This window comes from Chionomys nivalis, chromosome 17 (genome assembly GCF_950005125.1).
Source record: "Chionomys nivalis chromosome 17, mChiNiv1.1, whole genome shotgun sequence".
In the NCBI taxonomy this organism is placed as follows: domain Eukaryota; kingdom Metazoa; phylum Chordata; class Mammalia; order Rodentia; family Cricetidae; genus Chionomys; species Chionomys nivalis.
In genome coordinates, this window is record NC_080102.1 from 4,494,610 (window position 1) to 4,565,646 (window position 71,037).

Here is a 71,037-nt window from a genome sequence, read left to right on the forward strand (position 1 = left end):
TCAAGTCCACGAGATCGGATTGTTAGGGTAACGCCCCCTGCTGCCATCACCCGACTGCATCCTCAGTGGCTTCAGGAATAAAGCCTGCTCCTTGCTCATGTAACAAACGCAGAGCGGGTCTTGGTTGGTGCCCTTTTTTCCCTTGTGATCCCTCCTTCCTGAAGCCTCCAAATGTTCTGTGCGTAGAAAGAGAAGACGTTTACTTCCTGTCCCCCCTGGCCAGGAAACGTGATAGGTTGTTCTCCGCCAACCCTATTGGCAAGAACTACTCACGTGGGCCCAGGGTGTAGAGGATTCTGGGAAATGTAGTTCCTGGCTTAGGACACTCTATAAACTAAAAGGGAACCCCAGGGAATGTGGCTTTTTGTTTCAGTTTGCCATCTTTGTCACACCCTCGATGACTCAATTCTAGCTAGCGACCACATTTCCTACCATGGAGATATCCTGTCATCTTTCCGCTGCCAAATTTGTCAAGATGTGAGTCCACACTTTGCCTTTGCTCTTGCTCGCGCACTAGAACGGTACAGGCTCTTTGTTAATCCCCTGTTGTGACTGAAGATACAAAATTAAGAAAACAAAAAAACAAAAACAAACAAAAAAACCTAACCTTAGCGCTAAGTGAGCCGGGAAGCTACAACGTAGGATGCTAGACTCCACTGCTGGGCAGCCATGCTAGCCAGCACGCAGGGATCAGGATTGCTTCAAAATGTGTGTGTGCGCGCCCGGGTGCGTGTGTATGCGTGTGTCTGTGTGTCTGTGTGTCTGTGTGTCTGTGTGCGTGCACACACACACACACACACACACACACACGCTTTCCTCCCCTCAGGTATAGGCTGAGTCTCTTGATTTGCCTGTACTGAGTAGAATACCCCAAATGTCACAACCTTGGGTTAAGAAGATTGTGCTACTTTGGTTCTGTAGCTCAGTGGGTAGTGTTTGCCCAGCACCCATAAGTCCATACTTGGCTCATAAAATAAATAACTAAAAAAAAAAAATTGAAAAGGCTGTGTTCCACTGAGCCCATCGGTTCCTTACTCAGCGTCAGGCAAATTGGCCACTTCACCCACATCGCCCCATGGAGACACTCCCTGGCAGAGACCTGACATCAGCTCTGCTCGCTCATTCGTGAGGCTCAGCAGTCACAGTGTCATCTTGGGACTAGATCTTCTCCAGTGGCGTCTTTAGATGACCACGGACCCAGAGGGCATCTTGACATCAGCTTTGGGAGGGAGCCTGGAGCAGAGGCGCGGGCTAACGAGGCCTGGATTGCTTTTCGGTAACTCTAGTCCCAGGGTACCCACCTCATTCCCTCTTCTGGCCTCTAGGGCCTCTGCACACATGTGGTGCACAGGAATCTATGCAGGCAAAACATCCACACATTTAAATATTTTTTATTTTTTTAAAAAAAGGAATCCAAGGCCAGCCTCAGCTACATAGTGAGTTCCAGGACAACCTGGGCTATATGAGATCTTGTCTTTAAAACAAAACAAAATAAAACAATAACTTATCTTTAAATACAGTCATATTTTGAAGTATGGGAGTTTGGACTTAAATATGCAAGTTGGGGAGAGGTATGATTCATTCTATAACACAGAGAAACTGAGGTGACAGACGGCAGTCAGGAGAAAGCAGTTCAGTGGGGAAGTCGAGGGCAGGCAGCACCATCAGGAAAGCCCAGCCATGCAATCCCTGAATTCGACCCGCAGAACTTGTGTTTTATTTATCTATTTAAAGCTAGGTGTGGTGCAGGCGGATCTCTGTGAGTTCGAGACCAGCCTGGTCTACAAGAGCTAGTTCCAGGACAGGCTCCAAAAACCACAGAGAAACCCTGTCTCGAAAAAAAAAAAACTAGGTGTGGTGGCCCTCACTTGTAATCCCATGATGGGGAATTAGAGAAAGGTGGGTCCTTGGGCATCACTGGCCAGATACACACACACACACACACACACACACACACACACACACACACACAAGACTTGGAGAGGCTTCCGGTGGTAGAAGGGCTAGCGGCGAGCCGGAAGGACTACCTCCGAGCCGGAAGGACTACCTCCGAGCCGGAAGGACTACCTCCGCAACACATAGCTTGCCAAGAAAGATTCAGAGAAAGCTTGGAGGGGCTGGAGTGTGCTTCCCGCACTTGAGGAGAATGGCACTGGTATCCAGTCCCATTTTGAGCACTTTGCATAGGAGAAGCCGTGCCTGAGCACACCCGTCTCCACCAGAGGCCTGGGGTAGACAATGGACGGAACCTCGGAAGGACAAGGCGGCCCAGCAAGGAGAGACAGCGCTGGAAGTTAAGGAAACCAGGGAGTGTGAAACTTGACTGTACATAGCAGCCCCTGACGGGGCTTGTTGAACTGAAAATTCTGATTTAACTCCTCCCAAGTACTCTCCCAGAGGGGCTGGGTGGTGTGTCTGCCAAGCACCCCAGGACCGTAGGATTCAGTCGAGGCCTTTTCTCCCCACCGTGGCCTTCTCGGTGTACGAAGAAGCCTGTGGTGTGAAACAGAGAGGTGCGAGGGGGAGGGAAGGCAAGGTTCCTGTTGTTTTTCTCGTCGTATAGTCAAGGCAGGCCCGCACAGAAAGAGGGAGGGCTTTTTAAAACGAACTGCCATTCCGGGATCGTTATGAAGGCACACTGGATCTTTTACTTTTTAAAGACAGGATAAACTGAACGTTCACAGTAAGAGTTGAGAGACCCACAGAAAGCTGGGACACTTTCAGTTCTGGTAAAAACTAGATTTGTCTTGCCAAAGGGCTGCTATAACCCAGTCTGCGGCTCCGCCGCTAGGGGGCACCACTGTGCGGGAATGCAAAGGGATTCCGCGGTCCTTCGGATCTGGAAGCCACGTTAATTGCCAAAAATTAAGCCGAGCCAATGATTTCATTTATATTTCTTAATTTAGACCTTAAAGCGCGTGACAAATACAATAAAAGAGATTGCAGAAGGAGAAAAGACTGCATTTTGTATTTTCCTCGTCAAATGCCTCCTGGAAAATAAGAAGTTACAAGGCAAGGTTCCTGGGCTGCGCGGGGCCATTATTAGAGGAGGAGCATTTTAATGGAGAGTGGACAATAACATAGACACACGCACTTTCTTACCTATGGGGTGGGGATTCTGCTTGGATTTCCCTTTTTGGTTCACTCTACCTGGAAATGGGTGTAGACCACGATATCTGCATGGCTTTCATTCCTTTCTGAATTTTTTTTTTTTTTTTACGTTGTGGCGATGGAGCAGGGAGAGTCCTGGGAGCTGTCAGTCGGCCGGCTTTATTTAGAATTCAAAGGAGAGCTCCATCACCCCCTAGCGGCTGGCCTAGGCCTCCTTCGGGCACTGCACTGGCGAACTGGGGGTGTGAGGCAGACAAGCCTCCTCTCTTCACGGGTTCCACTGAGGGCTTTGTGGTCGTGCAGTTTGCTCCCCAGGAGTGAAGATGAGGCCGAAGGGCCTGCCCTGCTCGCCTTAGTCTCGCATGGCCGTAAATCCTTATGAGTCAGAGAGGCTCCCGAGTCATTGCATTGGATGAACAGAGCTGGGCCAGGCCAATGAAGAAAGTACACAGAAACCACCCCTGGGTCTTACTCTCAATGCTGTACGGGACCGCAGACACTTAGGAAGCTAGATGGAGGGGCCTGGAAGAAAGCCCCGTGCTACCAGACACACAGCAGCGTCATTTCAGCTCCCTTCAGAGCTTACAAGAGGAATTGAACTTCATCCGGACAACCAATGAGGGCTTCCCGGAGGAGGTGGCACTGAGTGGAGCTCAGTAACATGAACAATGGCACACAGTGGGGAGAGTGGGGAGGAACGGGGACGACCCGGGAAGGGTTGGGGGCATGGCTCGGAGCTCTGGATTTTAGTTAGGCGTGGTGGCTCCCACCTGTAACCTCAGTATTTTTGAGGCTGATTTGAGGAAGATTGTAGGGAGTTTTAGGCTAGTCTGGGCTACAGAGTAAGTTCCAGGACAGTCTGGGCTAGAGTGTTCTCCCGCCAAACAAGATTTTATGACCAGCAAGGGGAGACATCTTGGCCTGGTCCAGACTGTTACCTGACACTTTCACTGAGAATGGTAGTGGCCAGCAGTAACGTGGAAGAGTCCTTCCTACTCGTTTAAAACAGTGATGAGAGCACAGGGTCAAGGGTCACTGCTCCCGTATTCACGTTAGCATGTGTGCAGTGATATTTCATTTGTATTTTCATAAATAAAGCTTGCCTGGAGATCAGAGAGTGAAACAGCCCCACTGGTCAGCCTTACAGACCAGGTAGTGGTGACACACACCTTTAATCCCGGTAGCCACACTCGTTGCCATAGAAACCAGGCAGTAGTAGTGCATGCTTTTAATCCTAGAACTAGAGAGGGTTATAAAACGGGAGAAGACAGCTCTCAGGTACAGTCTCATACTGAGATTTCTAGAGGCAGGATCGCCATTTTGGACTGAGGTGGAGGTAAGAGCCAGTGGCTGGCTACTTTGCTTTTTGGACCTTCAGGTTGAACCCCAATATCTGTCTCTGAGCTTTTATTAATCTGGGCTTTTATTAATCATGCTGGGATAATAGCCACACAGCACTACACCTGGCTTTACATCATTTCCTTATTGATTTATAGGAATATTCTTTATTAATTAAGAAAGATCTATTTGGGATATGGCTGTGGAGATTTTCTACAATTTGCTGTTAATCCCCCACTATGCCCCCTGCTTCCCCTCAGGCAAACGGCTTTCATCTTTATGAAGGTGGGTCTTCTCTACCCCAGGCTTCTGGATGCTCTCATGCTCAGCCAGGAAGACCTTCCCTGCTCGAAGAAAAGAAAGCTCTGCTCTCTCTGGTCTGGTCCGAGAGATTCTATTTGGCACCATTTCTCAGAATTCCTTTACACATCAAGAGCCATGGAGAACTCTTGGTCCCTTGATTACAGGAAGACCATGTATCCTTCTAGAAGATTCCTGCATTTGGAATGCCATTTTATCAAATCCTCACACTACACGTGAGCTGTTGACATTTTCTTCCTTTTCAGAAGAGGGAAGCAAGACTCAGAGAGATTGAGCGAATGGCTCCTTGCCACACAACCAGAAGTGTGAACACAGCCTGAGCAGTTTACCGCCTGCTATCCTGGGACTCAGCCAAAGTCCCCCATGCACACCCATGGGTTGGCGGATGTCTGAGCAATGAGGAATAGTTATCAACTGCCTGACAGGCCACGCCACTGGTAGCCAGAGATAGGGCGTGTCCCACAAGACTGTCAATTATCAGGGACTCTGATGATAGCCTGGAAGGATGCTTTTTCTCGTGGTCGACGACAGCGTGTGCTTGCTGTGTATGACTGCTGGGACAGACCATAATGAGGGTCCCTGAGGAGGGCAGGTGGTCTAGGAGATGGATTCCACCCCCACCTGGGCAGCCCAAGGCTCTCTGTCTCTTTCTCCTTCTCTATGCCCTAGTTCTAGCAAGTCTTTGAAGTAAGCTTCCATCTGAGTATTTTCTGTCTCATACTCAGCTCAGAAATTGCTTAAAAATAATCTTTATGCCTAACTAGGTGTACAAGCATAATCCCAGCACTCTGGGGCAGAGGCAGGAGGATTGTGAGTTCTGGGCCTGCCTAAACTATATGGTGAGTTCCAGGCCAGTCAGGGATACACAGAGACTCTACCTCAAAGAAGGAAAAGAAGAAGGAGGAGGAGGGGGGAGGAGGAAGGAAGAAGAAGAGGAAGAGGAAGAAGAGGAAAGAAAGAAAGAGAGAATCTGGGTTTTTATTGCTGTGAGGAGACAGCATGACCACGGCAACTCTTATAAAGAATACATTTAATTGGGGTCTCAGAAGTCCCGTCTGTTAGGAATAGTTCCTAACCGAGCCACTCTGCCAACACAAAATAATCCCAATCAAGCCAAATCAGACCAGATTAAAAGATATCCAGGTTTAATTAGACACCTGCGCTCCCAGGTGGCCCCAAGGGGAATGGGAAGCCGCCAACGCCAGCACCGGAGAGGAAAAGGGAAAATCACATGTTTATTTTCTGGGGAGCATTTTAAATAGCCTGTGGGAGTGGTCATGACCTTTTCTGGGGAGGGGTCAAGGTTTGGCAGGCTACCTTGACTCTTCTCGGGGAGGGGTCAAGGTTCAAGGGGCACAGGGGAGGGGCCTCCAAAGATGGAGGCCAAGGCCGGGATTACACAGTCCATTATCATCATGACAGGGAGCATGCGCACGCAGGCAGATGTGGTGCTGGAGCTGAGACTGCCACATCTTGCCGGCAACAGGAAGTTGACTAAGACTTTGAGAGGTATCCCGAGCATAGGAGAGACCTCAAAGCCTGCCCCTACGGTGACACACTTCCTCTAACAAGGGCACACCCACCCAGCAAAGCCACGCCTCCTAATAGTGCCACTCCCTTTGGGCTACCACAGTGGGTAAAATGCCTGCCACGTGAGTGGGCGTGGACTTGATCCCGGCATCGTATATAAAGCCTGAAGACTGGCCAGAGAGCTGCAGTTCCGTGAGGGACCCTGCTCCGAGCGTAAAGTGGAGAGCGACAGAGGAGATACTTGGTGGGACGTCTGCACTCAGCACTGTCTCACGCACTCAGACACGGGACAATACATATGCCTGCAGAGGGGCAGAGAGAGGGCCGGATGTCAGGGGTTCTCAGAATGCTCCAAAGTGGAGAGGTCCTCCTGGGGCCACCGTGGTTTCTCGGTTGAACATGACTAATTCCCCGTCTGGCCTTTGGAGCAGGACGCAGAATCAGCGACTCACAGTGGCTTCAGTCTGGCCCTGATGTCCAGCCTTTGTTGCCATTCCCATCAGCCAAGAAAAGGCTGTGGCTCGGCGTGGATCACAGAGAGGAGCCTGTAGTTAGCACTGCAGCATTCTGCATCAGGGCTACCAAGAGAAAGGTTCAGCCACCCTGCAAATGGTGGGGAGGCAGTGGTGGCAATGGAGAGAAATGAGGGTTGTCTCTAGGGGAAGCCCCCACGGGTCACCGGGAAAAAGAAAAGGCCTCATAGGAAGACTAAGGAACAGTGGTTGAAATCGTTTTCTCCTGGTCCTCCAAACACTGAGGGCAAACATAGTGTGCCCCAGTAACTCGGTGCTGACCACCCTGACCTTGCAGTAAGCACTAGCGGGTCCCTGGGCTGGATTCCAGACTGTCTTTTAAAAGCTGCTTCCCCTCCTTCCTTGGCACTGCCCAGATGTTTTGAGAACAGACACCCTGCATACTTCTGGCTCTGGCATTCATCTTTCCTACAGCTCTGCCAAGGCACCCTTCCCAGGGTGCACGGCACTTTGCCCGCGTTCTCTAGCCTAGTCCAGAGCTCGTGGGCTCAAGTGAGCATCCTCTCACCTCAGCCTCTTGAGTAGGCAAGACTAATGGGGTGGCCACTGTGCCTGCAGGCTGCATGAGGTCTCTGTTGTGTTTTTTACTTTAAATTTAAAAAAAAAAATTTTTTTGAGATTAGAATTACAACATTTCTCCCTCCTCTTTTCTCCTTCAGAATGCCTCATGTACCCCCACTTTCAAATTCATGGTCTCATTTTCAACTGTTGTTACATCACACACATACACACACACGCATCATGTCATATATTCTGCAGCTAGTCCAGACTATATACTCACACCCAGAGATCTGGAGCAGGAGCCACAGGTGAGAGAACACGTGGCTCGTGGCTTTTTGGGTCTGGGTCCTCCCACTCAGTAGGATCTTTTCTAGTTCCATCCATTACCTGGAGCATTCATGACTTCATCTTCTTCACGGCTGTGTATCACCCCACAATGCATGCGCACCACATTCTGCATCATCTGTCAGCTGAGGACATCAGACTCCATCCCTGGCTACTGAATAGAGCGAGGATGAACGCGGCTGACGGAATCTCTGCAGAGTCCTCGGGCATACACCAAGGACCGGCACAATTGGGCCATATGGTAGATTTATTTTTAGCTTGTAAAACACTCTCCACATTGATTTCCAGAGTATCTCTGCCAGTTAAGTCCCTCTTTCTCTCAGAGTGGCATGAACTTGTGCGTCCAGGAGGATACGTGCATAGTAGATAAAGTAACAAACAAAACTAAACAAACAAAAATAACCATGCTGGGAGGACTACTGCTTCAGATCTCGAGATTTATTACAGAGCCACAGAAATGAAAACAGTGTGGTACTGGACAAAAGTAGACATGTTAGCCCAGAGGAAATGAGGTCCCCTTCTCCCCATCCCTCCAGCCCAGGCTGTCAGTTGCTGTGTTGGTCTTTACCGTGTGACTGGGATAAGATGAAGTCTCAGAGTTGTTTCAATTGCCTTTCCCTCCTTGCTAGGGACAATGAGCATTTTTAAAGATAATCCTTAGCCATGGTTTTCTTCTTTTGAGAACTCTCTGTTCTTCTTTTGAAAACTCCTCAGATTCTGGGTTCATATTTTTTTTGAAATGGGTCCTTTGGTTTGTTTGGTTTTTGAGTTCTTTGTATATTCTAGATCTTAGTTCTTTGTCAGATGCATAGCTGGCAAAGACGCTCTCCCATTCTGTGAGCTTCTTCACATGGGAGAGGGTTTTTAGCTGTGCAGAAGCTAATGTCCTTTTGTAAAGTTTTATCAAGTCCCACTTGTCAATTGTTGGCCTTGATTCTTCAAGAACGGAGTCAGAAAGTCTCCTCTACCTGCATGGCACAGGGAACTGCCTATGCTTCCTCACAGAAGATTCAGTCAGCTGCTCATCTGGAGTCAGTCTCTGTGCAAAGGTGATAGAGATGCGGACCAGACTCCCTGCGACATTGAAGATGCTTTCTTCTCCCAGTTTCTGTTTTTGGCATCTTTGTCAAATATTAAATGGCTGAAGTCATGTACACTCATATTTTGGTCTTTGTTTTTTAATATTTTGGTATTTAATTTTGTTCTATTGATTTACAGGTCTATTTTTGTGCCAGTACCATGTTGTTTTTATTACTATGGCTCTGTAATTAATCTTTTTGTTCTGTTTTTTACTTTAATATTTTTATTTATTTGTTGCTTTTTCAAGACATGGTTTCTCTGTCTTGAAACCTGAACTTTGGAACCTGTCCTTGGTCTGTAGACCAAGCTGGTCTCAAACTCACAGAGATCCACCTGCCTCTGCCTCCTGAGTGCTGGGATTAAATGCATTTATCATAACCACTTAGCCTATTTCAAACTTTCTTTTTTACATTTATTGTGTGTGCATGTCCATAGGTGCACAAGGTCATGCCACTGTTTGTGTGGAGGTCAGAGGACAACTTTCGGTATCTGTTCTCTCCTACCAAGTGGGTCTGGGAATTGAACCCAGGTCATCAGGCTTGGCAGCCTGGTTTTGGTGTTTTGAGCCAACATCTTATGTAGCCCAGGTTGACTTCAAACTCAATGTGTAGCCAAACGTAGTCCCATCTCCACCTCCCAAGATCACAGGTGAGAGCCACCACCCAAGCTGTGTTCCTTATCTTGCCCTCCACTCCTACCTGACCCTGGTGGTAAAGTTCTGGAAAGCGGGGATTGTTCTCCATCAAGTCCAGACGCTAGCCTGAGGCAAGAGCTGGGGTGTTCTACGAACTCTTCCCTCTCAGGCACAGTGAAGCTGCAAACCCTGTTGTGAGAAAAACAAGCCCCTCATTATGTGAAGCTGAACTCAGGACTCTAACATGCTTTGACCCAATCTTTCACGAGGGGAAACAGGGCCTGGAGATGACAGGATTTCCCTGAGCAGAGTATCCCACCAGAAGCCAGGTCAGGACATGAGAGAAAAGGAGGAGGGAAAAGAGATGTCATAATGAAGTTGGTTCTTTTATGATTAATATATGTTAATAAGAACCCTGGGGCTGGAGGAACGGCTCATTGGGGATGTGTGTTCTCGTCACCAACACCCACATAAAATGCCAGGCTCATTTACAGCATGGGGAGGCAGAGACAGGAGGATCCCTTCAGCTTGCTGATCAATCAGTCTAGCTAAAACAGTGAGTTCTAGGTTGAGTGTGAGACCCTGCTCCCCAAAACAGAGTGGAGAACAAGAGAGGAGCCCCGATATTGACCTCTGGCCTTCAAAGGGTCATGCATGAGTATCTGCCCCTGCAGACAGGTGTATGCATAATTTTTAAAAAATGAAGAATTTTATAAAGAAACCAAAAGAGCCAGGCACATGCCCTTAATCCCAACACTCAAGAGGCAAAGGCAGGGGGATCTCTGAGTTCAAGGCCAGCCTGATCTACAAAGTTCCAAGGGCAGCCAGAGCTACACAGAGAGAAACCCTGTCTCAAAAAACAAAACAAAAACCCCCAGAATGAATCATAGGGTCGAAGGATGATATTGGGGTTCAGAAAATAAGATTTAACAGCTAACATGCTAAATGAAAGGAAATTCAAAGTGTGGAGGAGCTGTCTGAAAGCCAAGAGATCTCCCTGGTTCTCACCTTACCCCAGTCAGGAGCGGACTCCCTCTGAGAGCCCCTCCTGAGGCCAAAGAAGACTCTTCTTTGTTCCTGAATGTCTTGTTATTGAGGGGAAATTAATCAGAGTCTGAGAACAGACAGACTGTGCTCTTTCTATTGTGTAGCAGCTCCAGGGACGGTGTAAAAGGCTTTGTGGCAACCTCAGTCCCCCGACAACCTGCCCTCACCTTCCTTTAACTTGTCCCAGCTCTCAGGGGCCAGAGGAGCCACATCCCAGAGTACTGCCTGACCGCCCCCTCAGCTGCTCATTCCCCCATAGAGGCTACAGGCTAATCCCTCTAGATGGCAAATATTCCCATTTGTCTCTCTCTTCGGGAATAAAGGACCAAAGAAGTTTCTGGATGTTCCTAGGTGTCGTGCGATCCCCTCTACAATTCAATTCTTGCACATAACAGGCACACGCGTCGTCTTTGTTCCCGTTCATCGACTGCCATTTTGTTTCCAGGTCTGGGATCCTCAGAGTTGGACTAGACGCCTGCTTCTGTATTAAAGCCAAGGATCCACTCTCAGCTGAGTGCCAGGAGCACTCGTGCCCAGCACAGTCAGAGCACAGTGTCTGCCCTGAGGAGAGGAGGGGTCCCCGGCTTATTTGCCCACCAAGGGTCCTCTAACTCACGCAGCTTTTTGTTTTGTTTTCCTGTTCGCTGACATAACCTTTCTCCTGAAAGGCTTTCTTGCCAACAGTTGTCAGCATTGGGATGAGGAGAGCTGAGGACACAAGCTGAGCCGTAATAAAATTCCCGTCCTTCTCAAATTAACAGCAGCCGCCTCAAGGGGGACATTTGCTGTCTTTGCTAGTCGGAAGCCAGGGAGACAGTACCGGCTCTGGGCTCACGGATCTCTCAGGAGCCCAGTGTTTTCTGCCTTGCTCTCACCGTTCTCAAAACTTCTTTCTCACGTGCAAAACTGGCTCCTCCCCCACAGTGCCACCCGGCCTGTAGGGAAAGGGAATGTGGAAATACCACAAAACATAGGTTCCCCTAGAAGGATGTGACCCACGAGCTGTGAGCCTCATCCTTCCGCTCCCCTCCTATTGGCAAGAGCCTGACCACGTGATTGAGCTCCACCACGTGAGCAGAACAAGCCTGCTGGAGAAGCCCCAAAACAATCTGAAACTTCCAGAGAAGAACCTAAGGAGGTGTGGGGACCCACAGAAGTGGATGTACCCCACCTTGTCTGAAGGTCAGACAGCTTAAGCCGACTCTTGTTCTTCCAAGGTTATTGACAAGAGGTCTGACTTACAGAGAGGCTACAAGCAAAATGTCCTGACCTAGAGTGTGGTTACTTGGTGTTTTGGGTATTCGGATGACCCACAGAGACCAAAGCTCAGAGAGTTCAAGCCTATTCCTGGGCTCCTGCAGGGTGGTCAGTCTAAGGTCTCTGCAGGTCCTGCATAAACAACGGAGTGCTTAACTCAGGATATAGTTGCTTGATGTTTCAGGCATTGAAGTAAGTAGCTGTTCTGATTGTCCGTTGTGTCATGTTAGAGCTGTCTTTTGTCTCTTCCCCCCTTTCTGGACTGGAGTATATAAGCGTATGGAAAACAAACGCAGACATATTCAGTATTCACCGGATTCCCTACCAGTTCTATCCTATGCCTCTATATTTCTTTTGTATCTCTGTTCCTCCTAATTTTTCTAATCCACATGCCCCTACCCTGGAGTGTGTGAACCCTGTTGAGGCTGGACCCCGGCAGGTGTCGCCCCAGTGTGTGGCTACAGCAAGGAGGTAGAGTTTGTATGTCTGCTTCCGCCTCTCACTAAGCCTATCAGGGAGCCTGTGGCTAAGACATCATCCAGAGCCGGGTCCCAGGCGCTCGTGAGCCCAGCAGTGCCTTTGCCTGCCTGTGCTAAGGTGACCCAAACAGTCCACTTCTCATTGTTGTGTGCAAAGGAGCTGATAAATCTACCTTCTAGTTGGCCCCCCACCTCTAACGGCCCTCCAAATAGTTTCCAGCTTAATCTCTTGCTTTTATTTATTTAGCATACAAATAATGTCACCTCTCTCTCTCTCTCTCTCTCTCTCTCTCTCTCTCTCTCTCTCAAGATAGGGTCTGATTCTTATATCCCAAGTTAGCCTAGAACTCACTATATAAATAGGCTGGTCTCATACTCAAGGCAATCCTCCTGCCTCCACCTCTGAGTGATATATAAGTGTGAGCCACACACCCATCTTCGCTGTGACACATTCTACTCGCTTTGGAGCTTTCTGAGCCACTGCTCCAGAAGTTGAACATAGCCAGGGGCACACCTGCAACCCCAGCACTCTAGAGGCAGAGATGAGAGCATTGGCTGGTTCAAGGCTTGCCAGCTTGGGCTCCATAGAGACTCAGCCAAAGAAAGACAAACAAGGAAGACAGGAAAGAATGAAGAGCTGGAAGTTACCCTTGAATGTCGCGTGCAGGCCGTGGGCAGCAGACCGAGCTCCCTCTCCTGAGAAACAGTTCTGCACAGACTCTTCAGCTCCTGGAAGTCCAGACTGGCGACCTGCAGCCTCCACCCAGTAGTGGTGTGGAATTCAGTGGGTTTTTTTTTTTTTCATATTCAAAGTTGGGCAGCCATCATCACAATGGGTTTCAGGACATCATTTTTCCCCCAGAAAATCACTTCCACACCCATCAGCAATTGTTTCTCGTTTCTTTACCCTACTCACGAGTACTGCTTCAGATGTAACAGCCATTTCACCTTGTATTCCTCAACAAGCTTTTTAAAAGCGCATTTATTTTAGATGTATTTATTTTATTTTATGCAGAGGAGTCTTTTACCTGTTTGTGTTTATGTGCACTTTGTGTGTGCCTGACGCCTGTGGAGGTCAGAAGAAGGAATAAATAAAACTCTTTCCTTTAAGTTGTTTCTCTCGGGTATTTGATCACACTGATAATGGAGCATATACACCCGGAGCCCTGGGTTCAAATCCCAGCACTGCAATTTGAAAAGGTTGTTTTTTTAAAAGAGAGGTGCTCATTCTGTCTGATAGAGTTCCTGCAAGTGCGGTGGGCAGTTCTAAAAGAGCCAGGTTCTGTGCATGGCCACGAAAGCTTGCTTACAGCAGGAAGTGGAATGCTGTGCTTTGTAGACTAAGCCCGGCTTCTGGAAACAGGCTAAATTACAAAGAAGCTTGTGTGCTGGCTTGAGTTAAACCCAGCTGCAGAGTCAAAAGGATCCTTGGGCACACTGGGCTTGTGGTGGCCACACCTTTAATCCCAGTATTTAGGAAGCAGAGGCAGGCGGGTCTCTGTGAGTTCAAGGCTAGTTTTGTCTGCATAGCAAATTCCAGGTAGGTCAAGAGCTACGTGGTGAGACCGGGCAGAGAGAGAGAGAGAGAGAGAGAGAGAGAGAGAGAGAGAGAGGAGGAACACGAGCACCATGCCTGGATAAGTGTAGCTACCACCCCTCATCCAAGAAGCTTCTCTTTACAGTAAATGGACACCAACAGAGAAAACCACAACCGGACACAATGCAGAGATCAACAGAACATGGAGAGCCCAGCCCCACCATATCTCCTGCATCTCTGGTTCAGGGGACATTACAGAAGAGGGAAAAGTGATGTCTATTTCAATTAAAAACATATTTAAATTTTTGTTGTTGTTTTTCGAGACAAGGTTTCTCTGTGAAGCTTTGGAGCCTGTCCTGGCACTGGCTCTGTTGTAGACCAGGCTGACTGAGCTCCATCTGCCTCTGCCTCCCGAGTGCTGGGATTAAAGGTGTGCACCACCACACCCGGTGATATTTTAAAAATTCTTCTGAGACAGAAAAGAGAGGGGTTAAGCATTTTGAACTGGGAGGCGATCAGGAAAGGCCAGAAAGCTAGTTCTAAGATGTTTTTGCTATGAAGAGGATAAAATCATGAAGTTGTATTCACTTAAAAATAAGAGGGAAGCCGGGCGGTGGTGGCGCATGCCTTTAATCCCAGCACTCGGGAGGCAGAGGCAGGCGGATCTCTGTGAGTTCGAGACCAGCCTGGTCTACAAGAGCTAGTTCCAGGACAGGCTCCAAAACCACAGAGAAATCCTGTCTCGAAAAACCAAAAAAAAAAAAAAAAACAAAAAAACAAAAAAAAAAAAAATGAGGGACGAGGAGGCTGAGCAGTTAAAACTTGATTAGCACATGTTGTACTCACGCACTGAAATATCACAGGGAACTCCTTAATCCGTGCAAGGAATACCTCCTAGCCAAAAATAAACTAGCCGCAACAACAAGAAACCAAAACAGACAAACAAAGCTAGGCACGGCAATAGAATGCCAGTACTTGGTAAATAGAGGCAGGAGGATGGGGGGTTCAGGGACACCCCAAGCTGAATAGCTAGAGTGGGTGGGCGGCTCACTGTAGAGTGTGTGCCCAGCGAAAGTGGACAACAGGAGACACAGAAAAGGTGATGACAGAGGAGATTGATGTGTCTGCGAGCCAGGAAATGCCACGATGGCTGCCAGCTACCGGAGGCCAGGAGTCAGCTCTGCGAAGGATTCTCCCGCAGAGACGCTGGGGAACCAATCCTGCTGGCGCCTAGAGCTCAGACTTCTGACCTTTTGGAACGGTGAGAAAAGCCATCAAGCCTGGGGTTGTTTGCAACAGCAGCCGAGAAACTAATACACTCACGTCCGAATGTGCCTGCTGGATCACAGACATCCCATTCCCGTGACACTGTATTCAAATTAGAAAGGAAGACGGGAACAAGAACAAGCATTTTTAAAAATTAGTTTAAGATCTTTGTTTATGCTCATTTTTAGCTTGTTTGTAAAGTATATTTAATCTATACATAAATTTTGTTTTGAGACTGAGTTCCACACAGCTCAGGCTGGCTTGAAACGACCTGTAAGCCGAGGATAACCTTGAACTCCTGGGCACCCCGCCTCTGCCTCCCGCCCGGGATCGCACACCTAACCTGTGCTCTGTTTCTGTGGGCACCCCGCCTCTGCCTCCCGCCCGGGATCACACACCTAACCTGTGCTCTGTTTCTGTGGGCATTCCTGCCTCTGCCTCCCGCCCGGGATCACACACCTAACCTGTGCTCTGTTTCTGTGTGTGTCCACGCTGTTCATTCACTTAGTCATTCAATGAATACAGCTCAGACTTAGCCTTGGTTAGGATCTCTCTTACTGTGGTAAACACCATGACCAGAAGCAACTTGGGGAGGAAAGGGCTTATTTCCTCTTGTGCTTATAGTTCATCATCACGGGAAGACAGAGCAGGAACTCAGGCTTGAACCTGGAGGCGGGAGCTGATGCAGAGGCCACAGGAGAGTCCTGCCTATTGGCTTTCTCTTTCCGGTTTGCTCGGCCTGCTTTCCTTAGTACCCAGGACCATTCACACAGAGGTGCCACTGCCCTTCATAGCATGGCCCTACCCACATCAATCATTTAGGCTTACCCACAGGTCAATCTGGCGGGTGTGCTTCTTCATTTGAGTCTCCCTCAACCCAGCTGAGTATACTGTTTCAAGTTGACATTAAAACTAGCCAGCACACTTTCTTTTTTGTTGTTTTGTTTTTTGAGACAGGGTTTCTCTGTGAGCTTTAGAAGCTGTCCTGGAACTCACTCTGTAGACCACCTGCCTTTGCCTCCCAAGTGCCGGGATTAAAGGTGTTCTGGCGCCGGCACACTTTCTTAACAAAAGAAAAAATAGAGAGGCGTCTTAGTGGGTAGAGCACTGCCCATGCAAGTGTGAGGATAGAGATTGGAAATGCTGGTGGGTCCTGGTGGCCTGTCTGCAGTCCCAGTCATGGGAGATAGAGACAGGATCCCAGGAGCAAGATGGCTCGTTAGACTAACCAAATTGGCAGGCTCTGAATTCGAGGGAAGAGATCTTGCTTCATACATAAGATGAAGAGTAATCAGGGAAGATACCCAGCATCCATCCCTGGGCTCCATATATATGTGCACATGTGTGTATTCCCACCTGTACACGCAGGAGCACCCACACACATGCACACACACACATGCACACACACATATCACACACATACACAAGCTGTTTTGTTTGTTGTTGCTGTTTGTTTTTCGAGACAAAGTTTTTCTATGTAGCCCTAACTGTCACTGTCCTGGAATTTGCTCTCTAGACCAGGTTGACCCCAAACTCACAGAGATCCTCCTGCCTCTGCCTCCCGAGTGCTGGGATTAAAAGCGTGCACCACCACTGCCCAGCATTTTGTTTGTTTTTTTTTAAAGTTTTCCATTGGTGTAGATAGCCAAAAATCCAGAAGTTTTCAAAGGCTTGGGGTGGCTGGGCGGTGGTGGCGCACGCCTTTAATCCCAACACTCATGAGGCAGAGGCAGGTGGATCTCTGTGAGTTCGAGACCAGCCTGGTCTACAAGAGCTAGTTCCAGGACAGGCTCCAAAACCACAGAGAAACCCTGTCTCGAAAAAAAAAATCAAAGGCTTGGGGCTCCAACACTGTCATGAAGAGATGGTCTCTGTGTTGATTTCATTCAGATAGGTTCTCCTCAGATGCTTTCTCTGTGTTCATTTCATTCAGATAGGTCCTCCTCAGGGGCATAACGCCCACCACTATCAAAAGCTCGCTTCTTTTAGACTAAGCTGTCACGGTATCTCAGAGGCAGGGAGGGACCATGAATAACACTATATTTGTGGTGAGGTGAGCCCACAGAGCAGAGTTTCCTGGCACTTTTTTTTGGGACCCGCTACCTTTCTGTGTCTCAGTCATATCTGTGCTACCTCAATGCTGCCACATAGTCTGTCAAGACCACCCTGCCACAGCAGATGCTTCTCTCTCCCAGACGAACAGACCAGTGCAACAGTGCAGAGGGGGAGAAGGAGGTTCAAGGTCACAAGCCCGAGCGGCAGCCTGTGCCAGGACCACAGTCTACACTGATGTCTTTGTCCAGACCTTGTAAGGACCTGGAAGAAGGCTCCAGGTCCTCAGAGGTGGCGAGGCTTAAGCTCCCTCCTTAAAGCATTTCCAAAGCAGACCCGTCCCAGAGCAACCCATGGATTGGGTGTGCTGTACATGTTACAAGCACCACAGACTGACCAAACAGCGTGTCTGCACATTCCTGAAGACCTCACCAGCGTCTGTGGCCTGCAAAAATGAGTGCTGCTCCAGGCGAGAAAGCGGGAGCTGTCAGGAAAATTACGCCTGAAAGCATCAGGCCTGTCACCAGACTATTCTGGAGGCCCTCTCAGGAGTGACGGACATGGCCAAATAAAAGGCACCTACCCAAGCCCTGAGCCCTCTGTCTGGCAGGTTGCTGGTACCCTCTCATCTCACGCCCACTTCCAACTTTCTTCTCTTCAATGTCTGCTCTAGCTCGGGGCTCTTGGTGGAACCCAGGGTCTCATGGTGAGCAGGCAAGGATCAAAGCCACATCCTTACTTTGTCCACACTAATTTCGAAATTTTGCCTCAATTTTCCTTTTAGTTTTTAGAGGTTTTATTTGATTTTCAGGGTTGGGAAATCAAACCCGGGACCCAGGGGACACACTGGGTAAACAGTTTCCCACTGAGCAATATTCCGCAGGTCTTAGCATCTTTGAAAAAACACTTTTAAAAGCTGGAGATGGGTAGTTCAGTTGGTAGACTGCTTTGCTAACATGCAGGAAGCCCTGGTTTCGATCCCCAGCACCCCATAACACTGGGTGTGGTGTCACACACCTGCAATCCCGGGGCTTGGGAGAGGCAGGCAGAGCTCACACCACCCTCGGCTACAGAATGAGACCAGCCTGGGCTGCGTGAGATCTTGTCACAAACCAACAGACCCTGCTATTCACCACGGTCCTCCTCAAAATGTCACCTTCCCTCTCTCACATCCAAGGTGCCTTGGCTGAAAGACTATCTCAGGCCTCAGAGCAAAGCAATCTATTTCTCCACTGTCTAGCTCGGACGGTAGCACCACACCATTGCTAAAACTCATGACCCCATTACCCTGCCTCTTACCACACTCAGGCCATGTGGGGCATTTGTATTTCCTGTGCTCGCTACCTTTGAGGAGGAGACAGAACAAGGTCTCCAAGCCCACACTGATCCTCACTGAGGCTCTTTCTGGCTGGTTTCAGGATGGCCGTTTCCTTTTCCTACCCAGAAATGGACACTGACAGTGAACAAGATTAAAGCTGTATGGTGGAGAGGAGAGATTTTTAGAGGGAGCGTGATGCAGCGGGTGGTGAGCGTCACGATGGCACTGGGTAGGCACATGGCTCAGCAGGTGAAGGCATTTGCCACCTAGCTGTGCAAGCCTGGCAGCCTGAGCCCCAATCCCAGAACTTGTGTCAAAGTGACTGGAGAGAACTGGCTCCACAGGGGTGTCCTCTGACCCCCACACGTGTGCGGTGGCACACGTGCTCACACATACATCACACACAACGACGACAACAATAAATTAATACAATTTTAACGACCGTATTAGTTATACTTCGATTTAGTTGTGAATGAATGTTTTGTCTGCATGTCTGTCAGAAGAAGCATCAGATCCCCTGGGACTGGAGTCACAGAGGATTGAGAGCCACTATGTGGGTACTGGGGTCCTCTGCAGGAGCAGCATGTGCCCTTAGCCAGCTGAGACATCACTCCAACCCCACTAAATATAATTTTTTAGGAAGTAACATGAGCTAACATCTATTTATTTGTTTGTCTATGTCTTTGAAGATAAGTTCTCATTTTGTGGCCCTGAGCCTGCTATAGGCCGAGTCAGGCTCAGACTTGAGACCTTTTGTGCTCCCTGCCCAGTGTGATCACAGGTGGGCACCGCCATGCCTACTTGTAGCTGACATTTATCGAGCACCCCGTATGCAGGATAATTCAAACGCAATAGTGTGCCCAGCATTCCCTTAAATTTGTCTAAATATTAGTGTAGTGTCCTCTTCATATCTGGAAAACAAAACAAAACAACATGACATTTCCTCCAGGAAGTGAAGGAGTTTGTTCAAGATGAGGGAAGAGAAAGAAGCCTGGGCTGCAATCTTCAGAGCAGTAGAGAGTTTCCCCTCCCCTTTCCCTGGGGTTTAGTGTGGGGCTAGGATGAGCCCAGACACAAAGCCATTCTTGCGGGAAAACGTTAATCCCAGATGTAGCCACTGGGCATGGTCAGGGCTAACGCAGCATACAGCTTTCTCCCACAGTGGCTGTTGGCCACCACAGATACAACTGCAAAGGCCACCCAGGGTGCCTGCACACTGCCTAAGCCATGCAGAGCGGTTTGGGTGAGGCCACAGCATTTGTTACACAGCTGCTGAAGATGGCCTAACTCAGGAAAACCAAACAACAACATCAACGACGAAACGGTCACCACCTCTTCCCTGGCTCCAGGAGGCCTGCAAGAGCTCCAGCAGCAGTGGCCAGGGACTTCGGTCACTCCAAACACCGCCTGCGACGTCTCCATGAATTTCCACCATTTATCCCTAAAGGCAGAGATCCCAGAGAGGTGAATCCGAGCGATACCCAGGCGTGGCTGAGGAAATGCAGCCATCCGTATTCTCCTCCCCACTTCCCGTGGCTCTCGCCATGTGCCAGGAGCTCCTGAAGAGATGACTGGGCCTTTCCTTCTCATCCTCCGCGCCAGAGGCAGACGGTGAATAAATAGCACAGTTAGGATTTGAAACCCGGAGTCCAGAGCTTGTGCGTGTGACCACAGTACACTTTTCTTCAAATGTATGGGAGAGGCTAAGGCATAGGGCAGTAGGTAGTTTGCTTTGCAGGCATAAATGCCTGAGTTCGAGCCCTAGAGGTGCCAGGGTAGGTTATATACCCAGACAAATGGTGTGCCTATTTAACATATCGAAACGTATCTCGCCGCCAGGTTCTCCCGGCATCCCTCAGTTCCTACTTGTGACGGGGTCCTCCTGGCTGACACACTCTGTCCCCTACCCTAAACTGCCCTCCCCGCAGCTGCCCTTTCCTATGTAATCCAACAATTTTGGTTACCTGGTCCTTTTGTCCACTCCTTTCAAACCTCCTGTGTTGGGACCGTTTGGAGTCCTGGCCTCCAGCTGCTCTTCCCTGCTTGAGATCTTTACTTTCCTTCTGATTTGAGTTACTGAAAGCTGTGTCAAAGTTGTTTACCAGCTCTGCTTCACGAGCCCGTGTTGCCTTGCCTTGAGGATCAGAGGATAAGGTTTTCACCTGTTGGCCCACCTGATTGTGTTGGGTATATAAGCCTCTGTGGTGGTATTGAATAAAGGGCTTCTTACCAGTGACTAGAGGTCCGTGTCTCTGTCTCTCCGTCTGTGTGTGTTTGTGTGTTTCAACCTCCAGCCCCTTGCCCGAAGCTCGGGAACTGTATGATAGTGCATAGAGCGCAGACAGGCGTCGTGCGCTGTACTCCTGGTTGCTGCATCTGGTTTCCCTCTCTCCTTTGTCCCTTCCCCTCTCCACCTCCCCACATGGCCCAGCCCAGTCTGGTCCTGTCCACTCTGGACTCTCCCAGATGTCCCTGCCTCTGGCTATGCTCTCCCACATAGCTATAATAAACTTTCTCTTCCCCCACACCTGGGACCAGCCATGTCCTTTGCTTTTTTTTATGCAGAGGTCACATAAAACCAGGTGTGGGGGTCAGCGAGATGGCTCAGGGGGTAAAGGTCCTTGCCACCGAGACTGAAGACCTAAGTTTGACCCCTGGAGACCACATGGTGGAAGGAGAGAATCAGCTCCCACAAGTTGTCCTCTGAACCTCACACAGGCACCATGGCATGCATGTATCCCATAAATAATAAATAAATGCAACTCTTAAGTTACAAAGAAGCCACACATGGTGGCATGTGCTTGTAATCCCAGGCCTGGGGAGGCGGAGACTCCCTGAGGCTCACTGGCCACCTGGTCTAACCTAATTGTTGAGTCTGGGGCTGGTGAGAGATCTGGTCTCAAAAACCAAAGTAGATAGCGACATCCAAGCTTGACCTCTGGCCTTCACATGTATGCGCACACACACATAGACACACACACAGAGGCATGTACACTCAATTGCAAACACCTACACACATAAACACATACCCACGCAAAGTACATATATGGGGAAAAGATTACTATTTTACCCACTTAGCATTTATAAAATCCTCATCATCAAAACCAATCACATAAATCTCGCTGTGTGGCCCAGGTTAGCCCTGAGCTGTGGGATCCACACACCGACTCTGAACTATCAGTTCTTCTGCCTCCACCTAAGGCTCCTGAGTGCTGGGCTGGGTTTTTCTTTATGAGAATGGTGGGGTACCACATTCCAGAAGCTGCAGAATCATCCTTCTTTGCTGTCTGAAGCACCTGCTAAGATCTCCCTCTCATTAGATGTTTCAGTGAGTGGAATTCTTAGGGGTTCCGGAATGCAGACATCCATCCCAGACGTTCCTACGGCTTAAACCGGTCACGACCCTGCACCTGTTCAAACGCTGGCCTACAACCTTCCCTGTGTGTCCGGCTCTGGCAGTGTGTGAACAGGAAGGGGAGGCTAGTCACCTCTTTTTCTGGGTAGACAAGGTGGGCACCATGGCTTGCAGGAAGCTTCTCTGCTAAGAAGCCAATGAGATCTTGGTTCCTCTTAATGATGTGTGTTGTTGCAAGAGAGGTGTTTAATGGGTTTTTGCTGTTTCGCTGGTTTTGGGGGGACGAGGGCTGTGGCTTGTTGTTTTTTGAGGCTGTCTCAGGCCACAAACTTGGTGTGCAGCTGAAGATGACCTTAAACTCCTGCTCCCAGTCCCATAATCACCCACCTGTACCACCAGCCCACTGACGAATCCTTTCAGCCCCTAGAGCACCCTTCACCACCTCTTGACAGACAGAGTACTCCTCTGGAGGAGGGACTGAGCTCGTTGAGAGCAAAGCAGACACTGGACAAAAGAATTTCAGTCAGTGTTCATCATACAATGCCGGGTTATGCTGCGTTAACAAACGATTTCACAAGTCTTGGTGCCTTTAAACGATAAAGGTTTAGTCCTCAGAGATTCCTTGCTAGTCTAGGTCTAAAGCTAAGGCTGATCAGCCAGGACATTGTCGGGATGGTGGCAAGAGAGCTCTGGAGGCCAGCGTCCCAACCCTTCGATGATCTGGAACCATGACTCTGTCCAGCCACAAGAGGTCAGTGCAATGCCGCCTTGAGTCAGAACAGCAGCCGCAAATGCTCCTGGAACTCAACCTTCCTACCTCCATCAAGATCAATCAGAACCACAGCGACCCAGGATGGATGTGAGGCAGAGTCGGAAAACATCCTGGCCAGGCTGCTCCTCCAGCCTCCAAGGCTGACCAGAGCCTTCACTTGTAGCAGGCTTTTTCCTTTGGGCTACCAACCAGCTCCCAAATCACGACACGGAGACTTACTAGTTATGAATGCTTGGCCTTTTCTTAGCTCTTCTTGTAACCTGTCTCTTGTTATCTATGTTTTGCATCAGGGCTTTTTACCTTTCCTTCTGTGTCTCTCACTCCCCTTTCCTGCTGTCTCTATGCCTGCCTGGCGGCGACCTGGCTTCTGTCCCCCGGCGTCTCTCCCTTTCTCCTCTTCTGAGCCTAGATTTCTCCTATTTATTTCTTTTGCCTGCCAGCCCTGCCTATCCTTCTCTTGCCCAGCTATTGGCCGTTCAGTTTTTAATTAGATCAGTCAGGTGCCTTAGGCAGGCAAGTGAAACAGCAGCACATCTTTACATAGTTAAACAAATGTAACACACCTTTACATGGCTGAATAATATTAATTCAGAATTAATCAGAAGTAACGCATACATAGTTAAATATTCCACAGAACTCACCAAGTATTCCTACTGAGTCAAATTTAAAGTTTAGAAGACACGCAGTCCTCTGGAAAAATCAAGTTGAAGGCTGGCAAAGATGGCTCAGAGGATAAAAACATTTGCCACACAAGCCTGGTAAGCTGAGTTCCGGGTGAGAGTGAATCAATTCCCCAAAGTTGCCCTCTGACCTTGACGTGTGTGTCATGGCCCACAAATGCCCACACTCTTCTAAAGGCATTAGGCTTTATGTACACACATGTACTTATACATTGATAATGAACATTTAGGAGGCAGAGGCAGGCTGATCTCTGTGAATTCGAGGCCAGCCTGGTCTACAGAGCAAGTTCCAGGACAGGCTCCAAAGCTACAAAGAAACCCTGTCTCGGAAAAACAAAACAAAACAAACAAAGAAACAAAAACCCAACAACCAAGAGTTGTCTTTTGTAAACTGATAGTCAGGGCTCTGAAAATCTAATCAGATATATAAGAACAACTTCTCTCAAAGCCTTCCACAAGGTCAAGGCTCCTTCATTTCACCTTATTCCTGGTTTTATTTGACTGTCTCACTCAGTTTCTGAGACAGGGTCTCGATGTGATCTTTCCGCCTCCCCCTCCGGCTGCTAGAAGGACAGGACCGTGTCCCTGCACTGAGCCCTGTCTTCCTTCGCTTCCGTTTCTTTGCAGAATCCCATATGTAGGCTTTGCCTCTACTCACAGCAGCTAAACTTAGAATCGGAAAGTAAAATCATTCAAGAAAATCAAAGCGAGGTGAAGCATCACCTTTTATATACTGTAAAGTCCCTTCCCGTTTCAGTGTCCCATGGGCAACTGGTCAGTCAGGGTCACACTGGGCTGTTGGCACAGCAGCAGAACAGTGAAGTTCTAACTCCCAGTAAAGAGAAGGGCGCCATTCAGTAAAGAAGGTTTAGAACCGACGGTCCTGTTTCAAGTGACTCCTTCTGCTATAATAAACCAAAGATGAGAGAGTTATGATTCTCTGGGGTTCTGTCACTTGAAGCCACAATATTGGGGTAGACCCTGCCAGATGTGTCTTCATAGTTCTTTGTCCCCAGCTGACCCATTCCCTTGGGGTTGTGATGTAGACTTCAGGACACAATTTTCTGCCATTTGTAGCTCTTTCGAGGACTGTCTGGGCAGTGGCCATGTGTTAGCCAAGCTTACTCGCAGAATTTACTGACGCTTGGGGTCACTCTGAGCAGGGCAAAGGCGACTGGGTAAACTGATGACTTGGTTGATGAACTGGCTGTGTCTGGGGTGACTGTCCAAACTTGTGCTTTCTAATCAAATGACGAATGACCAGGTTTTTGCTCAGCTCAGCAAATGTCTATGGCTTTCGTTAGACTGGCCTCATTACAATGAGTTTACTGTAAATGGGTTGCCCAAATCATTAGGTATAAGGTAGAACTGTGGGGACACTGAGTATCAAAACTCTGTGAGCGTCTAATTCCAGGTAGATCTTCTTTACAGAACGAATGGCCACCTTTGGTGGAGATCCTAATGCATTCACGCCAATGTGTGTTCCCAGACACCGACCCTGGAATAGCGCCGACAAACCTGCAATGGACAGCGTGCACTCTCAAGGGCTCTGCGTACGTCACCTCATCTGAGCTTGCTGTGGCACTAGGAATGGACCAGGCAGGTACGTCATGTCTAGTTCCATCATTAAAGGTGGACATCAAGACTCAGAATAAAGAAGCACATTTTCCAGCAGTGAGCTTCTTATCTGTGTAACCGGCACTGCCATCCACAGATGACGCTGGTTAATTCTGTGCGTCATCTGGTTGGGCCAGAGAAAGCCCATCTATGGCCATATATCCTGGATGGGTCGCTAAGGGCATGCTTGGATAAACTGAGTAAAGCCGATTTACTGTCTCTAAGATGGGTGGGGTCTCACTGGCTCAGTAGAAGACCCGAGTAGAACAAAAGGCAGAGTCAGGGCCAACTCCACTGTTGCCTCTTGTACCTGGATTGAAGCTGGGAGTGCTGGCACGCACTTGGGGAGTCCCAGGCTAACCCGAGCTAACCAAATAAAACAGAGCCTGGGTTGCAGCTCAGCTGGTAGGGGGCTCGCTTGGGATTCAGTCCTCAATTCACACTGTGCATACATACATGGCGGTGCACATCTGCAACCCCAGCCTGTAAGGTGTAAGGATCAGAAGTTCATGGTCATCCTCAGCTACAATGGAGGTTCAAGGCCAGCCTGCGCTACATAAGACCCTCTCTGCCTCCTGAGTGCTGGGATTAAAGGCGTGCACCACCACCGTCCGGCAAATTTGTCAGTTCTTAAAAACTATTTCTTGTAACAAATGTCTCTGACTCTGTGTGTGTGTGATGTGTGTGTTGACATGTGTAAAATGTTCTGTTTGATTAGTTCTATCTCTCCAGAGCATCCTAGGATACCACGTCTTTCAAGTTGGTCGATGCTCTAACGATGACACTTCCTTTGGGGCACTGCTACCTGGGTAGAGAGAGGTCCTGGTGCTAGTGAGTCAACTCAACATCATGCTTCGGCCTGGTCTTCACCCCAGAACTGGATTTAGGGACTCACGCATCAGCAGTACAGCTGGAAAAGGAAGACTTCCTCTTGTCTTCGCGAAGACTGCGCTCCTCCACCAAGGTGCACCGCGTGCCCAAGGGCTCCTGATGAAAGACCTCGTTGCTTTGCCCATACTGAGAGCATTGAGAACCATTACGAGGGGATACTGAGGTGTGATGTGGGATGTCCTTCTGTGTATGTGTTGTTCTTATTGGTTAATAAATAAAGCTGATTTGGCCTATGGCAGGGCAGAATATAGCCAAACTGGAAGAGATATAGAAAGTAGGTGGAGTCAAGGAGATGCCATGTAGCTGCAGGAGGAAGATGCCAGAACTTGTACTGGTAGCCACAGCCTCGTGGTAATACACAGAATAATAGAAAAGGGTTAATTTAAGATGTAACAGCTAACTAGGAATACACTTAAGTTATTGGCCAAGCAGTGTTGTAATTAATATAGTTTCTGTGATTATTCAGGTCTGGGCGGCTGGGAAACGAACAAGCAGTCTCAGTTTACAAAGGTGACTTTCCTCAGCCATTCCAGGCAAGGAATCTGACTCTCCTGAAGGGCCCATGCAAGTCCTGTGTGTCTTCATCTCTGTTAGATTCTATCCCTGTCCTGTTTAAAACAGAAACAAAACCCACAATGGGAAGAATCTACGTGCCACAACCGTTTTTGTCTTGTGACGCTGGGTGTGTGCTGGACAGGTACGCCCGGATAATGCTGGCCTTCTCGAGGTTTAGAATGTGAGGTAAGTGGCCCTTCCAGCACTAGCAAAGAGCAGCAGGGGCAGCCGGTGGCATTTCAGGGCTGCTGTCCGTATCCTACATGTCATGTGACTCTTCCTGCAGTTGCAAAGGCTGCCTTTTGATTCAATTTTCGGTTTAGCAAATTGAGCCCCTGCTATGTGCAAGAGGCTGTGCTAGACGCTTGGGCAAGACACAGAGACTCCTAGTCCTGGTGGAGTTTCGCAGTCAAGGAAAAAACAGAGACATTAAGCAATTTCAGTAAAGGGCAGTGATTATAGTGATAGCAGAAATGTCAAGGGAAAAGGGCAGGGAAAACATTGCCCATATGAAATAATACAGGATGTAAGGCTCAATGCATGAACACAGGGCAAGATAGACTTGGTGGGGGGGGGGACTGGTAGGAACCTAGTAGTGCTAGGTATTGGGGACCTTCACAGGGCCCCAAGCCTGTGACTACCAAGCACCTGCAATGTGGCTGGCCCCAGGTAGGATGTGCTCTAAGCATGTAAGAATGCATTTCTAAGCTTAGCTCCAGAAAAGATGGACTATAGATGGGTAGCAATTATATGGGTTCAATGAAGAAATATTTTAGATATTCAGGGTTAATGTTAAATTAGTTCTTCTCATTTTTTACTTCTTTGATGCAGCTACTAGAAAATAACTTGAGACAGGGTCTCACTCTGTAGCACTGGCTAGCCTGGCACTCAGGTCAAGCAGGCTGGCCTTGCGTTTGCATCCACCCTCACCAGTGCTGGAGTCGGAAGGGGGCCCAACGGGGCTGAAAATTTGAATTGCACGATTGGGACTTCTCGAGGAGTGCTATTGCAGGCAGTGGCTCACACCTGGAGGCCTACGCAGGAGGGAGGCTCAGGCAACATTGCAACAGCATAAAACCAGCTTGGGCTCCAAGACCGCCTGCATGTCTGTGGTCTCTGCACCTGGGGTGGAGGCCAGGGGGTCAGGAACTCCAGGACAGCCTGGATTACCTGTCTCAAAGTTAAGTAAGAAGGGAAGTCAGTGTCCAGACTTCATCCTTTGTACACAGCAAGTGTTTAAAATGTTTTAAAGAGGTGATCCGATCCGGTTTTCCTTTTCCAAAGGGAAAGACTAGTTCGCAGGGAGAGACTAGGGACAGAAAAATCAGGGAAAGGCTGTGAGATGACAGACAAGATGTGAATTAGCAGGGTAGGGCTGGCAGAGAAAACTCTCCAGCTTTGGCCACAAGCCTGCCTCAAAACAAAACAAAACAAAACAGAAAGTAAAACCCTACCTCTTTAGAAAGCTGAGATAGGGATGACAAGGCCAGGCTGCCACCCCTCAAAACAGTCACAACTGTTACTCCTGGAGGCGGGGAGGATGGGTTGAATCCCCATTAACAGACTCCCCAACCCTTTCAAACAAAATGGTAAGTGCTCAGAGCTAACAAGGGATCACTCACAAATTTCTTGCCAAGTTAGGGAATAGCGTGCATAGCCACAGATCCATACTGACAGGTGTAACCGAGTAGATGAACATACAATGAAGGAATTAGCACACCACAGTAACTTATCTTAGGGAAGGCAGAAACCAACCAACCAACCAGTGGGGAAGTCTGAGCAAAAACAGGTTGTCTGGACTTGGAATAGTGATGCACACCCAAGCCTAGCACTCCAGAGGCAGAACGACTGCAAGTTTGAGGAAAGCCTGGGCTATCTAGTGAGTTCCAGGCCAGCCTGGGCTACAGTGGGACTTGGTCTCAAAAAGTGAGCCAGATGTTAGATGAGGGGTTATGTTTGTAATGTTCTCACGAGCACAGTGAGATTTTTTTGGTCAACTAAAATAGTGACCTTATAAAAATCATACCCTATTTACAACTCTCTCCGCCTAAGTACCCAGCGGTACGCCCACTGAGGCTAAGGTAGCACTTCTTGGTCTGAGTGACTTTAACTTGGAGAGTAGGTCAGCGTCTTTCTCGTCGCTTGCACTGCATGTGGTGTTCTGGCTAACTCCAGTGTACTTAACAAGGTTTTGCTGAGGGTCAGAGCTACATCTGAACTTCAAATTATCAAAATGTACAAGAATATACAAAACTAAAACATGAACCGTGTGGTGGCTCACACTTCAAACCCTAGCATGGGGGTGCAGAGGCTGGAGGGCCATCTCAAAAACAACCAAATGCCCGGAAATCATTTCTTTAACTGTCTGGCTTACCTATCATCTCAGCAAAGAACCCTGGCCTCAAGTTCCAATGTGAAGAAGGTCCATGTCAAGATGAGACAGACAAACCACTGTTTATACCAAAGAAAGAAACTCTTTATTGTAAACAAGGTATAAAGTACAACAAAAAATATTGTGCAAATTGGAACTCATGATTCATCATTTTTTTAAGAAAAATTTTTTTCAAGGGTTCAAGTTTGCATGTCAGAAACCTACATCCAAGATACAGAAACAGTTTAAATGGGAGGTATAGTGACAGTTTTTCACTACAGATTTTGGACAATTTACCTTTACTACCAAGTGAATTATCCACTTTACACCAGAACAGAAATACTGTTAGCACAACTCACTGTTCTAGGCTGGGTACGCAGCTCGGTAGGCGAGCACTTGCAGAACACATGCGGCCCTGGGTCCGACCCCCAGAACTGCAGTGTGACCACACGTGACAAAGGCTCGGTGAGTTCCGAAGGTGCCCAAACACTGTGGTGGTTGAGAACGCAACTGCATCGTGAACGTCGTTTCAAGTTGGAAGTGAATGTTCTAATGACAGTTTTTCTACCTATCTATTCCCACAGCCTGAAAAACTCCTATAAATAAAGAGGAAAACTGTCCATCTGTAACGGCCATTAACTTCCAAATTTGAAAAAGCACACAGTGTATCTTTGACGTAAGCGTCCTTTATGATGACGTAAAGCCATCCTTCTCAGGAGTTATCTCAGATTCAACATCCCTTCTTATCAATACATACTTTCATCTTCAGGTTTTGTTCCTAAACAAAGTGCAGCGTATCTTACTTAAGTCTACAGAAAACACATTGGTATACAATTTCCAAATCTACACGAGAAACTGCAGGCAAACTAAAACCTAAAGAAGAGTAAAATGCCTAAATGTTGTTAACACTTTCAAACTAAAAAAATGCACTAAAAAAATTTTTTTAGCTGTGCTTCCAAGCAATTAAATTAATGAGGGGTCCACCTCTGACTCCCCCTTAACAATGTACAGCTGTTCAACTTTAAATACCAACAATAGTGGGGAAATGACAGTTTTAGGTATATTCGATAATAACTACACCCACGGAGGTGACTGGAAGGATGAGGAACAATAAGCAAGATAACTCTAGGAGAAGATGGCGTCTCTGTGGGACACAAGCTCATTCCCCAGCTCCATCTCTGTACCGGAACTTGCAGCCTCTAGATTCTTGAATCCAATGCTTTACAAGAGCCACACGGCCAAGCTGGCCTCAAGTATAAAACTGCAGAAACTAAGTACCAATGTGGACATGATTCAAGATCTGTGCTCACCTCTTCCGAAACCTTCAACGCTATTCAAAGGAGAAAAAGCTTTCTCATCTCTGTGTGATAAGAAATGAAACCTGCCCTTCTGTGACCTGCCTGCGGCTGAAGCACTGGCCATCTAACCCAGGCTGGCCTTTCCTCAGGCCAGGGGCTTCTGCTTTGGCCCCTGCTGGAGGACCACAGACTCGCAGAAGCATCTTGACACCATCGCTGGCTCCTTACTGACCAAAGTTAGTTCTGGTTCTTCATCCTCCGGCCTGTCACTGTGCAGAGGCAGGGGTCGGAGGTAGAGCGACGTCACTTAACTTGCTAACTTCCATCTGCCAGTTTGGGAGCTTCTTGGCTGACAGGTGTCGCCGGGCATGCTTGGTCAAATGGTCACTCCTCATGAACCGACGGTCACACATAGGACAGGCAAATTTCTTCTCGCCCGTGTGGGTCCGCCGGTGCCTGGACAGTTCATCAGAGCGAGCAAACCTCCTCTCACACCCTTTCCAGCTGCAGCTGAACGGCTTCTCCCCTGAAACGAAGACAGCCAGACGGTTACTACCCCTACGACCCTCCCGACTGAATCTACCACATCTAGAGCTGTACGAGGAGACATCATTTAGAACTAAAAGCTGGTCACTTTACAGATCACCGAAGTATTGCTAGATGTGCGTGGCGTGGGGACATACGCCTTAAATCCCAGCACTTGGCAGCCGGAGATGATCACATATCCCCAGATGTGTGCTGCTGCTTCTGCCTCCACTCCCCAAGTGCGCCACGGGGCCCAGGACAAATTTAACAATTTTAAAGATATTTTATCATATGCAAAGTAAACCCTTAATGCACTCGTTTGTACTTGTGATTGTGGACAGACCCCATGTGTGTACTCATCTCTAAGACAACGCACATGTGCACCGTACCTGTGTGTGTTCTCACGTGGGCCTTCAGGTGGGAACTTTTAAAGTAGGTCTTGCCACAGCCGGGATGGCTGCAGACGTGACTCCTCACTCTGGACGAATCCATCTGTGGAGTGACTCTCGCTGCCGAAGGAGAGAATCCGGGCGCAGGGGCGATGGGAGACAGTCTGGTGCCATTGGGGCTTACCACCGTAGGTTTCGGGCTCTGCACAACAGGCTGGGGAACGACGAACATGACGGTGCCCTTGGGCACCTGGGTGCCCATGAACAACACAGGGGGGCAGACAGCTGGTGGCTGGCTGGCTGGAGTGCTGGGCACAACTGTGGTCACCAGAGAGTTGTTTGCAGGAAGGGGAACCATCTGGCAGATGACAGGCAGAGGTGGCACGCCCGCAGTGGACACTGTGGGTGAGGGGACCAAGACGGACTTCTGCAATGGGGACGCAGTAGCCGGCTGAGATGGACAAATGACTGTCTCTGATGACGGCACAGCCAAGTCACAGGGCGCGGCACCTGCCTTCTCGTCACCCTCTGCTGGTGCGTTTGGCTCACATTTGGATCTGTTTGGTGGCACGGCCGCGCAGGGTATGTTCTTTCGTGAAGCCTCAGTATTTAGGTGGGTTCTTCTCCGGAAAGAACTGTCCTGATGGCTGAGGATGCTAGCTGCTTTCACAGGGCAGGTGCGGTGGGTACAGAGCTGGGCATCAGCTGTGTGACGGATGACACTCGTTGCCTGAGCCTTAGGGAGGGGAGGGGCCGCCACAGGACTCTTTTCTTCCTTTTTGGGAGGAGCAGCAAGGGGAGCTTTGGGGGTATCGGAGAATGATTTGAAGTGGCCAGTAGATGGCGCTGGTGCCATCACAGTTGACACTTGAGAGGGTTCAAAGTCGGAGGGGCTGTAAGGCGGAGTCAGACACTACAAAGAGAAACACCAGCAACACCGTGAGAAATTATGAATTCGTTTATGTGAATACTAAAAAATGCTGCAATTTACACCCACTTAAGAACACTCACAAACGCCGGGATCGTGTGAAGGTCGGGTGTCCCTGGCAGTAAGCTCTCCTCCTCTGACGAGTCAGACACTGGAGTGACAGGCCTGGCCTCAAGGAATTTCTTGAAACCATGCTTCCAGTCGCAGCTCATAGACACGAGGGCCTCCACAGCCTCGAAGTCACTCTTCTCTGTCTTGTTCCAGGGGTACACGCTCTCTCTCAGCTTTTCAGACATCAGCTCCATCTTCTCCTCCTGTACGAACCAACGTTAAACTTCATCAGCATTCCAGTTGCTCAGGTGACAGGGGTGCACAAACTTTTTGTTTTCAAAACACGCTTTGACATTAAAGGATGCCACCTTACCATAGCAAGGGAATGGAGACCAGGGTTGGTCGGTCCGAAAGTGCAATTTGACTTAAAGCAAACTACTCCCAAGTTAAAAACGTTACATCCAGTTATCTGCAACTGGTAACTTCATTACAAACGGTAAAGTAAAATAAATGGGGGGGGGATATCTAGCCAGGCATGGTAAACTATATGTGTAATTTCGGGACGGTGGAGGCGGAGCGGTGGGAAGCTGCACTTCAAAAACAAAACACAAACAACCCAAGCGGGGAAAACCCCAGGTTTATTTTGGGCAAGTTTCAATCTCTCCATCTTTATTACTTTACTGGATCTATCCAACACAACGGGACCAGGTAGGCATAAAATCTATGCGCTTAGAATTTGCAAAACAAACCAAAAACAAACTCCTCAGAGTGCACAAGTTGGCCTTAACTTATTTAAAACACGCCTTGGTAAGAGTTTATGTTCGTGCAACTCCACTAAGAGTTCCTGGAGCTGCATTTCAAAAGAAACACCTACCATCTCTACTTTCCTTTTAAAAAGAACTTCCAAATCTTCTCATCAATGCAGAGGCTGCAAAAATTATGTAAAGTTTTCTAAATTGGAGGGGGGGGAACAGAACAAGAGTTCAAGGCCAACTTGGGCCATATAGGAAGTCACTCAAAAAGACAGAAAAACTAATAAATAAAATTTAATTGTAAAGATAGTCTTAAATCTTTTTTTTAAAAAACAAAAAACAAAAACCAACCAACCAAAAAACAAAAACCCACCCAGAAGTCTACTTCCTATTGAGGGTGTGGGGGGGAAACAGACATTGTTCTTGGACTTTTACTAACAATGTCATTGCATAATCGTTCGCGCCTTTATGTAAGCTGCCATGCGAAGCCTAAGTGTAAAAAGCCTCTAGGCACCGACGCAAAGAAAGGGGTGGAAAAAAGGCAGGCATGCAGGCAGGGGTGAAGAATGTGCGCCGGGAAGGGAAGCTGGGAGGGGGGCAAAGAGCCGGTGCGAGGCAGGAAAGGGAAGCCTGGCGGGGGCGGGGCGCGGGAGGCCGGCGGGGGAGATCCTTGCTGGCGGGGACCAACGGATGGGGCCGCCCTAACCTCAATGAGGCTGGCGGGTGAGTCACCGGGAAGCCTGCCCGCCGCGCGCACGTCCCCGCGCCCCGCCCCTGCCATTGGCCAGCCGGCCTGCGGCCCGTGCCCGGATTGGCTGGGCGGCCCCGGGTAGGCGGGGGCGCGAGGAGGAGGAGGGGGCCGAGGCATGTGAACAAAGCGTGATCAGCGGCTGCTCCGGCCGGCGCAGGAAACGTGAACTGGGAATTGCCGCGCCGTCACCTTTCCCCTACTTCCTGAGCTCGGCCCCCGCCCCCGCTCGCCCGCCCGCCCGGGGAGGGGCCGCGGGCGCCGCCGCCAACCGCTCGCCAGTGCGCACCGGGCGGCGCGAAGGCTGGGCGGTGTCGGCTCCGGAGGCGCCCGCCCCTTCCCACTGCCCCCTCCCCGAGCCGCGGTTCCCTTAGGAACCGACAGCAGGGCCGGGCCTCGCTCCCGCCCCTGGCGGAGGCCGGGGCTGGGTCACTCGGGGACGAGGAGCTCCCCGGGTGCACCCTCTCGCCGCCCATGCCCGGGCCTCCGCCTCGGCTGCGGGAGGAGGAGCCGGGTCCCCGCGGAAGCACGACCGCCGCCCTCCTCCCGGGAACGACCGCTCCGAGCCCGGGGCGCTCCGCCCACTCGGCCCGCGGGACCTCGACCCACCCGCGTCTCCCGCAAGCGCCAAGCGCCCCCTTGCTGCTGCTTTCGGCAGCCCCGGACCCCTCGCATTCCGCCTCTCTGCAGGCTCCCAGACGTGCGGGCGCCCACGGGCACGGGCTCCCCGCCTCGACACGCGGCCCCCGCGTCTCGCGGTCCCCGCTCCCCCGCCCAGCTGTCGGGCTCCAAGGCAGGGCCCTGCCCCCCCTTCCCCGCCGCGAGTAATCCCTCGGCGGCCACCTGCCTCCCGGGAAGGGAGTCCCCTCCCGACGTCTGCGGGGGTGCGCGCCTCCCCCGGCGCCCGGAGAGCCCGCGTCCCATCCATCCCCCCGGGCGACCCCAACCGTGTGGTCCCCACCTGGCAGCACCCCCTTTCCTCCCTCCCCGACGAGCAGGCGCCCGCCTCTCGGGCAGACAGCTCCTGAGCAGTCTTTGCCACCGCGGGTCGCGCTCCTGGTGCAGACAGGGGCATCTCCCGCCAGTGCCAGGTGCAGGGCGCCCCCTCCAGCTTAACCGCGCTTCCAGGGAGGCAGCCCCCCTTTCCTGCTCACTCTCCTCCTCGGGTCTCCCCGAGTCGCGCTCCCCCTTGTCTGCTGGACACCCAGGGACATGATCGCTGTCTCCTGGTGCGGGTCCCAGGCTTCCTCTTAGAGCAGACCCCTCCTTTGCACACGCCCTCGATGATAGCCCCAGCCTGCAGGCAGGGAATCCCTGCAGGACCCCCGCTGCAGCCTGGGTCCTCGTCAGGCGTGGCTGCTGGAGGGGACTCGGGCTTCGCGCCCCGGCTGGGAAGGACCAGCATCCCCAGGTGACTTACCGAAGCCTGCTGGAGAGAAGCGCCGAAGTTGAGCATGGTCGGGCTGCCCGGGTGGCCGCAGGGTGCGAGCTGTGACTCTCGCTGAGCCTGGCTGTGCTGGAGCCACAGACGGGCGCACTGGAGACACTAGACGTCGACGCCGCCGCGCTCCGCGCCGTCTGCCCCCCTCCCCATTCAGGTAGCCGCTCTGCCTGCCCCGCGCCGCGGGGCGGGGGCGGGGGCGGGGCCTGGCGCCGGCCAATCAGCGGCAAAGGTGTGTGAGGCTTCGTCCAATGGGCTGGCGGGGCCACGCGTGATCAGCGGCTGCCCGGCTGCAAGAAGCTCTGTCAGTGGAGCGTGTACACAAGCCGAGGCGCTGTGTTCCCTCGGTCCTGCCCCGGGGAAACTCCGGGGACCACCTGACTCCGGGACGCCCCGCGCCCACCCCTCGTCTCCCAGTCCTCCCGTCCCCGCCCATGCGTGCCCGGGGGCGGTGCCGCCGGCGGGGGCAGAGCCGAGAGCGGGCGCGGTGGCGGGCGGCGTCCAGGCTTTGCGGAGAGCCGGCCCCACGTGGGGGGTGGGGTAGGAAGAAGGGGGGGGAGAGGGGAGGGAAGCCCGCTCCACCCCGTCCCCCTTGGCGCCCGCCGCGTCCGGGCCCCGCCAGGGAGTGGGCGGGACCCCGAGCGTGCAAGCAGGGGAGGGAGGCGGAGGCCGCGAGCGCGGGGCCGAGCGTGGAGGTTTTCTCTGCCAGCGCGGTCCTCGTGGGTCTGTCGTGGAGGCAAGAGCCGGGTGGACCACCGAGCCGGCGGCATCTCCGAGCCTTGGTCGCTCTGAGTCGCGAGGACGGGAGGACCAGGGCGCGGCGGCGGCGGGGAGCCCTGTCACGGTGCAGACACCTGCTCGCGCTCGCCGCCCACGCCCCGGCGGCGGGCGCTGGCTCGCCCTCTCATCTGCAGCACAGACAACCGGCAGCAGGGCCCGCCTCTGCGCGTCCCTCCCGTCCTTCCTCCTGGGCGCCGGTGTGGGGACTGCGGGAAGCCGGGACCGTACACGGGGCCGGTGGCTTGGCCCGGAGCCCTAGACCCGAGCGCTCGGTGGCAGAACCGAGTTTGAGCTTGGTGCAGTCACAGTTTAAAATACAGTGTCCGTGCGAGCTGTCTCCCAGGTGGACCTCCGCCCTGCCGGGAAACCGCTTGCGGGGATGGTGGGGGGGTGAGGAGAGAGGGCCGGAAGGTGGGATTCCTGCCCGGTTCCCAGCCCGCTCCATCACTCCCGGGTTTGGAAGCCGCCCGCGTGCAGCGCATCAGCCGAGGCGGGGGCTGAGGCCTCCTGGTCCCAGAGCTCTCGGCTCCTCTTTGGCGCCCCGTTGCCCCGCCCCCCTTGACCGTTTGTACGGGTTCACAGCAGCTGCTGGAGCCGGAGGCAGTGATAACGGGGCTTAAAGCAAGCTGGAGATTTCTATCTTCTCCCTTGGACAGGCGGGTCGAGAGACAAAAGTCACTGCCCCCCTGCGGGCTTTCTCAGCCCGCACGACTGAAAGAGCTCATGCTGTCCCCGTCACCCCAGGATGGGTAAGGGTGGGAATTGTTTTAGAGACCGCCAACTCTACCACCATCCCATGGTTCCTTTTGGTATACCTAAATTCAGCCATCAACAAGAGTAATGATAATACCGTGGGCCAGAGAGGCACTGGGTGGGGGTGGGGGAAGATGACTGAATGGCCTCCTGTCACTGCCTGCTCTGAATCCGCTGGAGGAGCGCCAGCTCAGCAACCCAGGCTGCTCTTCCTGCCTCCCTCCACCCGGTGCCCCTGCTTCTGTCTGCAGGAGTGTCCCTCCCTGCAGGCTTCCTTCCGCTTGGGCTGGCCCATCCTGTTGATCTGAGCCTGAAGGGTTGGAGCAGCTGGCCTGGGCACCTGCTGCAGCGCAGGAAGCTCCTGTGTGTGCCCAGCCGGCAGGCCTGCCTGCCCGCCTTCCTGTCAGGGAGCCGCCCCCCTGGAGTGGCCACAGCCAGACCCACCAAGGCTGAACCCTGTGTCTTCCAGAATGTGGTGCCTGCTGGCGTGGTGCCCCCACCCCCGCTGAGCTGTAGGGAGCATTCCGGACTTGGGGTGACCACTACAGGAAAGAGGGTAGGAGGAGCGGGTCGTGGAGGCACAATTCCTGGGGATTCGGAGAAAGCTGTTTCCCAGGCACTTCAGACCCAACATCACCAAATCTAAAACGGTTTCTGTGCGCTCTTAGAGTTAGTTCCTCATTGCGCATCCAGCCCCTGTCACCTCACTCAAAAACTTAAGTGGGATCCGGTTCATTCCCAGCTCCGTGCAGCTTTGGCGCAGAAACACCTACTTACTGTCTGCTTGGCAGTGTTGTTCTGTCTGTCTTTACCCTCCTCCCCCTTTGTCTTAGAATCCTGGCTGGCCTGACGCTTGCCATGTAGATCACAGTGCCGGTTAATTCAGCCCAACCCTCCTGCCACAGCCTCCCAGGTGTTGGGATAATGGGCACCAGGTAGACACCTGGCTAAGGTTTTCACCTCTTGCTTGGATGAAGCTATTTCCATCCGTAATCTCAGGACATCCACCCACACCCCAGCTTGTTTTCCAGTTCCCAGATTCAATGCTGATAGCTAAGGTCCGATCACAACCCTTCCTACTGAAATAGATGACTGACCTTTGCCTATTAAAGGAAATCAAAGGCCAGCCCTTTATGAACTAGGAGTCCCAGGTACTTTCTCAACCTTTCCAACCGTCTGCCAGGTGGAGACCAACTCCTGAGGAATTTGCAGGCTATGGAATGAAGTGGGAGTTTTCTGTATGGTATAAAGAGGCTAGATTGTCTTTGGAGAACATAATTTCTTACCCGAAGGGCCTTTTTTTTCTTTCTGGATTCAGGGGTCTTGCTCCCCTGCCATGTTAGTGAAACCTTCCTTGATAACTGCAGGCTGAAGTATTTGTCTGCCTCCGCTCCAAAGCACCTTGTGCTAGAGATAAAGTACTTGTTACATCATATATAATACTGAGTCCGGCCCATGGGCCACCCAGATCTAAGCTACTATAAGATGGTGGCCTCTTCATAATCTCTCCACACATGTACACTCAGGCTGGCCTGGAACTCTCAGCAAGCCTCCTGCCTCAGTGCCCCAAGTGCTAGGATCACCCATGTGAGCGGCTATGCCCATCCCCAAAATTATTTCTTATTTGATATTTGTTCTATAATAGACACTTCTTATGTTTTTTTTAATGAAGCAAATAAAATTATGGATTGTCTCTGAAGACCCTGGGATTACAGACAGAATGTGGAGCCTAGTCCTGTGCGTGCCATTGCGTGGATGTAATAGAACTTTGATCCCAGGGATGGTGAGGATGAGTATTAGTGTGGAGAATGGACCTGAGGAGTGTGTGTGTGAGTGTGTGTGTGTGTGTGTGTGTGTGAGAGAGAGAGAGAGAGAGAGAGAGAGAGAGAGAGAGAGAGAGAGAGAGAAAAAACCAGAGTCAAGGTGTAGGTGGCGTAGAGGCAGGCCTAGAGAGGCGAAGACAGAGCTGTAACTTAACTGGATATAGGGATGAGGAAGGAGAGGGTATTGGAAAAGATTGCTAGGTTTCTGGCTTACTCACCCGATCTAATGCCACACCATCGCCTAAAGAAGGGACCGTAGAAAAGTCATGGGTTGTGGAGGACAGGAAGTCATTGTCAAGTTGGTTTAATTTTTTAAAAAAGATTTATTTTTTTAAAAAATTATGTATACGGGAGGGGGCAGTGGCCACAAGAGGGCATTGGATCCCCTGGAGCTGGAGTGAGGGACAGTTGTAAGCTGCCTGTCTCTGGTGCTGGGAAATGAACTCAGATCCTCTGCAAAAGCAGTCCATGTTCTCAGGCGTAAGCGGTTCTCCAGTCCTGACAAGCTGGTTTAGGGCATGCAGAAGTGAGGCTCTGTGTGACATTAGACATCAGACAGAGATGTCTAGAAGTAGCGTCTTAGAGCTGGGGTTTAGGAGAGGGCAAAGTGTGGGCTGGTGTAGTAGGAAGGCCACTTGCTTGTTCCCAGCTGTTCAACCCCAGAATAATCACACAGACACACACAGAAACCATATTATTTACAATACTCTTTCTGGCTAACTCATATCTTAAGTTAACCCATCTATGTATTAATCTATGTATTGCCACGAGGCTGTGGCTTACAGGGTAAAGTTCCGGCGTCTGTCTGGGGGGGGGGGGGGGCGCTACATGGCTTCTCTCTGACTCTGCCTCCTTTCTCCCAGCATTTAGTTTAGTTTTCCCAGCCTAGCTCTACTCTGCCCTATCAGGCCAAGACAGTTTCTTTATTAACCAATGGTATTCACAGCATACAGAGGGGAATCCCACATCAGGTTGGAGATAAAAAGTCAAGAATCCTCGGGGTATAGTGGCATCCGAAGTTAGGAATAGATGAGATTCCAAAGGAAAAGGGAGAACCAGAGAGAAGCAAACGCATGCACACAGGGACGTGCTGGCTGAGGGTGCTGTCCTGTCCTCGTATGACAAAGTAGAGATGGGAGGCAAAGAAGGGCAGGTGGAGAAGCTGTGGGTGTCAGGAGTAGAGGGAATGTCGGTTTCGTCACCATAGTATAGTAATTGCTTTTCTCATCCCTGTGAGCAGATAACTGACCAAAACAATCCAAGGGATCATTTATTTCTCCTTATAGTTTAAAGGGATACAGTCCATCATAGGGACTGCATGGCCCTGGGAATACGCGATGACTGGTGCACTGTGTTCAAAGACAGGACACAGGGAAAGGAATACGGTGTTCAGTTCCCTTCCTCCTTTTCCTCATCTCGGACCCAGCAGGTGCCACAGTGCCGCCCACATCACAGCGGGTCATCTCTCTAAGGTTTACAGGGGGGGGGACGACACCCTTAGAGAATCACCCAAAGGCACATTTCCAAGACAATTGTAGATCTATTGACATTAACAATGAAGATTAATTATCACACTTGAATGTGGTGGCGCACACCTTTGATCCCTGCCTTGGAGAGTTCTGAGTTCATGGCCAGCCTAGTCTTCATGGGGAGCTCTAGGACGTCCTGGGCTAGATAGTGAGACCCTGTCTCAACAAAAACAAAAAGATAAGCTGTCATATGTGATTTTAAACTTATTTGGTAATATTTTTTATTCTTTGAAAATGTCATAATCAAAATATAGTCTATTTTGTTCCGATCCACCTACCACTTCCTCCCACTCCCTCCAGTGCCCCGTTCCCTCATCTCCCTTCCAGTTCCATGGACTCTTTTGTTGCTATTTCACTGTCATTTACCTAGAGTTCAGTCAGTGCTGGCTGTATGCATGTGGCTGTGAAGCTATTCACTAGGGCATGAGCAGCCTACTGCAGCCATGTCCCCAAAGGACAGGGGCTCGCTCTTCTTCATCTCACAACTCCCCTCCTCCTCGGCCAGCTCCTATAGTCCTTTTTTTTTTGTTTGTTTGTTTGTTTGTTTTTGTTTTTCAAGACAGGGTTTTTCTTTTTCTGTGTAGCTTTGGAACCTGTCCTGGATGGAACTCATTCTGTAGATCAGGCTGGCCTCTAACTCACAGAGATTCACCTGCCTCTGCCTCCCACGTGCTGGGATTAAAGGCTTGTGCCACCACCACCTGGCAAGCTCCTATATTCTTCATGAAAAGAGGTTACTCAGCAGCTCAGCAGATAAAGGCACTAGTCATGCAAGCCGATGACCTGAGTTCTATCCAAGAACCTGCTGTGGAAGAAGAAAACCGACTCCTGAAACTCCGACTTCCAGAGTCCAGCCTGAGTTGAGCCCTGATTGTTATTTAGAACAGAAAAGGGGAGATGATGTGGGATTCCCCTCTGTATGCTGTGAATATGTTTTATTACCATTGGTTAATAAAGAAGCTGTTTTGGCCAGTGGCTTAGCAGAGTAAAGCCAGGTGGGAAATCTGAACAGAGATAGAGAGAGTAGGTGGAGTCAAAGAGACACCATGTAGTTGCCAAAGAAGTCATCGGCCTGAAATTTTACCCGGTAAGTCACAGCATTGTGACGATACCCAGATTAATTGAAATGGGTTAATTTAAGATATAAGACCTAGCTAGAAATATGCTTGAGCCATTAGCCAAAGAGTGTTGTAATTAGTATAGTTTCAGTGTGATTATTCCAGGTCTAGGCTGCCGGGAAACAAAGGAGCAGTCTCCTTCTGCACACACACACTTTCTATAATTATTATTATTTATCATCATCATTATTATCTTTAATTGAAGTCTTTCAAATGCTGATGTGCTGGATCGGGGAAGACGGTCACCGCTGCTCTCCCTTGGATTGTTAGCTCCTATGCCAAGATGTCGGGGTATTCTGCAGAGTCCAGTCTTCCAGGAAATCACCCCTGAATGCACACACAGGAGTCTTCATGGCTGTAAGTGCTATCTAGCCCTTACAACTGCCGATACCAGGCATACAATGAGGAGAGGGGAGGCTCATACCAATCCCAAACAACCACCAAAGACAAATGGAACCTGAGAGACAGCAAAGGAAACCATTCTGCCAGTTGGCAAATCATCCACTCACGAAGTGGTCATTTAGCACTCCAGGGCTCCTGTCTAGTGTGGTTCTAACAAGCACAGCTGGGCAGAGCACAAATGAGACCCTGATGGGCAGTGACTGTGGTGCCCTGTGGATGTCTGGAGTTTCTGTTAGGAGCAGAGTCGCAGGTCCCGCTGACGCTCCTGTGGTTTGTTTCCTATCATTACAGGGAAGAAAATGCTGGGGTTTGGGTAAAGTTCAATAAAAATAAAGATACTAAAATCTTCCTGTCGGCTTCACAGAACTCCCAAATTCTACCCATAAATGCCTGGCATCTGAGGCCCTCAATTATCACTCCCGCTTGTCCTTAAGAATTAAATTATACTCAAAAATAACAAAAATGTTAAGGATTTTTTTTTCATTTTGTGTATAGGGTTTTTTTCTATATTCGTGTCTGTGTACTGTGTATGCAGTACCTGTGAAGGCCAATGAGAGTGTTAGATCCCCTGGGACTGGAGTTACAGATGGTTGTGAGTCACTGTGTGGGACCTGGGAGTCTAGTCTGGCTTTCTAGAAGAGCAGCCAGTGCTTTTAATCATTGAGCCATTCTCCCCACGCAATACCACCCGACACCCTTTAAAGAACAAAAATGAACAGCAAACCCCACTGCAAGGAAAAAATCACTTATTTCTATTCATGCCCCTCACAAAGATCCCGCTGTCCTTGGTTCTTAGCCCCTTTGGATTGTCATAACAAACCGCTAAGCTGAGCAGTTTAGAAACAGCAAATATTTCTTTCTTGGGTTTCTGAAGGCTGATGCTCATTGGCCAGGTCCCACAGGCTCTGGTGAGGACCTTGCACGTACTGTGCCTTCTCATCTTCCAATGCTACTGTAACCAGCCCTCATGACCTACAATGACCTTCCCAAAGGCCCACTTCCTAGTGCCGGCCCTTCAGAGGTTAGAATTTCAACATAAATTTGGGGGTTCACAAACATTCCAACATGGTGCCCCTAACTCAAAGTTGTTTTGAAGTTAGAGAGGGGTTAAGGTTCAAGTGGCAGTGTCTTTGGTCTCAAGCAGACAGCTTGAACTCCTGAGAACCCCAAGACTGGAGACCCCACTTTCAATGGGTCTTTGATCAATCCAAGGATGACCTCTTGGGACTGGGGATGAATGAACTCTCCCTGGGTGTTTAGAGTTTGGGGTGAAGAAGATGGGAGAAGGAGATATACAGTGTGATGTCCGAGCCTGATGCATAGTCTGCAAACCAATCTGAGGGTCCTTCTGGTTTCCCGTGGACTGTGTAGTTCCCTCAGTGACAAGCCAGGAATGAGCAGCTATCCAGGAGGAAATCAGGGGTGCTGAAAAGAGCGTTTGGTAACCGCAGAAGCATGGCTCCTCAAGCCTCTGTGTGCTCTGTCTTCACGCTCTTGCTGAAAGCAGACCTTCCCCCCTCCTCTGCTCATGCTTTTGTTCTCTGTCCTAGAAACGAACCCCAGAGCTTCTGCTTGCTAGGCAAGGGCTGTACCCCGAGCAATAGGCCCTGGGAGTTCTTGAGATAATTTCTCACGACATTCAGGCTGGCCTGGAATTTGAGATTGATTCTCCCGCCTCTCCTGGGATTACAGGTGTGTTCAACCACACTCAACTTCGAAGCAGATTCTCATTTAATGGATCCGGATCAGGTCCCAGAATTCTGCATTTGCGTCACATTGTGTCCTTGGTGATACTGAGCTGCTGTAGCAGAGGTCCAAAGTTATTGTTGCTGCCAGCGTAGTATTCCACCCAATATTCTGGGCTGAGAATGGTACAGCGAAGGAGGAGGCAGAGTTTATCCAGTGCGGCTGGATTCTGCTCAGCAAGACACTCTGGTCTCCACATCTCTCCCTCCCTGCTGACCATGGCCAGGCCATGCTGAAGTCAAGTCAAACAATGCTTCTGACCAAGTCAGTACAAGCCAGTGAAGCACAAAGAGTGGGAGCAAAGACTGAATGAGATATTGGGGTGGGGGGGAGAAGAGAGCCAAATAATCGTATGCAGGAAAAAACAGTTTGGAGTTTTGTCTGTCTTGTGTCCGAGTCTTCTGGTGTAGCTAGCATTGCTGGTCTGGTATTCGCTTTGCAGGCCCAGGCTCAAACCTGTGCTATATCATTGTGTCCCAGTCTCCCGGGTGCTGGGACTCAGACCTGAACTTACAGACAGTTGATGACACCTGGAACTGTTTGTGTTTGTAATTATGTCACGCCTCTTGGCCTTGCACGTCAGCTAGTGCTTTCCAGCACGGATCTTTTTTTTTTTTAAATTTTATTTATCTTGATTTTTTTCCATTTTTATATGTTAATTTTATTTTATTTTTATTTATTTATTAAGAATTTCCACCTCCTTCCCTCTCCCCATTTCCTGTCCACTCCCCCTCCCTCTCCAGTCCTAAGAGAAGTCAGGATTCCCTGCCCTGTGGGAAGTCCAAGGCCCTCCCCCCTCCATCCAGGTCTAGGAAGGTGAGCATCCAAACAGACTAGACTCCCACAAAGCCAGTACATGCAGTAGGATCAAAACCCAGTGCCATTGTCCTTGGCTTCTCAGTCAGCCCCCATTGTCAGTCACATTCAGAGAGTCCTGTTTGATCACATGCTCATTCAGTCCCAGTCCAGCTGGCCTTGGTGAGCTCCCATTCTCCAAAATATATAAAGAACTCAAGAAACTAGTCATTAAAATTCTGAATAACCCAATTGAAAAATGGGGTATTGAACTGAACAGAGAATTCTCAACAAGTTCAAATGGCCAAAGGACACTTAAGGTCATGTTCAACTTCCTTAGCAATCAGGGAAATGCAAATCAAAACAACTTTGAGATACCATCTTACACCTGTTAGAATGGCTAAAATCAAAAATACCAATGATAGCCTATGCTGGAGAGGATGTGGAGTAAGGAGAACACATATCCATTGCTGGTGGGGATGCAAACTTGTGCAACTACTTTGGAAATCAGTGTGGCGGTTTCTCAGGAAACTGGGAGTCAACCTACCTCAGGATCCCGCAATTCCACTCCAGCACAGGTCTTTAACGCAGCCCCTTGCTAGTGGCTCTGTGAGGTGGCTTCCCATTTGACTGATTCACTCCAACTAGTCTCCTCTGTCTAGGGTTGGCTCGCATCAGTGAGGAGCCAAGAGAGTGGAACTCTCCAGCGCTGCTGGGAAAGGCATCGACTGAGCCACTTGTCAGGGAAGCAGTTTGACTCTTTCAACACCCCCACTCACCCCAAACCTACCGCCGAGTGGTTGAGAACAGAGTCTAGCAGCGTTCAGCTCTTAGGTTCTCATGACCTGGGTCAGCAAGCGAGATCGCGTGAGACTTTAGTAGTAACTGTGCAGGGGAGAGAATGGTGGGCGTCCATCCTCAGAGCCTTGAGGCCTGCAGAAAACCCGATTCTAAATCGAATCTGGTGTGCACATTGCCAGGTGGGCCAGGCACCTGCTCCACATAATGACTATGACAAAGTCTCTTCTGATTTGAAGGCAAGAAAAACAGTTCCTGCCCATCTGGCAAGGAACTGACCCAGTGACATTATGATAGTCCTCGTCCCAAGTTAGACTGTAATTGGCATCTGCTATTTGTAAGTTCTCTAGGAGGTTTTGGTCACAGCTAGGGAAAGCTAGCCTGGGAAGGGGGAGGGGCAACAGGCTCTGGTATATACCTGGTGATCCCAGCTGCTGGGGAGGCTGGGGCAAGCGGATCAACAGTTCACGGCCTGCATGACTACAATATGAGTGAAGGCCAGCCTGGAAAATTTTCTAAGACTGACTGAAAATGAAATTTTAATGATTTATTTGTTTTATAGGCATTGGTGTTTTGTCTGCATGTATGTTTCTCTGTGTGTGTTGGATCCCTCAGAACTGGAGTTATAGACATGAGCTGCCGTGTGGATGCTGGGAATTGAACCTGGGCCCTCTGGAAGAGCAGTCAGTATTTTTAACTGCTGAGCCATCTCTCCAGTCCCCTCAAAATAAAATTTATAAAGAAAGGACTGGGGGGCCAGTGAGATGGCTCAGTGGTCCTTGCCACCACCCTGACAACATGACTTAAGTCAAGGTGTTTGCGATCACAGGTACATAGGAGGAGAACCAGCTCTTGAAAGTTGTCCTTGACTTCCACAGTGTGTGAGGGCACCTGTGTTCTCACACACAGTGTAAATAAGTAAACAGTAATAAAGTTATTTTATTTACTTATTTATTTATTTTGGATTTTTCGAGACAGGGTTTCTCCGTAGCTTTTGGTTCCTGTCCTGGAACTAGCTCTTGTAGACCAGGCTAGCCTCGAACTCACAGAGATCTGCCTGCCTCTGCCTCCCAAGTGCTGGGATTAAAGGCGTGCGCCACCACTGCCCAGCAATAAAGTTATTTTAAAGAAAGAGAAAGAGACAAAGAAAGGGCTGAGGATGCAACTCAGTGGTAGAGTGTCACAGCATTGCAGCGTGGTCGTGCCATCGTGGGTTTGGAAGCCAACACAGTGTGGTCATGCCATCGTGGGCTCAGCAGCCAGCACAGTGTGGTTGGTCGTGCCATCGTGGGCTCAGCAACCAGCACAGTGTGGTCGGTCATGCCATCATGGGCTCAGCAGCAAGCATGACATAGTCCTGCCAATGTGGGCTAAGCAGACAGCACAGTGTGGTCATGCCACACAGTGTGGTCATGCCATCGTGGGTTCAGAAGCCAACACAGTGTGGTCATGTCATCATGGGCTCAGAAGCTAGCACGATAACATAAAATAGGCCTTGAATTTTCTGCAAGAGGCTATTCTCATTGTCTCTGTTTTTTGTTGCTGTTGTTGTTTAAGATTTATTTATTTATTATGTATACAATGTTCTGCCTGCATGTGTCTCTGCAGGCCAGAAGTTTGCTCCAGATCTCATTACAGATGGTTGTGAGTCACCATGTGGTTGCTGGGAATTGAACTCAGGACCTCTGGTAAAACAATCAGTGCTCTTAACTGTTGAGCCATCTCTCCAGCCCCCTCTCATTGTCTCTGTAATGGTCTGTACTGTCCCTTTAAGAGACAAACCAGCCACCACCGCCTCCCACCACCACCCCTCAGCCCCCTCCCATGTCCACAGAGGCAAGCAGATCTTCCATTCACTTCCAGTTTAAGCTCCTTCCTGGAGAGGCAGCATCTGCCTCTCTCCCTTCTCCTCCCCATCGGGTTTTCTCTCAATCTGTCTGTGTCTCTCTCTCCTCATCCCCCTTTCCCCTTCCCTTCCATAACCCACAAAATAAATATCTAACCTCTCTCTGCCTGGAGTGCCTATCCGTCTGTCTCTCACCTGCCACAGCTCCTCATGGGACTGGCTCACCCACCGAGGTTTCTCACCCACTGTGCAGCTCCCTGTCTGGGACCCTCTGCCCTTCATGGCCTGCTGCCGTCACTCGGGGACCTGCAGTGTTTTATTTTTGACATTACAGTCTCAATCACTTTTGTGTTTCTGTGTGGGTCTCTCTTACATAGCCCTGGACTGCCTGGAACTCAGTATGTAGACTAGGCTGGTCCTGAATTCATGAAAGAGCTTCCTGCCTCCTCCTCCCGAGTGTTGGGATTACTAACATGAACCGCCAAGACCCCTAAAAAAGAAACATTGCCCCTTCCCCACCACTGGGTAGAGTCCACCACTCCTATCCAAGTGGAATGAAGACTCCCACAGCTGAGGGCAGAGCAAGGATCCATTACAATGGTGGTTGAAAATCAAGTTGAGCTCCCTGTGTGTGACTGGAGAATTGCTCACAGGTCAGCAGCCCCACAAGCTGCTCCAGGGAGATTCTGGTTAAAGTGCTCTAGGAACTCCCCAGGGCTTTCTCTCAAGAAGACACAGCTCAGGGCTGGAGGGGAAGTGCCCTGGTTAAGAGAGCTTGCTGCTCTTTCAGAGGACCAGAGTTCAGAACCGGCACCCACTTCTGGTGGTTCACGTGACTTGTAACTCAGGGTCAAGGGGATCTGAAGTTTCTGGACTCCTTCGGCACCTGCATACAGAGGTGTGTACCTCCAATAGATGCACAATTAAAAGTAAGACTTTCAGCCAGGTGGTTGGGGCAGTGGTGGTGACACACATCTTTAATCCCAGCACTCAGCACTCGGGAGGCAGAGGCAGGCGGATCTCTGGGAGTCCAAGGAAACCCAGTCTCAACCTTCCTCCTCCCACCAAAAAAAAAAAAAAAAAAAAAAAGACCTTTCAAAAAGGTAAAAGAATACCCTTCTCCCTTGGTTTCACAGGACTGAGGGAGGCAATGGGGCCCCTTTCTCTCCCTTCTGCTGAGTAGCTAAGGAGGATCTTTGGTTCCTGTTCACACTCCGTCTCCCCCTCCACATACTAAGATAATGGCTACCAAGCAGGGGCACTGAATATGAATTACTTTTTTAAAAAAGTGTTTTTTTTTTTTTAAATGAGTGGGGGGAAAGTTTGATTAAAACTTCCTGCTGAAAAGTGAAACCCAAAGATCTTAACATCTATTTTCTCTGCGGTTTAGTAAATCTATGTGCTAATTCCTAAAGAATGAGTCTGTTAGGTTTTTAGTATACTTTTTAGTTTTCAGCTCTCGGTATTGGCCTTTATGTGTGCTATGTAGTTATTTATCAAGCTATATCTCCAGCATCAGTCTGTATTTCCTGACAAAATTATATACCACAACATCTTCTACATTGCTTAGGCTTGTGAAACTGTCACCAAAGAGGCAAACTTCTGCCAGACATCACAGTCCACCTGTGATCTCAGCCCTCGGGAGACTGAACCAGGAGAATTGTGAGTGTGTAGCTCGCAGTGAGTTCCGTGATAGCCTGGGCTACAGTAAGCTCCTGCGTCTGAAAACAAAGTTGTTCATGTATCCGATTTACAAAATGCTTAAGATTTTATCCGTCTTAAGCCTCTTTATGGCCGTCTTTTCCAATGCCCTGCTCGTCCGTTAGGCTTCTCCTTCAGAGTTCATATGATATTTATTAACTGAGTTGTTAGGACAGCAAGTGACCCGCCTGTAGAGACCCAGTCCCAGGAGGAGGGGGTAGAGTGATGGCATCCGAGGGCTGATGGCTTTTGGTGTTGTTGTTTTGGTTTTGAAAGTTTATTATTTTAATTTTTAATTGTTTTTCTTTCTTTTAAAAAATATTTACTTATTTATTTTACAATCAAACCATTGTTTCCCCTCCTTCTCCTTCCAGCCACTCCCCTCTGCTAATGTTTTAATAGGGAAATATTTTATAAGTAATTTGTTCATAAACAAATGCTTTTGCTTTATTTGTTTGTTTGCTTATTTTCTGAGACAGGGTCTGGTATAACCCAGGCTGGTCTCCAACTCACTATGCATCTAGAACTGTCAAACTCTTGATCCTCCCGAGTCCTGGGATTACAGGCCAGGCACCATTATCCATGGATATATTAAACTTCCTTCCTTCAAGGAGTTGGGTAGTAAACGCTTGAATAATTATGAATATACATATGTTTATGCCATGTGTCCTCACAGACACACCCTAAAAAGCTAAGTGTGCACTCTGAAGTGTACACTACTAATACAATTACTGTACCTGGCACTGGAGACAGGGGAACTATGTCTTGCACCTGAAGCGGGCACGTGAACCAAGTTTTAGTTTCCAAGCTCCAGTACCAGGCAGTTTCGTGGCCATTTCAGCATTTCAGCCTGTGTCCCCAGATAGGGACTCTGCTCTTTTTAGGTACAGTCACGCTAATGACATCCACTCAGCCAGGGCTCCGGTCCAGGCCCCGTCTCAGCACCACAGCAGCCCTACCGTGTGTCACACAAGATACCATCTCTGTTTTGTAACTCGGTTCATGTGTGCAGGCAACATTGCCAAGTACCTGTTGCAATCCCTGGCAGTGCTCCGTGACAGGTCTCCACATGCAGAGTTCAGCCTGAGCGAGCATTCCTGTGCCTCTGGAGAGAAGGGACGTGAGATTTCCAGCCTGAACATTCAGAGTCCCAGAGCGGGGGGGGGGAGGGGGGGGACACGGGACGGGACGGGACACGGGACTCTTCTGACTGGGAAACAAAAAGAGAGATACATCTTACCTACACCAGCCTGGCTCTAGTTAGCTCTCTGCCCCAACCTCTCTACATTTGAATGCCCAGCACCTCCAGGGTCACTCAGTTTTCAGTGTTAGAGACCAAATCCATGACTCCTCTGGTTTGGAAGGCTCCTGGTCTCCAAACTTATGTCTTCGATCCTGTCTTTATTTTGATTCAAACTATTAAAGAGTTTTTTGTGTTTGTTTGTTTGTGTTTGCCTCAAGAGGAAGTCTCCCTTTCCGAAGCTCCAACGGGCCAATCTCAGTTTGGTCACTGTGGGACAACTTACTAAGCAGGCAGCGTCCTTCCCTTTCTAGAGCCCGGGTCCCCCCCCCCCCGCCCCCCATCTGTGAGAGAGAAGTCACCTGCAGAATGTTGGCTCATCTTAATCACTTCTCAGCAGGCTGGAAACCTAGCAGGGAAGGTTTTCCTGGACCTGAGCATCAATTAGCAAAGTAAATCAGAGCCAATTAAATAAAGGTTAAACACAGGCCAAGAAAGAAATCACTTGGAAAAAGTACTTACATAATCCTCCCCGAGGGAGGCTGTTCCCCAGATACCTGTGTACGCTGAGGTCCCTAAACCTACAAGAAGAGCCCCCTACTATGGGGTGTCACCAGTTGGTGGTCCCAGTCCCTGCAGGGCCCATCTGCCTCCTGGCAGAGCATCTGACAGCTGTCCCATTGGGGAAGCAAGGTTCCTTAACCCTGGCGACTGAGTCTGCAGTCCCCGTAGATCACAGCCTCTCTCTCAGGAATAGAAGTCAGATGTGGTAGGAGAGGTCACTTCTCAGCAACACAGGAGGACAGTGCCCAGAGGGAAGAGGCAATCTGTCTTTCCTGTCTGTCCGTCTGCCTGCCTTCCTTCCTTCCTTCCTTCTTTCCTTCTTTCTTTTTTATTGAAAGGGGCGTCTGAGCTTGGGCCATTCAGGTCCTTTCTTTTTTGGCTGTTTTTTTCCTCATTTATTGGAGGAAAAAATCAGCTTAAGACAGCAACATGAAGGAAGGTGTAGCCAGGCATGGCAGCTCACTCCTGTGATCTCAGCACCAGAGAGGCTATAGCAGGAGGATTGCCACAAGTCTGAGGCCATGGCTTCAGAGTGAGACCCTGTCTCAGATGGCATGCCCCTTTCTTGTGAGGGGATGTGGTCCTGCTGGGATGCTCCTGTGGGTCCACAGCGTCAGTCACTTCTGAAGTCACTGGTCCATCCTCTGAGCCTGTTTAAACTCCCCAGGCTCCTCAGGTGCTGGGGAGGGACCAAAAGATCTTAGAGTAAGAAAACTGGCAATTCACAGGGGGTTCTCTGCAAAGGTCAGGGGTAGACTACTTTCCTGGCGCGGGCTAAGACCTGGGTTCTAACCCAGCACCAGTTGGTGAGGAGGAACAGAGATGATGGTGTTCAGAGGTTTTATGTTTGTAACAATAAGATAGGGTGCCGCCTTCCCCGCCTCCTCTACCGCTACCCCTTCCTTTTCTTCTTATCTTGAAATACTTGGTATGGAACCCATAGCCTCAAGTGTGCTAAGCAAATATTCTGCCATTGAGTTACATCCTAGCCCCAAATAACAGATGAAGGTTTGGTTTGTCTGTTTTGAAGTCCTACTACTTGAACTTGCAACCCTCCTGCCTTGGCCTCCTAAATGCTGGGATTACAGATATGCAACGCCGTACCTGGCTCCAAAATCAAGTTGCTAAACCTCACTGTTGGGTCCCAGAAGGAAGCTTTCTCTCTGGGGTTCACAACTACCCCTAAAACCTCCTAAGACTCAGTGAGAGTTGTTGAGCCCAGGTGACAATGAACTTGAGGAGTCCAGTTATAGACAGGCCCTTTGTTCAGATGCGAAGGTCTTTGATCTGGGGTGGGCCCTGGAGGGTTTGTATTGTCCTTGTCCTCCTCAGGGGTCTTGACAGCGGACCACACGTGGAACCCCTGGGTTAGATGGTCAGCAGGCCTTTTATGTTGGGCCTCTACAGACTATTACAGACTTTTCTCAACTTAGACTCAGTTTTCAAACTGCTTACATCCTGATGTATATGTCTAGAACGCTGAGCTGACATTTAGTCATCTGGCAAGTGACCGTGAAGGGTGCTGTGTTAGACCCCCCCGACTCCACCCAGCCCTGTCCTTCCCACCATCCTCTCCTGCACTGGGTTTTAGAGCATCAAGACAGCCAAGCTCAAGGCTGCTCGTCTCTTCCACACAAGTCCCCCCATTTGGGCTAGGCAGGGTCTCTGTCAACTTGACACAGGCTAGAGTAATTTTGGAAGAAGGGATCTCAGCTGGGGGAAATGCCCTCACCAGGCTGGCCTGTGGGCAAGCCTTTGGCCCATTTTCTTGGTTGATGATTAATGTGGGTGGGCCCCTCTCACAAGGGGTGGAGCCACCTCTGGGTTGGTGGTCCCAGATGATACAAGAAAACAGGCTGAATAAGCCATAAAGAGGAAGCCAGTAAGCAGCCTTCATTCTTCCATGACCTCTCTGCCAGTTCCTGCCCCGCTTGAGTTCCTGACCTGACTTCCTTCGATGATGGACTGGGATGTGGAGGTGGAAATGAAACAACCGTTTCTTCCCCAGGCTGCTTATGGTCACGGTGTTTATCACAGCGATGGGAAGCCTCACTGAGACACCGATCTGTCCGTTCCCAGACATGCGTTCTGCCTGACTTGCCGTTACACCCGGTTCTTTGCCCAAACCTCTTGCCAACAGTTAGCACTCAGGGTGGGTTTGGCTGTTAAATATTCACTCCTCAAACATTTTCACAGTGCTTTCTACTTGCCAGGCTTTGGCTGTTGACCCCAGGGCTTTGAAGAAAGCAAGGCAAGTGAGGAGTCCAAGGTACAACATTTAAGGAGACTTATGCTCGCTGATGCCAGTGCGGGGCCAACCCACGGGGCCTCCCCGACTTCGGTACTTAGGCATTTGTAGGATGCATGCATCATCGATTCGTGCATGATCTTCCTTCCCATCTAAGCTGAGCAGTCTTACTTGATTCTGTCCCTTCCTCCTCTTCCAGCCCCACATCTGCATGCATTCTGCCTAGTCCAATGTTTTCCATAAACTTGCCCCTGCCCAGCTGCCTGGGAATTCCTGGGGGCACCTGTTTTAAATGCAGCTTCCCTAATCCCTTCAGTGAGTCTGCTTCTCAGAAGATGGAACTCAACTGCAGACAGCACTGATGAAACTTGGGGAGTGGGGTGCAGCAGAACCACCAGCTCACAGCTGACCCCGACCAATGCGAGAAGGAGGTGGGGGAGCAAGAAAGGCCTACCTGTGCATATTCATGGTTCTTTTTGTGAGGACAGAACTAGAAGGCACAGGTGGGGCTGCCTGCGGGGGCGCATGCTCCTCTCTGCAGAAAACTGTCCACGTCCATCAGCATGGCCTTGAATCTTAGCTGAGCCTCTCGCTGTGCCTTCTGGGCTCTTCCTCAACCTCCTCGAACTCTTCCCACACTGTCTCCCGCACTATTTGCCCAAGGAGCTGAGGGTGTTGCCACCCAGTCAACAGCCTTGCAGCAAGGTGCAGCTCTCTGTGGAGTGAGTGGGCAGGTGGGTGTGTCTGCGAGCAGCGGGGTGGGGTGGGGTGGCAAATGAGGCTGGTGGGAGGGTCTCTCAATCTGTTCATCTTGACCTCCAAGGCAGGTACCTGTCATTTTCACTTGCTCCACAAGGTATCCCACATAGATGCCTACATACTGTGGGTGTCAGACACAAGCTGCTTAATGGTGATCTCTGGAATGGGACCAGTCAATTGTGTGAGTCACCCGCAAGCCCGGCTTGCAGGGTGGGGCATACCTCTGATTTCCCAACTCGTCATTCCCTTGGCCGTACGGGCGTGAGAGCCTGCTGGCTAGCCATCCACACCCAGCAGCTAGCTCCCCAGAGGGCTTGCGAACTGGGTGCACGTCGACTTCCTTAGCTTGCTCTGAGAATATGGAAAGAGCTGTGACAGCAAGTCAGGACGGAAGAGGACATTTGGCTCAGAAGGCAATGTGGGGCAACCTCAGCAGCTGGGTCCTTGTCTTAGTGTACACACACACACACACACACGCACACACACACCATACCCAAGTCTGTGAGTTCCTGGTTCATGGGCCTAGGACTGTCTGTGAGTTCGTTTGTTTGTTTCTCTGTCAAGTCAGGGTTCTCTGCCCCCACCAATGACAACTTAAATGTAAGGGTTGAACCCTTTAGCTGGCACAGTTGGAGCTGCCCCAGAGTGAAGAGGGGCCAGAAGGTGAACTCACACACCATGTGGAGAAAGAGAAACTGGTGCTCGTCCTCTCTGAAGCTGATCCAGGTCAGCTAGGGGACAGACCCAGAGGGTCATCAGGCTGTAACTTGTCCATCTCTTATAATTGGTGCCTCCAGCTCTTCCTAAGTGCTCATTTGAGGGCTCTCGAGCCTCAGGCCCACTCCCAGATGGTATTTCCACCTACACTGGGCCCAGCTCCTCAGGACCGCCCCTCAGCATCCCTCTGTGGTCCTTCCGGAGATGAAGGTGTGCTCAGATAGTCAGCCATACTGCCTGCCTGCTGGCTCCTTCTCCAACCCTGCCCTTCACCACCCAACTCCTCCACCAGCTGAATAAAATCCCACTCCTGTGAGAACTCAGGAGGGCTCTACTTCTCTGAACTGTGACTGACCAGGCGAAACGTGTCCCCCATTTCCTAACACAGCAACTCGTAGGAGCTCACTTTCCATCTGGATCCAGAGGAATGGTCACAGGGTATCAGGAAGAGTGAAAACCACAGGGCAGTGAACAGGCCACCTATCAGTTTTACCTTCAACAATTACAGGAAAATGGAAAAAACACAGTCACGGTAATTCATGCCTGTAATCTCAGGCTGAGGCAGGAGGGTTGCCTTGAGTTTAGTCTGGGCTCTAGGCTATACTGTGAGTTTCAAGCAAGCCTGGACTACAGAGGAAGCATACAAAAGTCCAAACAAGCAAAAATCTTAAAGAAAGAAAGGGATGTGGAGGAAGGCAGGAGAGAGAAAAGAAGCCATGATTCTCTAAATTCTCAGATTCTGCAGTGTGGGCAAAAGCAATAAAAACCACCTTCTCCACCTGTCTCTTCCTGCCTTTCCTGTAGGCCGGGTCCTGCACGTCCACGACCTGCCCAGCTGTCCATGGCAGCCTTGGGTAGAGATGCGTCTTACCTAGTAACTCAACTTTCTCACGTAGGTACCCAGTCTTTAGCTTCCCCTCAGTGTGCTCAAGCACAGACCAGCTGTAAGGCAACTCCATCAAAGTGCTCCAGGGAGGGACCCCAATTCTTTGGCTCTGTGTGCAATGCTTTCCTGCCCCAGGGTCATGGGCAGCCATGCTTCCTGCCCACCGTGTGAACAGGCACCCCTTTGCTACCATTGCTGTAGCGTTACCACGCATGCTATATCTCTGCCCACTAGACAGAGAGAACATTTAGTGCCCCTGACCCCGCCACCTTTGGAGCCCTGGTGGCCAGCACTGCACCTGGCACAGGGAAGTGCGCGGTAAATATTTGTGAGATTGACTGAAGGGGCCATGCAGAGGTCACGTCTGGTTTGGAAGGGTTTAGAATCCTTGATCATATTTCTGTCTCCACATGCACATGTGTGTGTGTGTGTGTGTGTGTGTGAGAGAGAGAGAGAGAGAGAGAGAGAGAGAGAGAGAGAGAGAGAGAAAGAGAGAGAGAGAAACTGGATGCCAGGGACCACCCAGGGTCTGCTTCGCCTGCCGTGTCCCGATATGTGGTGACAGTCATCTGGCCACAGACCATGTTAAGGCTGATGAACATGGAACACCAGAGTGTCCCTCTCTTTCCCACAAACTGTCCAAACTGTCTCAAGCCCAGAGAGTCACTGTCCACTAAGAGGGTTGTCATACCATATATAGTCTCTGTCCTCCTTGGGGTAGCTCCTGAGAGCCATCCTCCTGTCCCAGGCCCACTGAAGCATAGCCAGTATTTGAGTTGATGAGGAAGTCCTTACCAAAGAAAACCAGTACTTGCAGTGGAAAGTGACTTGTAAATCCTTGGTACCATGGTCGTGAATCTTGAGAAGCAACAATTACACACATACACTACCCCCCCCCCATTCACTGGAAAAATAAACCAACTTAAAAAAAAAGAGCCACCAATTCCGGATGAAGGTTGTAGAAGTCCTTATCCCTAGAGACTGCCTAACTCCAGGGCAGTTAGGAGGCTCCCCATCCTGCATCTCTGCGACGGCGAATGGAATCCCTGGCATGCTGTCAGGTTAGGCGGTGATGCAACGGACGTGGGGCGTGGGTGACCAGAGGCAGCTGCAAAACTCTCCGCTCCACTTCTGCCGTTTACAAACCATGTGACTAGGGACAAGCCAACACTTTTGAGCCCCCGTTTCCTCATCTGTAAAAGGAGTTTGGGGGAGTCATTGTTTGTTGTATGTGCACCTCCCGTGGGGACACTGGGGACAAGACATCAAATCGGATCATGTGAAAGCCCTTTAGGTGAGGGAGGGAAGATTTGCCCCAACCTGAGAAGCAGCCGCTGTTCCTCTCTGAGGGTGTTTGTGGTTATGCATGGTGACACAGACATGGAGGACCGGCAGGTTCCAGCTTGTCTCCCATCTTCTCCACGACACCTCCAGCTCCTCTAAATAATGAAGCCACAGCAGCCCCAGGCCCACCTTCAGATTCCGTGTGGCTCTCTGTGGTCGGAAGCCACATAGGTCAGAGACCCAGGGTGTTCTCCTGGCTTCTCACAACATGTTAACCTACACTGTAACAGTGGGGTGTGGAGAGAAATGCTGGCTGAATGAATAGGTGTGAACACAGCCGTCTTACTCTCCTGGGTGTGGGAGGGATTGAAGTCAGCCAGGGACACTGACAGAGCCTCAAATGCCAGAGAGAGTCGGGGGCTCGGCCGGCATCCAGTTATGGGCACTCTGCAGCTGCTGCTTGGGTCTTGATCAGCCTCTGAACCCTTAACGGCTCGGGAAAACACTTTAAGTATTAATGTGAGGCTGGAGTATAGCTCAGTGGTACAGAACATATTTAGTATTCTCAGGGACCCCGGTTCAAATCCAGGCACCTCTCCAATAATGAAAGAAAGCCTTATGACGGGAAGACAGGGCGTGGCTCCTGCCGTCGCTCTAGCACCGAGCCTGCTCTCAGCGGTCTCACGGAACCACAGAGGTCTTCTGTTAGCACCGCACACGTCTGGGTTGGCGGCAGCCATGGAAAACGGGGAAGTCCGAAACCAAGACTTGACAGGACACCCTTTGAAAAGAGAGGGGATCTGTGCTCAGTTGTCTGTCAATTACGTGGGTCACTCATAATTGAACTGGTCCCCGGCACTCTGGGAAGCCATGGTGTCCTTGCCTGGGTGCTGGCCTCTGTCCCGTTCACCTTACTGAGTCTTACTCATCTTTCAAGTCCTAACCCAGCTGCCATCCTTTCCGGATTCTCTGAGTCACCATGCTGCGTGGTGAGGCAGGGCTCCACCTTCGCACACCCGTGACAGCGGTTCTAGCGTGAGCGTGGTTTTGTTTCAGAGGGACATCAGGCAGGGTCTGGAGACATTTTTAACTGATGCGACAGTGGGGTGGTCCAGACGTGCCACCGGGGTGGTAGACAGAGGTCAGACATCCCAGATCACAGCCCAGCCACCCACACCAAGGAATTACCTGACCCCAAATGTTCACACTACTGCGGTCTAGACCCTTGCGTGGTGGTAAGAGATCATCTCTCTGGATCTCACTGAGACCCAAGCTCGGCCTGAGCAGTGGCCTTGTTGATTCAGCCTTTAGTCTCCAACACTGTACATGCAGCTGAGAGCCATATATCCCTCTACCAGGATCTACTTATCTAAAGCCGTCTCATCGGCTCAGTCAAGTATCGCGAGGCGCATGGTGAGCTAAGATGAGCACAGAGACTTAGAGCCGCAAAGAGGAAAAGGTCATGAAGAAACCTAATTATTCACAAAACAGATCGAAAAGAAGGCCACAGTGGAGGACAGTGGAAGGCTTTGGGGGATTGGATTATTGAACCAAAAATGAAGCTGCCGACATCCTACCATTTTGATTGGGAAAACACTAGTTTTGTGCAGTTCACCCCTAAATGTGGCTTAGCCGCTTTGGCCTGGGTTGGGGGGCGGAGATCAGATGTCACAGAAGAGGGGAGTCCCCCCTTATACCCCCACCCCTGCCACAGTTCCTGCAGGACAACCTTGTGTCTCTAAGCCAGAGTCGTTTTTGTCGAGGGGCGCTTAGGTAAGCGGGCTACGTACGTGGTGACAGTAATAATAATGTAATTGTTCTTCAGTTCTGGAGACTAAAAAGAACAGCGTTCTACAGGCAGAAGCTAGACATGCCTTCTTGAGGGTGATAGGTTTAAGGTCCCCTCAAACCAACAGGGACCACAGCTTCTGGAAGCTGTCGTGAGTTCAAGGCTGGTGGCCACCTGTGTGGCACCCACGAGCCACGGTCACTTACTCCCCTCCTGTTCTGGGCAGGGGAGGATAAACATTTCAAAGCTGGACTTAGAACTTGGCCAAGCCTTGCTTTGAATCATGTGAAAGCCAGAATAATCCAAAAAATGAACTGCTTTCAAAGGGTCAGACGTGGGCAAGTCTGGTAAGAGGTCTGGCCAAGAGGCCGTCTACCCTCACAGAAGAATCACTACCAGTGTGGATGTCTCCGGCGGCACTGAGTCTGCTGCTGAGTAGGGTCAGCAGCGCCCGCCCCCACCCCACACTGCCCCATGCAGGTCTGGCCAGAGGAAGATGAGCACAGGTTGGTCACAAAGGTCCAGCCAGCTGCCAGTTGGGCCTGGTATCCTAGGCCATGGTGACCCACACAGTGACAACGGACGCAAGTAGCAGGAAAGTGTGGGATCCACCGTGCTCCTCTCTAGGGGATCCCTAGGCATACAGGCAGCTCCTGTCCTCCTACATGAAGCAGTGACCCCTCAGGACATTTGGGTGAGTGAATGGCACCGAGTGCCTGTCTGTTGTCAGAGCTGTGGACTAAACGGTTGCCCTAAAAGTCTGGATGCCAACTTTAAGTGGTAAGGGTTGCTTTTAGTAAAAGAAGAATTCAGGATATTCCTTCCTTGGAGACCCTCCCACTCTTTAGAGTTTTCTCACAACGCCTTAATAATTTGCTCTACTTTTGAAAACGAAGCCACAGATGTAAAGGCTTTTTGCTATTTCATAACGGCATACATATCCTTATTAATATTGTCCTGTGGGAGGAAAGGAGTGGGAATTTGGCTGGTGTTTGCAGACTCTGACTATCTGGCATTTACCTAAAAGTGGGGTGACAATGGGGCGTCCACCATTTCTCCAGGGGGGTGGTCACTCGGTGTCTGCAGTTACACAGCTTCCTACGGTTTAAGGGCAGGGGTGACAGTAGGGAAACTGAGGACTTTCCGCGTGATAGGCGAGTGACCGTAAAGGCCCCCACCCACCCAAGCCCCAGAGCTGGACACTGTGAACTTGCTGTGCTTCAGATTCTAATCTGGGCATTGCCATGATATTTTGTTACGTTCTAACAAATAAAGCTTGCTTGGAGATCAGAGTGCAGAACTAAGTCACTAGAGGCCAGGCAGTGGTGGCACACACCTTTAATTCCAGCACTCGAGAGACAGAGGCAGAGGGATCTCTGCTAGTTCAAGGCTACCCTGGGCTACACAAGATCAAATCTGTCTAGAAAGAAACAGCTCATACAAGGTGATCACAGCACTTGGGATCTCACGCCTTTAATTTCAACACTGGGGAGGTGGAGACAGGAGCGATATGGCTGGGCAGAGAGGGGAATATAAGGCAGGAGGGGACAGGAGCTCAGGGCAGTCTGGGGTTTGGTGGAAACAGTTGCAGTCTGGAGATGCAGTTTGAGGACAGGATCGCTCCCTTGGTCTGAGCATTGATAGAGGTAAAAGGACTCTCTAGTGACTGGCCGCTCTGCTTTTCTGATCTTTAGCATTAACCCCTATCTTTGACTCTGTTTTTTTTTTCTTTCTTTCTTCTTCTTCTTTTTTTTTTTAATTAACATCAATTAGAATTCATGCTACAGCCGACAGAGCATGGGGGCTCACAGCTGTAATGGTTTGAAAGAAAATGACCACCAAAGGGAGTAGCACTATTGGGAGATGTGGCTTTGTTAGAATGGGTGTGGCCTTGTTGGAGGAGGTGTATCACTGGGGGGGTGGGCTTTGAGGTACATCCCATGACACAAGGTGGTTCTTGCTGCCTTTGGATCAAGATGTAGAACTCTGAGCTCCTTCTCCAGCACCATGTCTAGCTGTATGCTGCCCTGTCCCACCATGACGATAATGGACTAAACCTCTAAGCTGTAAGTCAGCCCCAATTAAATGTTTTTCTTTGTACGAGTTGCCCAGGTCACAGCGTCTTTTCACAGCAATAGAAACCAACTCTTGAGAACGAGGCAGGAGGAATGCCGTGAGTTTGAGACTAGCCTGAGCCTCAGAGTACATTCTAGGCCAATCTGGGCAACAGAGTGAGACACTGTCTCAAAATCACAGAACAGGAGACTGGAGAGATGGTTCTGTGGTTAAGAGCATGGAGTATTCTTACAGAGGACCCCAGGTTGGTCCCCAGTACCTACTTGTTAGCTCACAACAACCTGTAACACCACTTTCAGGGGACCCTGTGCTTCCTCTGAGAGCCCTGCATACACAAGGCATAACACATACAGCCAGGTAGACACTAATGCACACAAACCAAACAAATCAACATGAAGAAAAATGTACAAGAAGAGAACACAGCGGCAAAAGTGGATTCCAGTGTGGTGCCATGACCGTGCAGCTGCTGGGCGAGTCGGCTCCACGCACTGCCAGTTTTCCCATGAGGGTGCTGTTTCTGATCTAGGCACCACCGGTTTGTGATGAGGAGCTTAATGAATATAAAATTGAATTAAATCATTAATAAGAAAAATGTCCCCCCAACCCCTCCCGAATCCTTCCCACCTCACCACCCAGCTCCACCCTTTCTCTCCTCTAGAATGAAAAACTTCATTTAAGTTGTATCTTTCTTTGGTGCGACTGTGATGGCTCTTAACTCAATTGGAGGTTCAGTTCTCAGCAGTCTATGTAAAGCTGCAGTGTCTTCAGGCAGGGACTCTACTGAAGGCTATGACAATGTTGAATGACTACGTACCCAGCATTGTTTCTAGCGGTCATATGTGTATGCACATATATACATATATGTATGTGTGTATGTAAGTGTTAATAGCCAGGTGTGGTGGAACATGCCTGTTGTTCCATCCTTGCACTTGAGAAGCAGAAGAAGATGAGAAGTTCAAGACCACCCTACGTTCCATAGCAAGTGTGAGCAGAGCCTGGACTACATGAGACCCTGGCGAAGAAAATGTAAAGCAAACCTCACTTCCCCGATTGTACAGGGGTTAACGTAAATATATGAGACCTAATATATGGGGTATAAAAAACCAATGAAGTCTTCTCTAAGTCACAGGGGAAGAGGGGACAAGCAAGCAACAACCACAAAACTGAACTGTTAAAGAGAGGTATGGTGGCACGGCCTGTGGCCTCAGCCCTTGGAAGGATGAAGTAGGAAGATTGTGATTTTTGAGACCCACTTGCGCTATAAAACAACCAGATAATAACAAATTTACAACAGCTCATATCTACTTAGGATGTGCCAGGAACCGAGTAGGGGAGCCAGCCCCCTGTAGTCTGCGTACCATCACTTCTGTCTGGGCTTGTAGAACTATAATTGTATCAGCTTAATAATATGGGATGTCGATTTAGTAAAAAACAAACAACGACCACATTAAGATGGGGGAGGGACCAGGAGGAAGAATAAAGACAAAGTAAAATGATACGTGTATAAAACTGCCACAGTGAAACCCAGTAGTTTGTGTGCTAACCTAAAAAGACAATTAACACAACAACACTGGTTACAGTTTCCTTAACTTTACGGTCCCCTCAGCACCACTGCTCTGAAGTCATCAGTTCCCATCACAGAGGAACAGGACGGGTTCTCCTTTTAAAGGGCCTGGGTTTAAAGCTGCTTCTAATTTTATTGGCATTTGAGTTAATCATATAAACTCCCCGAACCTGAGCTTCCTAATTCATAAACTAGGAAAAAAATGCACATGTGTACAACACACATTCTCATGCACACATTCTCACATGCACACACTCTCACACATGCACATGTACACACACATACACACACTCACATGCACACACACTCAGTCACACGTACACACATACACTCCCACACTTACACAGTTGCAATGAGAATCTAGTACGATCATGGTGGGAATGTGTCAGAATTATTACATTGTGTTCTATATCAAACCTATGAATTATTTGATCAGAGGGATTTTAGAGGTCATTTGGTCCAAACAGCTATATTGCCAAGGCAGTAAGACTCAAGAATAAGCATTAAGGCTGGAGTGCAGCTCCGTGGTGAAGGTTCCCTACACATGAGTGCATAAAGGGACCAGAGGAGGATTCTGGGTGGGTATTGCACATTCCCTCCCAGGCTGTGCTGGGACTCGGGACCCCATGTCACAGCAGGGTTCTAACCCACCAAGCCACCCCCGCAGCCTCTCGAGTTGGTTCTTTTCTGTCTCATGCCGTTGCCACCGCTGCAGACAAAACACACGTGCTATTCTGCACAGGGACTGCAGCACTGGCCTGTGAAGTGGGCTCTTCAGGGCTGATTCCCCGCCCCCACTCCCTTCTTCCTGCAGCGGTCACAGGCATCCTTTCAAAAGCAAAGCAAAGCAGATGTTCTGGTCCTTTCTACACAAAAGCACGTAATGATTTCCGTGCTCAGCCATACGTGTGGTGTTCAACTTCTGGACAGACCCCGAAAATCTTAAAAGAAATTAAGACCTGAAAACAATAAAACATTGTCCACAGGACCTAATTTAATAAAACTGGGAGTTCAGAAATGCCAACAGAGGGTGGACTGCCCAAGCTCTTGATGCTCTTATCATCAGAAGAGACTCAGAGTAACATCTGCAGATCGAGCCTTGCCCAGATCTGAATTTCAGACCACACAGGCTGGGGTGGGGGAGGGGACGGTGGTCAGCATTCCTGACCCGAGTTTACAATTTATAGCCATTGCGCCCTCCTGAGATGGATTCTTCGGGCTCTTTGAGACCTCCTCAAGGTTTGTGCCTCGCCTCCACCTGAAGAGGTGTCTGCTACGCAGGTGAGAGGGTTGCATCAGGCAGACTTACAGAATTTTCTGCCTCCTGAACGGTTTTTAATTCTCAGGAGGGCTTTTCTCTTCCACGGCTTGTGAGTCATTTCTCTGTCGTTAGGCAGGGTGCCCAGTACCTAATGGCTCCCAATTCCTCTTCCTTTTCAGGAAGTACACATCTCGTCTGGGGCATATCCGTCAACTGGCTGAGCTTTTCCCAGAAGAGTTGGTTTAGGAGCTGGATGGAGCAGAGGCAGAGCCTCCCTGTAAAACCCCAGGCCACAGAATGGACACACGAGCAGCTGTAGCTCAGCTGACGAGTGTTTTCCTAGCCTAGAGTTTACCAAGTCCTTGTTTTGAGCGTTAGCTTCTACAAGCCAAGGCAGGCAGCACACACCTGCAGTCCCGGCACGGGAGGTGCTGACAGGAAGGAAAGGAAGGAAAGGACAGTAAGACCATGGCCCGGCCAGGTGGTTCAATTGTGAAGGGCACCTGACAACCGGAGCTGGATCTCAGAACCTGTGTGTTGGAAAGAGAATCCCCTCCCTCAAATTGTCCTTGGGCCAACCGGCCTTTAGAGGCAGAGGCAGGCATATTTCCATGAGTTCAAGACCAGCCATTGTCTACAGAGTAAGTTCCAGGACAGCCAAGGCTACACAGAGAAACCACAAACAACAAACAAACAAAACAAAAGTTAAAAAATTGTCTTCACCATGCCCTACCACACTTCTAAGAGTCACTGTCTAGGAGGGAACTCAGTAAAAATCAGAGCCAGGACCTGAAATGGTCTGACTAAAGCCTTCATGCTGGACAAGAGAAATCAAATAATAGCTGGAGTCTAACACTTCTGTAAATAATGGAGAGTTTTTACTTGGGTGCAGACAGGGATGGCGGCACACACCTACAATCCCAACACTTGGGAAGTGGAGCAAAGGGATCAAGACCTATCTCATTGTGAATTCATAGCACAGTGGGTTCAGGGCCATTGGTTGATATAAGACCTTGTCTCAAAAAACAAAACAAAAAACCCTCCAACTAACCCAAATTTTTGTATGCCATTTAATTGCAAGAAACGAAACAGCTAGAATTCACCTAAGCAAGATGGAATTAGAAACAGCCATATTGTTGTTTTGTGGTGCAGAATTTGAGCAAGAAGTGAATTACCACATTTCAGAAGGCACAGAGGTTAGGAAAACTCTTGACTAGTCTGGCTCATCTTGGTGACTTGGTCACCTGCTAGGATGAGGACGGCGCCTAAGCTGACAGGCATTGCTGCTTGGGTGGGGGTTGCTTCCAGAAAAGGAACGCCCATTGGAAGGGTACAGTGGCTTCCAGGGTCGTCTGAGGTACAGTGGATCTCCTAAAAAGAATCAGAAGCTAGGGAGAGAGCTCTGTTTGAAAAGTGCTTCCCATGGAATTGTGAAGACCAGAGTTCAAATCCTCAGAATCTGTGCAAAGGCAGACACAATGCAGCATCTGCAGTCCCAGGATCCTGTGCTGAGACATGAGGAAGAGACAGATGGATCCCCAGAGGCTTCTGCGCTGGTCAGCCTGGCATACATGGCAGAGAACAACGAGAGAAAATATAGACATATTTGGTGTTTTTATACAGGGTCATTGTTATGGTTTAGATAATGCTGCAGGTCTCCAAGTGGCAGCAGTGGGCAGTGGGTCCTGAGACCTTGGCGGGTCATGAAGGCAGCTGGGTCCATGAGGGCCAAGCCGCTTGGCAGGTGAGAGACAGAGATGGATAGGCACACCATACAGAGTGAGGTTGGATATTTATTTAGTGGGCTATGGAAGGGAAGGGGAAAGGGGAGAAGGGAGAAGAGCAGAGAAAGAGGCACAGAGAGAGAGAGAGAGAGAGAGAGAGAGAGAGAGAGAGAGAGGGGGGTTCAGTCCATTATCATCATGGTCTCTCTCTCTCTTAGAAGGAAACCGTCACCCATAATCCCAATGGGACTCTATAGCATGGGACTCTACAGCATGGGACTATGGCATGGGACTCTCCAGCATGGGATGTTATGGCATGGGACTCTCCAGCATGGGACTTTATGGCACGGGACTCTACAGCATGGGACTCTGTGGCATGGAACTCTACAACTTGGGACTCTATGGCATGGGACTCTACAACTTGGGACTCTATGGCATGGGACTCTACAACTTGGGACTCTACAGCATGCCCAGGTCTTTACTGTGGTTGTTGTCATGAGTATTTTAGACTGCTCAATCTCCATAACCATGGTGTTTGGTAGCAACACATGAAGGCTGTGCTTTATATAAAAGGAACAGGCTTGGCATCAGAAGTGAAGCTGATATTTTTGTGAGAAACACTGCCGTATGAAAATCCATAAATCTGAAGCCATTAGCCAGTTTCCAATGAGTGGAAGTTTTGGCCTACTGTTTGTCGATAGGTGATTTCTGAGCCCCAAATGCCACCTGGCCGTGTTCTCCCTGCCTACCTGCCTGTGGGATGGCAGCTCTGTCACTGGCAGGTGGGGTGTGCAGAGCACAGAAGTGCAGAGGGCCGACAGGAAGGAGCTGGAGGCGATGCCTACAGCCTAGATGACTGATCAGTGGCTCTCAACCAGCGGCAGGTCCACCCACCTACAGGGCGGACATTTGGCAATGTCTGGAAATAGTAGTGTTTGTCACAGCTTGGGGTAGGGACGGGGTGTTGATGGCACCTAGCGAATATAGGCCAAGTAAACTGCTAAGCATCCTGGGACACACATGGAAGCATCTACAAAAACACGCTTTCTCTGATGGTTTTCCTTTGAAGTAGTCAGTGACTATTCTTAGTCAATTGGGAAGCACTTGAGTTGTTGATGTTCTCAGTTGGCTATTGTGATGGAAGAGTGGAGGCCAGGCTGAGGTAAAGGTTCCTGGGTGTTTCCACAAAATTAGTGTTCATTGATACTGATGCAACTGGAGTCCCCCTTGCAGTATGAGCATCTCTGCCATCCTGAGTCAGGCAGCTGCTCATCAGAGCGGGCCCCCGCCCCACCCCAGCGAGTCTATGATCATGTCACTGGCTACAGTTGGTTCTGGTGTGTGAGAGAGCATCTGAGGAGCATAAAAGCTAGGCTGGTGCAAAGGAGGCTGCAAATGGGCCCTCCAACAGGCAGGGCTCAGGATCTAGGGGTTCGGCCTTGAAAGAAGAAAGAAGAGAAAGGGTGCCTGCTGCCGGAAGCGTAGGAACTGTTCCTGTCACTGGGAATGTGTCTCCTTAACCCCTGGAAAGCTAACTGCAAAGCAAAGTGTCTTTCACCCTGAGCAGAGAAATCCCTTCTCTCACCCACCTCAGCTCTGTCTGAAGACCTCATGCCCTTTTTATGAAACCCCGGGTACTTTGAGTTCTCTGAGAGCAGGGTGCCCTCGGCAGTCAGAAGAGGGTGCAGGATCCCCTGGAAGTAGAGTTACAGAAGGTTGTGAGCCACCCTGAGGGTGCCAGGGATTAGCCCAGGTCCTCTGCGAGAACAACAAGGGTTCTTAACAGCTGAACCATCTCTCTAGTCCTGAACTTTGAAGGCTGCTTGTGTTGTTTTGAATTAGAGCAGCCCTCAGAGCTCATATATTCAAATGCTTGGTCACCAGGAAGTGGCACTATTAGGAGGTGTGGCCTTATTGGAGGAAATGTGTCACTGGCGGTGGGCTTTGAGGTTTCCTAAGCCCAAGCCGGGCCCCATAGCTCTTTCTCTTCTTGCTGCCTGCTGATCCAGATGTGGAACTCTCAGCTCCTTCTCCAGCACCGTGTCTGCCCGCATGCCACCATGCTCCTGCTGTGACGGTAATGGACTAGACCTCTGAAACTGTAAGCTATCCCAATTAAATGTTTTCCTTATAAGAGTCTTGGTGTCTCTTCATAGCAATAGAACAAAGGCTAATACTTGAATTAAAAATCCTCTGTGTTTTTTCCATCCCCATGTCCTTCCAACTTCTTAATAGAAAAATAAGACCAAACCTACAGTGTGTGAAGAACGCTGGTCAGTGCCACAGTAGCTGGTCTTGTCAAGGTTGAGCTTTTAATAGGAATAGCCAACCTGTGAACACTGAACATTGAACAGAGATCTCATTAAATTATAGGATCTCAATACCATCATGCTCCATTCCTAAAGCCATAAAGTATGCAATTTGCCATTCAATAAAAATAACATTTATGGCAGCCAAATGGTCCCACAGGTAAAGGCTCTTGTTGCCAGCCAAGTCCACTGACTTGAGTTCAATGCCCAGAACCCACATAAGAGAAGGCGAGAACTTTCTGCAAGTTGTCCTCTGACTTCCCCACACGAGCCACGATGCTTCCACACCCATACACAGACACATGCACACACACAAATAACTAAATGCAGTAATATTTTTTTACAATAGCACTAATATGATTTGCAGTCCTTTAATTCTGTGTGTTTCCTTTGTTTCCTTTGTGTTGATTGTCTTGGCCCTCATAGCTCTGTGGTATCCTCACCTACAGAGTGGAAACAGGGCTCAAGGGGCTAAGAGATATGCCAAAGGCCATGTGATGAATGCATGTTAAACATGGTGAATGCTACATTGAGTCCTTGAACCCAAGTCCCCTGGTTTCAAGCTCCTTTTCTTCCACAGAATCCCCCTGACTCTTCTGTGAGAGGAGAGCAACGAACTTCACTTGAACCCGTGATACCATTTCCAAAGGATCTCGAGCCTCTTGTCTTGGGGTTTCTGTTGCTGTGAAGAGACACCATGACCATGGCAACTCTTATGAAGGAAAGCGTCTAATTGAAGCTGACTTTCAGTTCAGAGATTCAGTCCATTATCATCACGGCAGGAGCATGGTGGCATGCAGGCAGACACGGTGCTGGAGAAGCAGCTGAGAGTTCCACATCTTGATCTTCAGGCAGCAGGAAGAGAGAGTGAGCCCCTGAGCCTGGTTTGCACGTCTAAAACCTCAAAGCCACCCCAAGTGACACACTTCCTCCAACATAGCCACACCTGCTAATAGTGCCCCTCCCTACAAGCCTACGGGGAGGGGGAGGCTTTTATATTCAAACCACCACACCTCTTAAACTCCCTTTTCAGCTGGAAAGAAGCCTCTGAAACTGTGTTGTGAGCCAGCGCCATGTTCTGGATAAGGACACCAGCACGTGGGGCCTTTCCCCGGAGCCAGGTCTTCGGTTCCCATCAGCAGCATCCTCTATCCACCCCACTATTCATCCCACCTTTTTTTTTTTTTTTTTTTGGCCCTACAGCCCCAGTGGGCACTAAAGCCCCATCTCTTGCCTTATGGGACACTGGCTGAAAGATTGGTGACACCATCTGGCCCACAGACTTGGCCAGAAGCTTTCAAGAGGGATAAACCGGGCCCTTTCTACCCGAGAAACTCTTTTGCAGGGAGCCACACTGGGCGAATATCTTCCTCCTCCAGATCCAAAGGCCTCTCCCCGGGCTGCCCCCCCCCCCCCCCCCCCCCCGTCTGTTTGTGCTGAGATCAAATAAACAACTTCCATCCAGGAAGGGTTAGGAGCAAATTGGGAATTCTCTTTCAGAAGCTCAACTTGCTTGGGAGCGATTCCAGATGACGAGCTATGGCTTCAAGGGGAATTCACAGCGTCGAAGTGCTTTCGGCAGAGGGACCCTGCCCATAAACTAGGCCACCGTACAGCTCTGTGTCTAATAATTTAATTAGCCCCGTACATAGTTAGGCCTTATCAGAGTCGGTGCAGCATGGCGAGCAGATGATTTTGCAATCAGCGTGCGGAAGGCTTGGCAGTCTGTTCCTGTGAGCAGCAGTTGGCTCGGCTCCTGAGCAGAGGCTGCGGTACAGTCAGGGCTCCCCTGGGCTGCCACCAGCAAATCCGGGTAGAATCACACCGCGTACCTATTTTCTATTTGACTGCACTCAGAAAGCTCGTTGGTTTAGCCAACATTTGCGTGTGTAACTGTGTGCATGTGCACGTGTGTTCATGTGTGTTCCGGCAGAGCCTGGAGGACAAGCAGGCATTGTTCCTCAGGTACCCTCCCTGCATCAGTGACCCTGAACTTGCTGACTGGATTAGACCAGCTGGCCAGTCAGCCCCCGAAATCTGCCTGTCTCTGTTTACCCACCAGGGGTGGCAACATGAGCCCCCCTCCTTGCCCTCACTTTATTTGGTCTAATTTGGGGCTTTTGTTTGCTCGTTTGTATGTTTTTACATTTATTTCTTCTGTGGGGCACGCGTGTGAAGGTCAGAGAACTCGCCCAGGTTGTTCCTCTTCTGGCTCCCTGTGGGTTCTGGGGGTTGATTGGACTCAGCTGGTCAGATTTGAAGGCAAGCGCCTTTACCTGAGGAGCCATCTTGCTGCCCCTCAGGCAGTCAGTTCCTTTGATTTAGCGGAAGTGGAGGAGTTTGAGCAGACGCGATAGAGAGAGCTGCAAATACCCGCGTCCTGTGTGCAGAGGTCCACCATGGCCCACCTCTCTTTCCCGTTGTTCATCGGGACCCCTCTGCTCTGGACAATTCTATGTAGGGTTTGTGCTGGAATAGTTTAAATATGCTTGTGATATGTCATTTCATATCTGTGTCAGGGTTTATGTCCAGTGGAGAGGTACTGACAATATAACGTGGCACAGTTGTCTTGCGGAACCTTACCCGCCATTCCCACCATTCCTGCCCTTTTTAATATCCTGTTCAAGGTAAGTCTTCACCACATGCTCCCCTCAAAAAATGGTTTTTAGTGTCTGGATTATTTGAAGAGAACCCAATGAGTTTCACATGTCAAACTTCTTTTTCTTCTTTTCTTTTCTTTTTTGTTTTTTGTTTTTTGGGACTGGGTTTCTCTGTGTAGCTCTGACTGTCCTAAAATTCACCAGGCTAACCTTGAACTCACAGAGATCTGCCTGCCTCTGCCTCCCGAGTGCTGGGTGGGATTAAGGGCATGCACCACCACCGCCCAGCTTCACCGAACTTCTTGAATCCCTTTGAGCAGCAGTTTTCATCTCCATCTGTGCTGGCTGATTTTGACTGTTGTTCAACTGGATGGAGGACCACTCAGGAGACTGATAAAGCATAGTACTGGGCATCTCTGTGAAGATGTTTCTATAAAGGATTAACTGAGGGGGACCCCCTTCCCCCTCCCCGAGAATATGCAGTACCATCCCATGGATCACATCGGCTGGGGCTGAGGGAACAAAGTGTGTTTCTCTCTCTCTTTCCCTCTCCCTCCCCCTTCCTGTTTACTGTGAGCGAGCTGCCCACCTTGAAACCTCCATTCTAAGTTGTTCAGCCAGATGCTCTTGTCCTGGTCAAACAGAAGCAGCTAGCTCATCAGCCCACTCCCCTCAACAGGCCACGCATTTCCTGTATTTGCTGGAAAACCACGTCATTGGTCCTGTGTGTCCCTCTCACTGTGAGTGTGACCGCTTGTGTCTCTCCTGTGCTGTCGCAGAAACATGAAGAGAGCTGATTGGAGTCAGGTTGTTTGTTTTGTGGGTATTCCTCACCAAACATGAAGAGAGCTGATTGATTGGAGTCAGGTTGTTTGTTTTGTGGGTATTCCTCACCAAACATGAAGAGAGCTGATTGGAGTCAGGTTGTTTGTTTTGTGGGTATTCCTCACCGGCGGCTCTGGGATCCTCCTGCTGTGTGGCTTCTGAGTGCCCACAGTGTCAGTGGGATCCACTTAGCGCAGTTCCCACCCATCAAGGAGAGGCCAGCCGGATCTGCCCATGCTAAAGCTGCCATCACGGGGCGGTCCATGTTCAGATCAGGGTTGCCCGGACAACCAGATTTATTAGACACTTTAAAGAAGGATAAACTTAAGCATGTGTTAGTTGCGATGTCCCATTTATAGCACCAGATTTCACTTTCTAATTTTTCCACGGCATCTGACTGCGCTTTGCTCCTGTCTAGAAACGATTGGTCCCCTCAGGACAGAGTGGTGGCTGGGCCCTTCTCCGGGACTGGTGAGCTGATGTGCTGTATTTATTTGATTCTTTGATTTGTGACAGGGTGTCAGTGCTGGCTTTATCTCCGAGTCTTCCCACCTCTGACCCCCAAATCCTACAATTTACAGATGTGCACGGTACACCTGGCTCCATTTGGAGTCCTGCGATATGCCACTGCTACTGAACTGGGTTTCTCTTGCCCAATGTGCAATATGTCAACCCCTGAAATGACAAGTTTCGCAAAAGAGAGTTTACTCCTGAGGCTGCTGGAGAGCCCCCTGCCTCCCCAAGGACAGAGCTGTGCTCTTTCTGGGCGGAGACAAGGGGAAGGCAGAAGTTACAAAGACTGTGTGAAACTGGTCCTCTAAGTGGATTGCTCAGGTTTTCCTGGGCTTCAGTCTAGACTCTAGACTCTTTCCCTGAGAAAGCAAGTATTTGCCGTGTGGTTTAGTCTGTTTGGTCTTGTTCTGTCTTCAAGGCAGGATCTCAGTGTAACTTGGTGTTGGCCTTGAACTCGTCCTCTGCCTCAGTGCTAGAGTTACTGGCACGAATTATCAAGTCCATGGTGGAAATCAAACATTTTGACTGTGTTATGTTTTTCCTTCTTTTATTCTTTTCTTTCCTCCCTCCTTTCATGATTTTAAGTGATTTTTTTAAATAATATTTTTACTTACTTGTATGAGTGCTTGTCTGCTTGTGTGTATGTGCATGCCCGGTGGCCACTG

At 49.8% G+C, this 71,037-nt stretch overlaps 1 protein-coding gene across 2 annotated transcripts; it reads right to left on the reverse strand.

Annotated features, from left to right (window-relative positions):
- Positions 1 to 28,687: 28,687 nt before the first annotated feature.
- Klf10 (KLF transcription factor 10) lies at positions 28,688 to 34,950 on the reverse strand. Of its 2 annotated transcripts, none has more exons than XM_057792776.1 (4): positions 34,702 to 34,950; positions 31,814 to 32,044; positions 30,803 to 31,715; positions 28,688 to 30,414 (listed from the first exon to the last, which is right to left on the reverse strand). In XM_057792776.1, the coding sequence occupies exons 1-4, from the start codon at positions 34,735 to 34,737 to the stop codon at positions 30,155 to 30,157; spliced, it is 1,440 nt and encodes a 479-aa protein (XP_057648759.1). In that variant the 5' UTR covers positions 34,738 to 34,950; the 3' UTR covers positions 28,688 to 30,154. The 2 variants fall into 2 exon arrangements, with proteins under 2 accessions (XP_057648759.1, XP_057648760.1); XM_057792777.1 differs by lacking the exon at positions 34,702 to 34,950 and adding an exon at positions 32,155 to 32,515.
- Positions 34,951 to 71,037: the final 36,087 nt, after the last annotated feature.

Coding starts and splice junctions, on each gene's coding strand:
- Klf10 (XM_057792776.1), bottom strand. CDS start 34,737: ATGCTCAACTTCGGCGCTTCTCTCCAGCAGGCTTCG. Junction 32,045..34,701: donor CTTCTCTCCAGCAGGCTTCG/GTAAGTCACCTG, acceptor TGGTTCGTACAG/GAGGAGAAGATGGAGCTGAT. Junction 30,415..30,802: donor CCACGTGAGAACACACACAG/GTACGGTGCACA, acceptor TCTTCGTTTCAG/GGGAGAAGCCGTTCAGCTGC.